This window comes from Papio anubis, chromosome 12, assembly GCF_008728515.1.
Source record: "Papio anubis isolate 15944 chromosome 12, Panubis1.0, whole genome shotgun sequence".
Taxonomy (NCBI): Eukaryota; Metazoa; Chordata; class Mammalia; order Primates; family Cercopithecidae; genus Papio; species Papio anubis.
This window is the reverse complement of record NC_044987.1, coordinates 107856484-107925316: the sequence shown is the minus strand read 5'-3', so window position 1 is coordinate 107925316 and position 68833 is coordinate 107856484. Positions and strand designations below refer to the sequence as shown.

Sequence of the window (68833 nt, the reverse complement as noted above, 5' to 3'; positions counted from 1 at the left end):
TTCCCTTCCCTTCCCTTCCCCTTCCCTTTCCCTTTCCCTTCCCTTTCCCTTTCCCTTCCCTTCCCCCTTCCCCTTCCCTTTCCCTTTCCCTTCCCTTCCCCCTTCCCCTTTCCTTTCCCTCCCCTCCCCTTCCCCCTTTCCGTTTCCCTTCCCTTCCCCTTCCCCTTTCTTTTCCCTTCCCTTCCCCCTTCCCTTCCCCTTCCCTTCCTTTCCCTTTCCCTTTCCCCTTCCCTTCCTTTCCCTTTCCCTTTCCCCTTCCCTTCCCTTCCTTTTCCTTCAGAGGGTCTCACTCTGTTGCCCAGGCTGGAGTGCAGTAGTGTGATCATAGCTCACTGCAACCTTAAAGTCCTGGGCTCAAGTCACCCTTCTGCCTCAGCCAGGTAGCTGAGACTACAGGTGCTCACCATCACACCTGAAAATTTTTGAAAAAATTTTTTTGTAGAGATGTAATCTCACTGTTGCCCAAGCTAGTCTCAAACTCCTGAGCTCAAACCTTCCTCCTGCCTTGGCCTCCCAAAGCATTGGGATTACAAGCATGAACTGCCACACCCAGCCACTTCTTTCTGATTACAAACTTTTGGTCAGTTATATATTTTGCAAATATAATCTATCGTATGTCAATCTATTCCATTCTATTAATACCGTATTTTGAAAAACAAAAATTACTCATTATAATAAGATCAAATTTATCACTTTTCTCCTTTATGGTTAGTATGACTTTGCATTGCATCATAAAACTTTCCCATCTATTCATACACCTACTCAGCCATTTGTGCTGTAACTGAGTCAGGAATCCCCTCCAGGGGAAGGACCACATCTCAATTTGCTGTGTTGAAACTGCAACTATTTTGTGTGCACCTAAAGAGTGATGATCTAAGTCAGAACCTTTTGTGAACACCACTCTGGAAGCTTTACCTCCAAGGAGCAATGGGGCACCTGCCTCAGCTCAGAGACTTGACTCCACAGTCACCTTGTCTGGGTCTTGCAGTGTGTATTAACAGGACCACTTACCTGTCAGTGCCGTTTGTTGAAATAAAGATGGTTACTGAAAAAAATACCCCAAGTCTTTCCCATCTATGATCAAAAATGTGTTCTCTTATCATGTAAGCTTTTTTGGCCTTTCACATTCAGATTTACAATTCACCTGACACTGATTTTTTTGGTGTGGCATAAAGTAGGAGTATAACTTTATGTTTTAATAGGTGAATATCAGCCGGGCACGGTGGCTCACTCCTGTAATCCCAGCACTTTGGGAGGCCGAGGTGGGCAGAACACAAGGTCAGGAGATCGAGAGCATCCTGGCTAACACAGTGAAACCCCGTCTCTACTAAAAATACAAAAAAATTAGCCGGGCGTGGTGGTGTGTGCCTGTAGTCCCAGCTACTCAGGAGGCTGAGGCAAGATAATTGTGTGAACCTGGGAGGCGGAGCTTGCAGTGAGCCAAGATCGCGCCACTGTACTCCAGCCTGGGTGACAGAGCAACGCTCCGTCTCAAAAAAAAAAAAAAAAAAAAAAAAAATGTGGATATCAAATTGGGACAGCAGGCCAGGCACGGTGGCTCATGCCTGTAATCCCAGCACTTTGGGAGGCTGAGGCGGATGGATTATCTGAATTCAGGAGTTCGAGACCAGCCTGACCAACATGATGAAACCTTGTCTCTACTAAAAATACAAAATTAGCCGGGTGTGGTGGTACACGCCTGTAATCCCAGCTACTAGAGAGGCTGAGGCAGGAGAATCACTTGAACCGGGGAGGTGGAGGTTGCAGTGAGGTGAGATTGCACCATTGCACTCCAGCCTGGGCAACAAGAGCGAAACTCCATCTCAAAAACAACAACAACAACAAAAAAATTGTGACAGCACCATGTTTAAGTTCTGATATTCAGTAGATCAAATCCTCACATTTTATTCTCCTTCAAGAAGATCTCTGCTATTCTTGATCCCTGAATTTCCATATATGCTTAGAATCAGCTTACCAGGTTCCACGAAATAAAAGGCAAAAATATGTTGAGATTTTGACTGGCATTACCTTACATCTATAGATCATTTCGGGGGTGAATTGACATCTTTGTAATAGTAAGTCTTCTAATCCATGAACATGTTATAGCTTTCCAACTATTCGGATCTTCCTTAATGTTTCTCTGCTGGGATTACAGGTGGGAGCCACCGCGCCCGGCCTGTTTCTCAATACAGTTGTTGATGTGTTTAGGCTTTGTGTCCCCACCCAAGTCTCATCTTGAATTGTAATCCTCACAATCCCCATAATCCCCACGTGTCAAAGGAGAGACCAGGTGGCAGTAATTGAATCAGGGGGGCAGGTTCCCACATGCTGTTCTCCTGATAGTGAGTGAGTTCTCACCAGTTCTGATGGTTTTATAAGGGGCTCTTCCCTCTTTGCTCAGCACTTCTTCCTGCCACCTTGTGAAGAGGGTGCCTTGCTTCCCCTTCACCTTCTGCCATGACTGTAAGTTTCCCCAGGCCTCCCCAGCCATGCACAACTGTGAGTCAACTAAACCTCTTTCCTTTCGAAATTACCCAGTCTCGGGCAGTTCTTTACAGCAGTGTGAAAACAGACTAATACAGTTATATAGTTTGCTCTGAAGATGTATTCCACCTATTTTTGTTTATTTTATTCCCAGGATCTTGATTTTTTTTTCTGCTATTGAACACTGTGTATATTTTAGTTCAATTTATATCATTAAAAAAATCATTTTTGTGGCAGGGCACAGTGGCTCTTGCCTGTAATCCCAGCACTTTGGGAGGCCGAGGCGGGCAGATCACAAGGTCAGATCACTAGTTTGCGACTAGCCTGGCCAACATGGTGAAACCCCGTTTCTGCTAAAAATACAAAAATTAGCCAGGCATGGTGGTGTGTGCCTGTCATCCCAGCTACTCAGGAGGCTGAGGAAGGAGAATTGCTTGAACCTGGGAGGCAGAGGTTGCAGTGAACTGAGATCACACCACTGCACTCCAGCCTGGGCAACAGAGCAAGACTCCGTCTCAAAAAAAAAAAAAAAAGTAATAATTTTTGGGCCTCATTTTCTCTCTGCTTTATGTAACAAGGCCTAGTTTTACCACTGGCCTAAAAGTCTCAGATTTTGTATTTACTTTTCAGTTCCAGGTTCCTTGAACTTGATTGGGTTTAGGTCTTCAATCTTTGGTCCTAATTTGAACCCTTTATCTCCACCTCAGGTCACCATAGGAGGTGGTAGAAGTTGAATTAGCCTCTCACCCAGAGGGACTAGAAGAGATTGATCTTTCCCTACATCCAGCCCATCATCAGACCTTTTGGTAGTATTTTCAAAATGTATCCTGAATCCACTCAGTTCTCTCCATCGTTGGGGCCACAACCCCAATCTAGCCACAACCATCTCTCCACCTGGGCCACTGAATAGCCTCCTGCCTGGTTTCCATGTTTCCACTCTATCCCTTCCAGATATTCTTCAATCCACAGACAGAATTATAATAACTAATATAATATAATACATTATAACCAATATAAATTGGTTTTCCATGGGAGATCATTTTTTTTTTTTTGGAGACAGGGTCTCGATCAATTGCCCAGGCTGGAGTACAGTCGCACAATCTCAGCTCACTGCAACTTCCGCCTCCTGGGTTCAAGCAATTCTCATGCCTCAGCCTCCCAAGTAGCTGGGATTACAGGTGCTCACCACCATGCCAGGCTAATTTTTTATTTTTTATTTTTATTTTTTAGTAGAGACGGGGTTGGCAAGGCTGGTCTCAAACTCCCGACTTCAGGTGATCCACCCACCTCAGCCTCCCAAAGTGCTGGGATTACAGGTGAGCTAATGCACCCAGCCAGGAGACCATTCTTATGATAAGTCATTTATGAGCCTTTCTCTTCACTCTTGTAATAAAATCTAAACTTTTGACCCTGGCCTACAAGACTAGGTCCAAGCTGACCTCTGCCTCCCTGTCCAACCTCTGCCCGTATTACTCAACTCGTCTTATTACATCTAGTGCCTGGCCTTCTGAAAGTTTCTAGAATACCTGTATTAGTCCTTTCTCACATTGCTATAAAGAACTGCTTGAGGCCGGGCGCGGTGGCTCAAGCCTGTAATCCCAGCACTTTGGGAGGCCGAGACGGGCGGATCACGAGGTCAGGAGATCGAGACCATCCTGGCTAATACGGTGAAACCCCGTCTCTACTAAAAATACAAAAAACTAGCCGGGCGAGGTGGCGGGCGCCTGTAATCCCAGCTACTCGGGAGGCTGAGGCAAGGGGTGGGCTCCTAAGGCCTTTGGCAGCTCCACCCCTGTGGCCCTGCAGGGTACAGCTCCCGTGGCTGCTTTCACGGGCTGATGTTGAGTGCCTGTGGCTTTTCTAGGAGCACAGTGCAAGCTGTTGGTGGGTCTACCATTCTGGAGTCTGGAGGATGGTGGTCTTCTTCTTACAGCTCCACTAGGCAGTGACCTAGTGGGGACTCTGTGTAAGGGCTCCAATTCCACATTTCCCCTCCACACTACCCTAGTAGAGGATCTCCAGGAGGGCTGTGCCCCTGCAGAAGACTTCTGCCTGGACACCAGGCATTTCCATACATCCTCTGAAATCTAAGTGGAGGTTCCCAAACTGCAACTCTTGCCTTCTGCGCATCCACAGGCCCAACATGACATGGAAGCTGCCAAGGCTTGGGGCTTGCAACCCTCTGAAGCAATTGCCTGAGCTAAAGCCCTTCATGGCAGAAGGGCAAAAGGGAGGCAAGCCTGTTTTCATATGGTGGCAGGAGAGAAAGCTAGACAAGAGGGAAGTGCCACACACTTTCAAACTGTCAGATCTTGTGAGAACTTACTCACTATCATGAGACCAGCAAGGGGGAATTCTGCCCCCATGATCCAATCACCTCCCACCAGGTCCCTCCCTCAACATAGAGGATTACAATTCGACATGAGATTTGGGTAGGGACACAGAGTCAAACCATATCAATACCTTTGCTGTTCTCTCTGACAGGACTGCTCTTTCAGCAACTTTCTTTCTTTCTTTTTTTTTTTGAGACAGGGTCTCCTCTGTCCCCCAGGTTGGAGTGCAGTGGCACCACCTAGGCTCACTGCAACCTCCACTTCCCAGGCTCAAGCAATCCTCCCACCTCAGGCCACTGAGTAGCTGGGACTACAGGTGTGTGCCCTCATGCCTGGCTAACTTTAAAATTTTTTGTAGAGCTGGGGTTTCACCATGTTGCCCAGGCTGCTCTCAAACTCCTGAGCTCAAGCAATACACCTGCCTCAGCCTCTCAAAGTGTTGGGATTACAGGCGTGAGCCACTGTGCCAGTGGGCACTCTGTGTGGGGGCTCCAACCCCACATTTCCCCTCCACAGTTTGGCATCTTTAAAAGTTTCTCTGCAGATAAACCTTTCTGACAACCCTCCTTATTCTCTACTATCATGTCTCTTTGGTTTTCCAAATCACATTGATCACAAGAGGGACAATCGTTTCATTTGCTCATTTGCTCTTTGCTGGATTATTGTCCTCTTTTCTCTCTTATTTACCATTGTATCTTTGGCACATGGTACTGTGCTTACCATCTAGAAAGTACATGCGCGCACACACACACACACACACACACATATATATTAGACAGGGTCTCTGTCACCCAGGCTGTAGTGCAATGGTGTGATCTCAGCTCACTGCAGCCTCAACTTCCCAGGCTCAAATGATCCTCCCACCTCAGCCTTCTGAGTAGCTTGGACTACAGGCACACACCACCACACCTGGCTAATATTTGTATTCTTTCTAGAGACGAGGTTTCGCCATGTTGCCCAGGCTGGTCTCAAACTCCTGACCTCAAGTGATCCGCCCACCTTGGCCTCCCAAAGTGCTGGAATTACAGGCGTGAGTCTCTGCGCCTGCCCTATAAGATATTTCATAAATGTTTGTTAAATGAATGTATACACCTTGCCTAAGCCAGAAGACAGAAGTTGGAGCGCAGGGGTCCCTGACAAAGGCCACAAGAAATCTTCCAAGAATCTCAAGTGATTGTGCATAATGATTAGTAATGATGACGTGTATGTCTGGGAGAGGGGATGGGTGAATTAACTGAGAATCAACCCAGCACAAAAAAAGTTCCTCACCTAGTCAGAGGCCACGTGAGAGGCCCATCTGTTGGCCCCCTAACAATTCCATCTTTCTAATATGTCTCCCTCCTTCATCTGAGTAAGTGAAAGGAAGAAGAATACCAAAAAACAGGAAGAGTGGGGTGTTAAAAGAAGCAGACTGTGCACACTGGTGCCACCTGCTAACTTCTGCTGTGGCTGGGGGCTACTGTGGGGCACTCATGGGGATGTCCATTGTGGTTCAGGGTCAGAATTCTTGCCTGCCTTGTGGGAGGCTCAGATTCCATTTCTGGTCTGTGCAACTTCCTTTCAGCCCACCAGCTGGCACACAGCAGAAACTCAATAGATATTTGTTGAATGATTGAATGAGCAAGGTCCTTTGATATTGGCTATCAAGGACACAGATTAAATGGTCCAACTGTGCCTTCTAGCAGTTATTTTCTCCTATACACTACCCATTTCTACAGCCTCTTCTAGCAGCTGCTGCCAGGAGACTGGTGGTGCTTGTTACCTCGTCTAGGTAACTGATAAGAAAAAGAAAAAGAGAGAAGAGACACAAAGATACTGCGTGGAGATGGGGATGGAGCGGGGAGAGCAGGACCTCCCCCAAATTCCAGAGAAACAGCTGCGCCAGGAGAATATTAACACTTCAGGTTGAAGGCATGTTTTGGACTCCACGGCCCCCACCCCAGTGTACTTCAGTCATCCGATCATTATAACTTCTTGTCTTGGGTTATTTTCATTTTCCACACCAGTTTATCACATAGATACAGAAAACGTAAACACATGAGTTGCCTACATTTATGTGAGTGCTACGACAAAATGATCTTTTGGCAAAAATTGCTTTAAAAACCACCATGACACACAGAGCCAGACCGATGCTTTCTCTCCAGCCCCCAGTTGTATTCCATCATGGCTTAACCTCATCCCAGGTTTACTTGCTCAGTTTAGTGTTCATTTAGGATTCCAACCCGGCTGGGTCTTTTCATGTAGTCAGAAGCTTCGTAGGGCCTTTCTAGGTTCTGCTTCAGGCTACAGAACAGCTTAGACTAGTGGCAAAGCTCTTAACTCACAGGACTTTTTCCTCTGTCCGCATTTTCAAAGAGGACACTTTCATCTCCCACCGCCATTCTAATTTGCCATCCAGATAGCTGACCTGGAAAGCTGACCCGGAAATCACACCCATTGGTGGATTCCAGCTCTCCTGCTAGGCCTCTGGACTTTTTCTTCAGCCTCTTCTCCGTTAGGTTAAAATAGAAGAGTAGGCGAGAACGAAAACCCCGGGGCGGGGATGCGGAAGTCAGGGGCCCTGCTTTCTACCTCAGGGATGTGTCCTCTGATCAGGACGTGGTTACCTGGGTGACAGGAGTCAGTCTTCAGGCCTTTGAAGAAGCCCCCTAGTTTGAATGCTAATTTACACTTCTTCAAAGCTCCCTCATTTTTTTCTTTTTCTTTTTCTTTTTCTTTTTTTTAACAAGGTGAGTCAGCTTGGATTTAAAGGAACTTTGTCCTTTGTTGGCCTTCGAATGGTTTTAAAGTGTGTTCTGATGGGAGCAAAACCCAATTCTGAAGTAGTTTTCTCTGAGGGTCCTCCAGGAAGCCTACTGCCTAAGCCCTAGGTCTTGGCAAGGGCAGGCTGTGGGGTAACTTGGGAGCTTCCCGCATCACTGTGGGGTTGGTCCCTGCCTGCTAGGGAGGGATCATCTCATTCCCAGGAATGTGCTCGGGGAGCTGCAAAGTGTCCTGAAGGGTTCCGACAGCCTAGGAATTTCTGTCGCGCCTCCACAAGGTATTATATCCCTAGACCTCAGTCTCTTCTCCTCTGTAAAACGAAGGGCTTTCATTTTTGCCATATTATTACTACCCCTTGTACTATTATTGAGTTTCCTGTTGTTTAATGGACTCATTTTTGTTTACTTGAATACACATACAAAGGAAACGATGTCTCCTCTATAAATGGAGAACTGGCAGCACTCTTCATAAATAGAATAGATCAGGGCCAACCAGGCACAGGACCTTGAGTCTATTGGCTTTTCGGGGACCAATGGAAATGTTTTAATTGTAATTTCTTTTCAAATTAGGAGGAAAAAAATAAATATAATAGCAATGCATAAATAATAAGGCCTGGTGCCGTGGCTCACACCTGTAATCCCAGCACTTTGGGAGGCCAAGAGCATAGATCACTTAAGCTCAGGAGTTTGAGTTCAGCCTGGCCAACATGGTGAAACCCTGTCTCTACTAAAAATACAAAAATTAGCCAGACATTGTGGTGGGCGCCTGTAATCCCAGCTAGTCAGGAGGCTGAGGCACGAGAATTGCTTGAACCTGGGAGGTGAAGGTTGCAGTGAGCCAAGATCACGCCGCTGCACTCCAGCCTGGGCAACAGAGTGAGACCTTGTTTAAAAAAAAAATAATAATAATAATAATAATAAAATAAAATAAAAATAAGGCCAGGCATGGTGGCTCACGCCTGTAATCCTAGCACTTTGGGAGGCTGAGGCGGGTGGATCACTTGAAGTCAGGAGTTCAAAACCAGCCTGGCCAACATGGTGAAGCCCCGTCGCTACTAAAAATACAAAAAATTAGCCGGGCGTGGTAGTGGACACCTGTAATCCCAGCTACTCGGGAGGCTGAGGCAGGAGAATAGCTTGAACCCAGGAGGCGGAGGTTGCAGTGAGCTGAGATCGCACCACTGTACTCCAGCCTGGGTGACAGAGTGAAACTCTCTCTAAAATAATAATAATAATAATAATAATAATGATGAATCTAGCCAGGATTATATTCTTATTTATACCAATGCAATCATAAGATATAATTTTAAATAATTTTTTTGGCTGGGCACAGTGGCTTATGCCTGTAATCCCAGCACTTTGGGAGGCCAAGGCGGGCCGATCACCTGAGGTCAGGAGTTTGAGACTGGCCTGGCCAACACGGTGAAACCTCGTCTCTACTAAAAATATAAAAATTAGCTGAGCATGGTGATGCGCACCTGTAACCTCAGCTACTCAGTGTAGGAGGCCGAGGCAGGAGAATCGCTTGAACCCAGGAGGCAGAGGTTGCAGCAAGCCGAGATCACGCCACTGCACTACAGCCTGGGTGACAGAGTGAGACTCCATCTCAAAAAAAAAATTTTTAGGCAGGAGTCTCACTCTGTTGCCCAGGCTGGAGTGCAGTAGCATAAGTAGCATAATCACAGCTTACTGCACCCTCGACCTCCTGGGCTCAAGCAATCCTCTTGCCTCAGCCTCCTGAGTAGCTGCGACTACAGGTACATGCCACCACACATAGTTAATTTTAATTTTTTTTTTAGAGATGGGGTCTTACTATGAAGAAAGAGATTCACCAAGGCAAAAATGCTTAGGGCCCATGAAAGTCCAAATGTAGCCCTGGAATGAATGAAACTGTAAAATAAACGCAGCGAAAACAGAATGGTATTACTAAATTCTAGCTGATTCTGCCTGCTGACATCTCTGTAGTAAAGCCTCCTCCTTCCGTGTTAAAAATGGAGTTAGCATGTGTTAGCTATTAAAGAATGAAGAGCATTGGCCGGGCGCGGTGGCTCAAGCCTGTAATCCCAGCACTTTGGGAGGCCGCATCGGGATGGATCAATGCAGGTCAGGAGATCACACCAACCGGGCTAACATGGTGAAACCCCGCCTCCTACTAAAAAATACAAAAATTAGCCGGGCGTGGTGGCGGGCTTCTGTAGCTCCAGCTACTCGGAGGCTGAGGCAGGAGAATGGCGAACCCGGAGGTGGAGCTTGCAGTGAGCTGAGATCGGGCCACTGTACTCCAGCCTGGTGATACAGCGATTCGCCTCAAAAAAAAAAAAAAAAAAAAGAATGAAGAGCATTAAACTGACACTTAGTCCTTGAGAAATCAAAGAGGATCAAAAGAAACTGAAAAGGAAAAAAACGTTCTCAATCTGTGATTTTTTGTTTGTTTTTGTTATTTAATACCACCTAAAATTGCTTGACAGGCCTTTGTCGGATCCATCCTGTACTTGGGAGACACTGGATTTGATGATGATGACAATGACAGTTATGTCTATTATATGATTGTGGTCCAGGTTTGATGTGAGTGTTTACCATATGCCAGCCCCCGGGCTGGAAAATTTAATATGCAAATCTCATTTTTTCCTCACAGTGACATTGGAAACAAGGTATCATTATCTCCACTTAACGAATAAACTACAGCTTAAAGAGGTTAAGTAATTTGCCCAAAGTCACTTAGAAAATGTCAGACCTTTAGGGCTCGGTGCGATGGCTCACGCTTGTAATCCCAGCACTTTGGGAGACCAAGGCAGGTGGATCACCTGAGGTTAGGAGTTTGAGACCAGCCTGGACAACATGGTGAAACCCCGTCTCTGCTAAAAATACAAAAATTAGCCGGGCGTGGTGGTGGGTGCCTGTAATCCCAGTTACTTGGGAGGCTGAGGCAGTAGAATCCCTTGAATCTGGGAGGCAGAGGTTGCAGTGAGCCGAGATTGCCCACTGCACTCCAGCCTGGGCAACAAGAGGGAAACTCTGTCTCCCACCAAAAAAGAAAGAAAATGTCAGAGCCTTAAATCCAACTTTGGCTGACCTTAAATCCCATATTTTTACTCACTAGGTTATGGTTCCTATTTTTAGTTCCCTCTATTTAACTAGTTTTATTTTTAATTAATTCTTTGAAAAAAAGAATATAAAAATTGTACTTGTTTATAGTTTTGAATGGATACTTATTCTATTGAAAATTTCTATTCAAATTTTTGACGGGCACGGTGGCTTACACCTGTAATCCCAGTATTTTGGGAGGCCGAGGCAGGTGGACCACTTGAGGTCAGGAGTTTGAGACCAACCTGGCCAACGTGGTGAAACCCTGTCTCTACTAAAAATACAAAAATTAGCTAGGTGTAGTGGCATAAGCCTGTAGTCCCAGCTACTCGGGAGGCTGAGGAAGGAGAATTACTTGAATTGCTTGAATCTGGGAGGCGGAGGTTGCAGTGAGCTGAGATGGCGCCACTGCCTTCCAGCCTGGGCAACAGAGCGAGACTCCTTCTCAAAAAAAAAGAAAAGAAAAGAATATTTCTATTTAAATTTTGTAGTATGAAAAATTTAATGTGCAAAACAGTGGAAAGTAAGTCTCCTTTCTACTCCATCCCTAGACCCCTGGTTTCCTTCTTCAAACTGATAAATCACTCTTATCCATTTCTTAAGCATCCTTGCAAGTTAGACTATAATTGTTCAAAGATAAGTTTCAGAAAAAGGTAAAATAATGACTCTCATATAGATACAATACGAACACTTGTTAAAGATTTCATTCTACTCTTTTATCAATGAGAGAACCAGACAAATGTTAGAATCAAAGAGATGTTAGAATCAAAAGAGATTCTGAAAACAGACACATTTATAGATCAAGAGCATTGAGATGAATACATAAATAAAGGCAAATTGGTTCTTCCATGGGGTGAGGGGAAGTAAGTCAATGAAGCCTCTGTAATAACTTAAAGACAGTGAAAGGCAGACATGAAAGGATACGCTGTATGTAGACAAAATTGTTTTCCTCCCAAATCGATAACCACTCTATCAGGTGTTTAGGTACCTTTCCAGGTTAGTCTCTAACATGCCAACATAAATGTATATATTGTAGGAGTTTTTTATTTTGTTGTTGTGGTTTGTTTTTTTGAGATGGACTCGCGCTCTGTCGCCAGGCTGGAGTGCAGTGGGGCAATCTCGCCTCACTGCAACCTCTACCTCCTGGGTCCCAGTTCAAGCAATTCTCCTACCTCAGCCTCCTGAGTAGCTGGGATTACAGGCACACACCACCACACCCAGCTAATTTTTGTATTTTTAGTAGAGATGGGTTTTCACCATGTTGGCCAGGCTGGTCTTGAACTCCTGAACTCATGATCTGCCCGCCTTGGCCTCCCAAAGTACTGAGATTACAAGCGTGAGCCACCGTGCCTGGCCTTGCTTAGTTTTTTGAAACAAGGTCCTGCTCTGTCACCCAGGCTGGAGTACAGTGACACGATTACAGCAGACTGCAGCCTCGACCTGCCAGGATCAAGTGATCCTCTCACCTCAGCCTCTCAAATAGCTGGGATTATAGGCACGTGCCACTATACCTGGCTAATTTTTAAATTTTTTTTAGAGACAGAGTCTCACTATGTAGCCTAGGCTGGTCTGGAACTCCTGGCCTCAAGCAATCCTCCTGCCTCGACCTCTCAAAGTGCTGGGATTATAGGTACGAGCCATTGTGCCCAGCCTATGCTGTTGTCTTTGAACACACAGATATGGTGCCATGCCATCTACAGTGTCTGAAAAGCCTTCCCCCCCATTTATTAATATATTTCTTGACTTTTTTTAGGAAGTCTCTAAGATTCTCTCCAACTCTGTAATTGAGCCTCCCCCAACCCAGACAGAGCTGTGAAAAAAGATGTTTATAGCCAGGCACGGTGGCCTGCATTTGTAGTCCCAGTTACCCTGGAGGCTAAGGCAGGAAGATTGCTTGAGGTCAAGAGTTCAAGGCTGTAGGGTGCTCTGGTTATGCCTATGTGCCTGTGAATAGCTGCTGCATGCCAACCTGGGCAACACAGTGAGACCCCACCTCAAAAAAAAAAAGTTTGTCTGATTCAGGGGTGGTAGATGACAATAATTCTCCCCCATGAAGTACCTGAGAGAGACCTGAGCAGCAGCCAGCCACTGCCACACCTTCTAGGACAGGTGCACAACTGTGCCTGCAAAGGCCACAGATGTCGTGGAGCATAAGAAACCCTGACCCTAAGGAAAGGAAAGAATCAGAGGTAGGAGGTTAACAAGTGAAAAGAGACTCAGAACACCTGTTACCTTACAAGGCCAAATGGCTAAAAAAACAAACAAACAAACAAACAAAAAAACAAACAAACAGATGATGCTGGCTAGGCCAGGAAAAATAGGAGGTGATGAAGACTGTGGCATACAGGGGTACACATTCCTGGTGTAGAGTGGCAGCCCTGCTGAGCTCCAGCCAAGGACTACCCTGAGGGAATGTTGGCCCTGTATTGCCAAGAGCCTCATGGTTTTCTTTTCTTTTTTTTTTTTTTGAGACAGAATTTTGATCTGTCCTCCAGGCTGGTGTGCAGTGGCACAATCATGGCTCACTGCAGCGTCCAACTCCTGGGCTCAAGCAATCCTCCTACATCAGCCTCCAAGTAGCTATAGGCATGTGCCTCCATGCCTGGCTAATTTTTTTTTTTAGTTTTATAGAGACAGGTTTCCCTATATTACCCAGGCTGATCTCGAACTCCTAGCCTCAAGTCATCTTCCCGCCTTGGCCTCCCAAAGCACTGGGAATATTTTTTGAGATTGGCATGAACCACCACGCCTGGACTTAATTTTTCAAGAGAAACCAGAAATAAATATTTTACTTTCTTTTAAAAAACGTTTTTCTTTTTAGGAGAGCAAAGAAATAGACATTTTAATGCAAAAATTTTTTGGGTTAAAAAGAGAGAATCTTTATATTTAATTGAAATGGGTTTTTGTTTTTTGTTTTTTTTTTGAGACAGAGTCTCACTGTCTCGCTCAACACGATTTCTGCTCACTGCAACCTCCACCTCCTAGGCTTAAACGACTCTCCTGCCTCAGCCTCCCGAGTAGTTGGAATTACAGTCATGCACCACTATTGCCCGGCTAACTTTTGTATTTTTAGTAGAGACAGGGTTTCACCATGTTGGTCAGGCTGGTCTCGAACGTCTGACCTTAAATAATCCATACACCTTTGCCTCTCAAAGTGCTGGGATTACAGGTGTGAGCCACCGTGCCTGACTGAAACGTTATCCATTTTTAAAGAGGTAGTTCATTCACCTTATTCACAAAATTAAAGGAAATAGGGTATAAAGTAAAAAATCCCCTCTATCTCCTCCAACCTGATCACCGTGTTACCCTCTCCAGAGATCATCACTGTCACCAGTATCTTGTATTCTTCCAGAAATGTTCTAAACATATGAGGCAAATGTTATTTTTCCTTTATTCACACAGATTATAACATACTTTTCACAGGATACTATATTTTGTCTTTTCCCCTTAAAATTTATCTTAAGAGCCTTCTCTATCAATATATAAACAACTTCCTTATTCTTGCTTACAGCTGCCTGATATTTATTTATTTTTATTTTATTTTAAAAAATAGAAAAAAGTAAAAATAAAATAAATAGACATGGGATCTCACTATGTTGCTCAAGCTGGCCTTGAATTCCTGGACTCAAGGGATCCTCCTGCGTTGGACTCCCAAAGTGCTGGGATTACAGGCTTGAGCCACCGCTGGCATGCCTGACATTTCTTTGTATGAATGTACCATAATTATTTAGCCAGATCCCTTTTGATAGACATAGAGATTGCTTCCAAAGTTTTGCTATGATAAACAAGCCTATATTTATAGTATTTCACACATTGATAATATATCCATTGGATAAAATGCTTAGAGGCAAAACTGATAGGTCAAAGGAATTCATATTTATGATTTTGATAGATACTGACAATTTACTCATCATAGAGATTGTATACATTTACATTTCTTTTCTTTTCTTTTTTTTTTTGAGACAGAGTCTGGCTCTGTCACCCAGGCTGGAGTGCAATAGCGCAATCTCATTTACATTTCTATCAGGAATATATGAGAGTGACTGTTTTCCCACACTCTCCCAAAGATATGCATTATCAAACTTAAAGAAAAATTCTTTTTTTTTCTTTCCATGCCTAATGCAGCATGGCTTGTGATCCCAAGAAGCATCTGAACCAGACAGCAACTCCAAAAGATTGGATGCTGCATAAATTGACCGGTGTGTTTGCTCCTTGTCTATCCACCGGTCCCCACAAGTTGAGAGAGTGTCTCCCCTTCATCATTTTCCTAAGGAATAGACTTAACTATGCCCTGACAGGAGATGAAGTAAAGATTTGCATGTAGCGGTTCATTAAGATCGATGGCAAGGTCTGAACTGATATAACCTACTCTGCTGGATTCGTGGATGTCATCAGCATTGACAAGACGGGAGAGAATTTCTCTCTCATCGATGACACCAAGGGTTGCTTTGCTGTATATCATATTACACCTGAGGAGGCCAAATACAAGTGGCGCAAAGTGAGAACAATCTTTGTGGACACCAAAGTAATCCCTCATCTGGACACTCAGGATGCTCGCACCATCTGCTACCCTGGTCCCCTCATCAAGGTGAATGATACCATTCAGATTGATTTGGAGACTGGCAAGATTACTGATTTCATCAAGTTCGACACTGGTAACCTGCATATGGTGACTGGAGGTGCTAACCTGGGAAGAATTGGTGTGATCACCAACAGAGAGAGGCACTCTGGATCTTTTGACATGGTTCGTGTGAAAGATGCCAGTGGCAACAGCTTTGTCACTCGACTTTCCAACATTTTTGTTATTGGCAAGGGCAACAAACCATGAATTTCTCTTCCCCGAGGAAAGGGTATCCACCTCACCATTGCAGGAGAGAGAGACAAGAGACTGGCGGCCAAACAGAGCAGTGGGTGAAATGGTCCCTGGGTGACATGTTAGATCTTTGTATGTAATTAAAAATAATGTGGCATGATTGATTAATTTTTTTTGTCAATCTGATGAAAAATGGTACTTTGGTGTGTTTTTTATGTGTATTTCTCCTATTATGAGCATAGATGATGATCTTTTCACACGTTTAGGAACAATTCATATGTTCTTTTCATTGAATTATCTTTTACATGCTTTGTTTTCTTTTTTTTTTTTTTTTGAGATGGGGTCTTGCTCTGTTGTCCAGGCTGGAGTGCAGTGGCTTGATCTCAGCTCAGCGCAACCTCTGCCCCCTTGGTTCAAGCAATTCTCCTGCCTCAGCCTCCCAAGTAGCTGGGACTACAAGCATGTGCTACCACACCTGGCTAATTTTTGTATTTTAGTAGAGATAGAGTTTTGCCATGTTGACCAGGCTGGTCTTGAACTCCTGACCTCAGGTGATCTGCCCACCTCGGCCTCCCAAAGTGCTGGGATTACAGGCGTGAGCCAACACACCCGGCCCTTCTTTTTTTTTTTTTTTGAGACAGAGTCTCACTCTGTCTCCAGGCTGGAGTGCAGTGGTATGATTTCGGCTCACTGCAACCTCTGCCTTCCAGGTTCAAGAAATTCCCCTGCCTCAGTTTCCTGAGTAGATGGGACTACAGGCATGCACCACCACACCCAGCTAATTTTTGTATTTTTAGTAGAGATGGGGTTTTGCCATGTTGGCCAGGCTGGTCTCAAACTCCTGACCTCAGATGATCCACCCACCTTGGCCTCCCAAGAGCTGTTGATATTTTTATTCATTTGTAGGTGCTCTTTATATATTAAGGAGATTAATCCTCTGCTGCTTGGAATAAGTTTCCTAGATTGGTACTTTGGTTGCTTTTTTTTTTGAGATATGGTTTCACTTTGTCACTGAGGCTAGAGTTAGGTGGCATGATCATGGCTCACTGCAGTCTCAACCTCCCAGGCTCAAGTGATCCTCCCATGTCAGCCTCCAGAATAGCTAGGACTACAGGCATGCACCACTGCTCATGGCTAATTTTTTTTTTGAGATGGAGTCTCACTCTTGTCCAGACTGGAATGTAGAGGCATGATCTCGGCTCACTGCAACCTCTGCCTCCTGGGTTCAAGCAAGTCTCGTGCCTCAGCCTCTTGAGTAGCTGGGATTACAGGCATGTTACAGGCATGTGCCAGCACGCTCGGCTAATTTTTGTATTTTTAGTAGTGACGGGGTTTCACCGTGTGGCCCAGGCTGGTCTTGAACTCCTGACCTCAAGAGATCCACCCACCTCGGCCTCCCAAAGTGCTGGGATTACAAGCATGAGCCACTGCACCTGGCCAAATTTTTAAAAGAAATTTTTGTAGAGCTAGGATTACAAGCATGAGCCACCATACCTGACCAGTTCTCTCATTTCTAAAAATGTTGCATTGATGGAGTTCAGGATATGCTACTCTAATATGACAAGAATATGTCATCCCAAAATACGCCTCTATCACTGGAAACTCTCATGAAGGGAAAAAGCAGGGACTCAAATCTGCATAACAAATCTTACCCTTGTTTATGGTGTTTTTCCTGGCCACCTCACTTTTCTTCTTTGCTTCAGCAGGCAAGGGTATTTAGGGCACCTCTTGGAGATTTACTCATTTCCCTCAGTATCTCCCACGTATCTATAAAGTGTATATGTTAATAAACTTGTTTTTCTCTTAATCTGTCTTTTGTTACAGGGGTCTGTCCCAACTAAGAACGATGAAGGGTAGTGAAAAAGGTATTTTTGTTCCCCTATGACCTCATATTTTAAAACATGTATAAGCCACAAAAAGCCTACAAAATCAAACTTGTTTCTGAGCCAGCAGTTTGCCACCTGTACTTGCTAGTCATAGGAAAATGGATTGGAAAACCAAGGTAGGGAGGCTATAAATTGCATGGGCCGGAGTCATGCAGCTGTGACCATGGCGCTCACCATATCCTGGTTCAGGACAAGGGGATGCTTCCTGAATACCAACTGTCCCTGATGGCAATCTAGCAGTGAGGTGGAACCCCGCTGCTCCCACCAAATGGCCCAGTTTGGAAAAATTCATGGATGAGACTGAGGCTGAGCCTGTTGAGAAGAACCTGTGGAGCAGTAAGTAGACCAGGACTGTTTCCCTGAGTTCTAATCCGTGGCCTGGGGCAAGGCATTTCCCCTATCTGGGCACCTGTTTTCTTATCCCACCGGGTGGGATGTGGTGGGGAGTGGTTATATAACACTGCAGTTGACCCTTGAACACGAGCTCGAACTGCACAGGTCCAATTACAGGTAGATTTCCTTCTGCCTCTGCCACTCCTGAGACTGCAAGACCAACCCCTCTTCTTCCTCCTCCTCCTGAGCCTTCTCAGCATGAAGACAACAAAAAAAACATGATGATGATCCACTTCCACTTAATGAATAGTAAATATATTTCCTCTTCCCTACGATTTCCTTAATAACATTTTCTTTTCTCCAGCTTACTTTAAGAACACAGTATATAATCTCTGTAACATACAAAACATATGTCAATCAACTTTATGTTCTCAGTAAGGCTTCTGTTCAACAGTAGGCTATTAGTAGTTAAATTCTGGGGGTGTGAAAAGTTATCTGTGGATTTTCAACTGAGCACGGGGGTCAATGCCCCTAACCCCGGCATTGTTCAAGTGTCAAGTGTAGATGATCTCAAAGTTCCCTTCCAGTTCTGAGATTAAGGGGGGCTAATTTTAATGACCTGGGACAGCCACATTTTAGAACACTTCTATCACTGGATATTTTCTGCTTAAGGAAAACAACTTATACATGCACATCACTTTCCTGGAATCAAAGTCTTCCAGGTAAAACCACATGAAGTAGACAGGGCAGAGATTCTCACTTCTTTTTTTTTTTTTTTTTTTGAGACAGAGTTTCACTCTTGTTGCCCAAGTATGAGTGAAATGGCACAATATTGGCTCGCTGCAACCTCCACCTCCTGGGTTCAAGCGATTCTCCTGCCTCAGCCTCCCAAGTAGCTAGGACTACAGGTACATGCTCCCATACCAGGCTAATTTTTTTGTATTTTTAGTAGAAACAGGGTTTCACCATGTTGGCCAGGCTGGTCTCAAACTCTTGCCCTCAGATGATCTGCCTGCCTTGGCCTCCCAAAGTGCTGGGATTACAGGTGTGAGCCAACATGCCCGGCCTTCTCATCCTCATTTTTAACATGAAAAACTTAAGGCCCAGACAGATGTGGCAGTTAATAAGCAAGAAGTCAGTAGTTCTGGGTTTAAGTTCCATCTTAGAGAGTGAACAGCTGTGTGACCTTGGGCCAGTAGTCACCTAGCCTCCGTTTCTTTACCTATAAAATGGAGACAAGGCTGGGTACAGTGGCTCATGCCTGTAATCCCAGCACTTTGGGAGGCCAAGGCAGGAGGATCAATCGAGTCCAGGGGTTTGAGACCAGCCTGAGCAACATGGTGAAACTCTGTCTCTACAAAAATACAAAAATTAGCCAGGCATAGTGGTACATGCCTGTAGTCCCAGCTACTTGGGGGACTGAGCTGGAAGGATCGCTTAAGCCTGCAAGGTTGAGGCTGTGGAGAGTAATGATCATGTCACTGCACTCCAGCCTCGGTGACAGAGTGAGATTCTGTTTCAAAAAAAAAAAAAAAAATCTGGTAACAATAAAATAACCTATTTTAGGAAGTTAGAGAGAAAATTAAGCAAGCATTATTGAATGGATCAATTATGATACTGCATGTCAAGCACTTAGCACAAACCTATGTTATGGAATAAATGTTTGTGTCTCTCAAAATTCATATGTTGAAGTTGTAACCTCCAGTGTGGTTGTATTTGGACATGGGGCCTCTGAAGAGTAATTAAGATTAAATGAAGTAATCAGGGTGGGGCCCTGATCGGACCGAATTCGTGTCCATGTGAGAAGAGACACTGGAGAGCTCACTTTCTCTAATACCCACATTGCCTGCACAAGCACCTGAGGAAAGGCCATGTGAGGACATAGCAAGAAGGCAGCCGTCCGCAAGCTGGGAAGACAGCCCTCATCAGAAATCAACTCAGTTGGAATCTTAATCTTGGACTTCCAGCCTCCAGAACTGTGAGAAAATAAAACCTGTTGTTAAAGCCATTTGGCCTGTGGTATTTTGTGATAGCAGCCCAAGCTGCTAATACATCCTTGCACATACAATATACATTAGTTATTGTTGTTATCTGTTGTTACTGTTACTTCTCATGTCCAAAGTCCCACAACAAGGAAGTCAGTGAGTGGCTGAGCCCAGCTGAGGAAGCAGGTCCTTCACTCATCAGGCCATCTTCCTGCTCTTGTGGCAGGAATCCCCCCAGTCTCCTCCTGGGACTCCCTGTCTCCATGATTGCCTCTATCCATCCCTCCACCTCAACCACAAGGGCAGGGCTTATGGTACAGGAGGGGTGTGTGTGTGTGTGTGTGTGAGACTAACCCAGAGGAAGGGGGGCTGTGGGGTAAGCAGGAGAGGATTCCTTTCCTGATCAAAAGAAGCAGGAAATTCTCTTCTGTTTCTGGTTCCTGGGAACAACTTCTTCTTCTTCTTCTTCTTTTTCTTTTATTTTATTTTCTTTTCTTTTTTTTGAGACAGAGTTTCACTCTTGTTGCCCAGGCTGGAGTGTAATGACTCGATCTCGGCTCACTGCAACCTCCACCTCCCAGGTTCAAGCGATTCTTCTGCCTCAGTCTCCCAAGTAGCTGGGATCACAGGCATGTGCCACTACACCTGGTTAATTTTGTATTTTTAGTAGAGACAGGGGTTTCTCCATGTTGGTCAGGCTGGTCTTGAACTCCCGACCTCAGGTGATCCACCTGCCTTGGCCTCCCAAAGAGCTGGGATTATAGGCATGAACCATTGCGCCCAGCCCGGGAACTTCTTTAAGCTCTAGGAAGATAGGGATTGCTGGGGTAGTTCTGAGATTAACCGTCCCTAGTCCAAATAGGAACAAGCCCAAGGAATGGGCATGGAAGGAAATCAACTGATCCTTCCGGATCCAAATTCTTCCCTTGAAGATGCACTGCAGGTTTTTGGAGACATTTGAAAAACCTGAACCTCTTGCCCAGAACTCTAGAGGCATTATAAACAGATAACATACTTTCGCACCTTCAAGGTGTCTCCTAACATATACCATCTCATTTTATCCTCATAAGAGACTGGCAAGCCTTACAGTTGGCAGAGCTCAGTCTTGGAAGAGACATACCTTATATGTGCATGTCCCTTAAGAGGCCTTTCTCCCACCTTTTGTCATCACACAGATGGGTGTCTTTTCCTCTCAATGGTGAAGACGAGCCAGCCTAACCCATGCCTGAGTCCCATAGAGTACCCCATACAGGGCCTTGTGTAAGTAGGTGCTCAATAAATTTTGTAGATGGATGGATAAATGCCAGTGACTAGATCAGAGAGAAGTAAAACAGGTATTGGAGTTTTGGCCTATTGGAGAGGATAGTGTTGCCATTGTTCTAAGGAAGCAAGTTCAGGTATCTGTTCCTATAGCCTGGAACATCCACTCCTGCGCAGGCACCTGACATCATTTTAATCTTTATTATGTTATCATTATTATAACTGTCACTTATTGTCCACCGTTCAAAGTTAAAGTTCTTTGCAAATATCAAATCATTGTTCCTCACATCCACTATTAGGAGTTCCATTTAACAGATGAGGAAATGGAGGTACAGACTAGTTAAGTAATTTGCCCAAGGTTATTTAGCCAAAAATAGTGGAGCTGGGATTCAAACCTGATTGTTTATATCCTGGCCTTACAATTTTCTCTTTTTATCTTTTTGAGACGGAGTTTCGCTCTTGTTGCCCAGGCTGGAGTGCAATGGCGCGGTCTCGGCTCACGCCTCCCGGGTTCAAGTGATTCTCCTGCCTCAGCCTCCCCAGTAGCTGGGATTACAGGCGCACGCCACTACGCCCGGGTAATTTTTGTATTTTTATTAGAGACGAGGTATCGCCATGTTAGCCAGGCTGGTCTCCAGCTCCTGACCTCAGGTAATCCGCCCGCCTCGGCCTCCCAAAGTGCCGGGATTATAGGCGCGAACCACCACGCCCGACCTTGGACTTAACAATTTTCAAAGTTCCTCCACTTCCCTCAGCTGAGCCTCACAATGGTCCTGGGAAGCAGACAGGAGTTTCCACGGACCACCCAAGGCCATACTGCACGTGGGAGCAGATGTGGAGCTAGAACCCAGGTCTCCCTGGGGCTTGTTCTGACACACAAAGGTCTGCATTGTGAAAGGACATGAAAGTCACACCTGCGGGGACTTAGGACCCAGCTAAATCCATGGCTGTGAATTCATCTCGGGATGCAGAGTTCCTGTAAGAAAAGAAAAGAAAAAAAGAAAAGAAAAGAAAAGGAGAGCTAGGACGCGTGGACAGACGCTTTTGCTCCAGTTTCCATAGACACTGCCCCATTTGCTCATGCTGTTCCCTCCTGTTAGAACATCTTCATCCCACGCTCTTATTCTTGCTGACTCATCATGTTTCACAATACACTTGAATTTTTCTCTCTTCCAGGAAACCTCTGCCCTTCTCTGAAGAGGGAAAAAGTGACCCTCCTCATACTCCCAGAGTACCAGGTGATTCTCTACAGCATTATCATTAAAAATCAGGGGCTGCCTTCTCTCCCTCTGTCCCAGTAGTCTGGGAGCTCCTCAGGGGTGAGGACTCCCCTTTCTCATCCTGGTGTTTCCTATTGGCAATGCCTGCCACTCAGTAGTAGGTGCTTGTTGACTGAGACTATTGATCACAGGCAGGTTTGAATGTCTTTGTTCCCTCATCTCTACCCCTGTTAAGGGATTACGGAGCGTCCTATTCATTTCGGGCATATAGAAGATGCTGTTAAAGTTTATTGAATTGAATGTAACAATCATTCTGCAAAATCTGAGCAGAGAAGTCATTAGGTTTCAAAATACTTAGATAAAAACATTAAGGTGGCTCACGCCTGTAATTCCAACACTTCGGGAGGCCGAGGCAGGCGGATTACTTGAAACCAGAAGCTCGAGACCCTGACTACTAAAAATACAAAAATGAGCCGGTCGTGGTGGCGCGCGCCTGTAAATCTCAGCTACTCAGGAGGCTGAGGCACGAGAACAGCTTGAACCGGGAGGCAGAGGTTGCAGTGAGCCGATATCGCCACTGAACTCCAGCCAGGGTGACAGCGAAACTCTGTCAGAAAAACAGGAAACAAAAAACCTGTGAGGTACTGAGACCACAAACTAGTGCTCAAAATATACCCATTTCCTTTCTTGTCTGGACTAAAGCGGGGTAGGGAAGGGTGAGAAGGAGGGGATCGGCCCTCCCAACAAGTCTCATCCTCCCCAGATGCTGCTCGGTGCTCAGGGGCTGCAAGTACTCTGTCTTTGCACAGAGGAGTGGGGACTCCAGCTGTGCATGGGGGCGCACACTAGGCCCATAGCTTGATAATGGACCAGATGTAAAGTAAGGGAGGCGAAGCAGACGCTCTCTTGGAAAGGAGGCTCCTGAGTCCGTCTTGGGGCTTCCCCCAGCCAACTGTTTCCCAAATCAGTATACAGTAGGCACTTGGTAAATACTAAGCCTAGTAAAGGACTGAATGATGGTAGACCGAACCCCCAAAGCAAAAGAGAAAGCGTCCAACAGCGCCTCCTTGAGGTGCTCTGCCCCAAGCCACTGGGAGAAACGTTGCAGCCCGCGCCGAAAGCCGGACAGCATAAAGGATTCCCGACCGCCGGGCAGCGGTGCTCGGAGGGCACAGGTCTACGCCGTCCCTCACGCAGTTTCGGAGAAGGAGCGCTGGGCCCATGGAGGGAAGGCGGCAGGCTCGGCGGCTGCGGAAGCTCGCTGGGGCAGGGGCACAGGGCGGAGGTCTGATGGTGGAGGCCACCGAGAACTGTCACGGAGCCGCGTCCGCACAGCGAGCATCCCTTATTCATTCAGGGCGAGTGTGTATTTGGGGCAGCGCGCGGGGGTGCTGACCAAGACCGGAGAGCTCCCGGCGCGGCCGCCGGCGGAGCGAAGGCTAGAACCCCTATGAGCGCCCCCCAGCGCCCCTGAGCGCTCCCTGCCGGTGCACGACGCCCCCAGCGGGAGGCAGGGATCAGCAGAGCCTCGCGCCCCGAGGCCCGCCCCCGTCTCCCCACAAGGACCGTGAGTCCCGGGTCCGAGCCCTCCGCGCGGGGATCGGGCGGTTGCCCGGCGCGTTGTCCCTCGGCGGCCTTCTGGCCCCGCCGGCGCGGATGCAGGGAGGTCCACGCAGCGACCGCGGGAGGAGGGGTGGGCGGGGCTGCCGGGGGTGGGGCCCCCGGGGCGGGGCGCGCTGTGTCGCGTGTAGGTGCTCGGTCCTGCTGGAGGCCGCCAGTGGCACACACTCGGTCCCGAGATGGCGAGCATACGAGTGGCTAAGGTAACCGCGTATAGGATGACCCCTTTCTCTTGGCTCCCCTCGCCCCCCGCATTCCCTCCTCTCCATCCCCTCCGCGGCTCTCCGAGCACATTCATTTATTTGTCTGGGCATCAGAGCTGGCTGAATCCCTGTCCTTCCCGCGCTCTACTCAGAGGAGGACTGGCCTGCAAGAGTGGCCAGAGCTGGAGTTTTGGGGGTTTGGGGGCCTCCGCTTGAGCCGTTTGCGTAGTGAAGATGAGCTAGCTCCTCCAAAACTGGTTTCAATTTCGCTTTTCCTGCCTGAGACTTGTGATAATAACTGGGTGCATCTCCAGTGCAGGAAAGGTCCTTGGCATCATGGTGCCAGGCATTCTGCTACTGCTGGTAGTGGGTTATGAACACAGATGACCAGGATGAAGTCCTTGCCTTGGAATAAGCCCATGGCCCATCCCATAATTTGATGCCTGTATTACTAGAGTCCTGAGAAACACGGAATGCTGATTAGAATTTGGGGCAAAGTTCCCTGGGTATTCTCTGGAGGCAAGATGCGGAGGTGGACCTGGAAGGCCTCCTGGAGTAGGTGGCTTGCATTCGTGAGTTCTACAAGTGTTGAATGCCTACACGTGCTGGCCCTGTTCTAGGAGGTGGGGGGTGGGGCGGGCAGAGATGAACACAAATCCGGCCCTTGTTGAATTTTATTCCTATCAGGGACACAATTTGAAATAAGATCTGGAAGGATGCGGAGGGGGCAGTTCCCGCCAGAAGGTGGGAAAACCCAGGGTGTTTGGAGATGGATTAGGGAGGAAGGTGATCCTGGTGAAGTGAGTATGGCACCGCAAGTCTCTCAGAAGTGCCCCTTCCAGTCTGCAGGGTGGAAGGGCAGGCTCTAGGCGAGGAAGAGGGTGCCTGCTACCCACAGCCTCTGAGAAGAAAATGGCCTCAGACTGGGACGCCCAGAGCAGGCTTGGCCTAGATCCTAAATCTGGAGGTTGGCAGCAAAATGAGTCAGAGGGTCTTTCCAGCCAAGGGGAAGAGAGATGGGAGCCAGAATTTACTGCACTGGAACCATTACATGCCAAACAGTGTACATGGTTCTTTCATCTAATTCTCACAGCAGTTCTGTGAGATAAGTAATATATACCTGCATTTTACAAATGAGGAAATTGAGGCGCAGAGAAAACAACTTGCTTGTCCAGAGTCTTTCAGTAAGGAGCAATGGGACTGGACTATGAAGCCAGGTCCACAGGCCTCCAGCCTGCAGGCTCTTTCAATGGCCTTTCTACTTTCATTTTCTGTTCCGGTTAGTCAGGTGATTTCCTATTAGGCAGTAGGAAAGAACTGTGTGTTTTAAGTTGGGTTTCAACTTCCTCAGGCTTTGGGAAAGTTTTGGCAGAACTCACCCTAAATAGATAAAGTCCAAGTGTGCCCAGTTATAGTAAAGTCAGGGAAATGTTTATTCCAGTTCTTTTCTGGTCAGCCTTGGGCTTTGTTCTTGCCAAACAGTCACAGATGATAGAGAAACTCTTAGGAGTACAGGTGCTTCTAGTTTGGAATAAAGATAAATGAGGGCCCATTGACTCTGTGTGGGAGGCACCAGAAGCAGCTTATTGGTTGAACAGAGATGGAAGGTAGACTGAGAGAGAGGAGGGGGGCGTGGGATGTGTTTATATTATATGTTGGGGGTGGGGAGAAGGCAGAGAAAGTTCAAATGGTCCCCAGTGTTAAAGGACCCGTCCTCAACTGTGGACTGGGTTTGGAGAGCTTCCGTTTCTCAACATCATCACTGCTGACATTTTGGGTCAGATAACTCTTATGTATCCGTTGTATGTTTTTAGATTTGAGGTTACTGCAAAGTTTATAAATAATATCTTATAACCCGTTATTTTAAACTAATGACAAGTTAACACTGATTGCATAAACAAACAGACAAGCAAAATGAAACCTAATAAAGGCCAGGTGTGGTGTCTCACTCCTGTAATATCAGCACTTTGAGAGGCTGAGGTTGGCGGATTGCTTGAGCCCAGGAGTTTTGAGACCAGCCTGGGTAGCACGGGTGGATTGCATGAGCCCAGGAGTTCTAGACCAGCTTGGGTAACACGGCCAAACTCCGTCTCTACAAAACGTACCAAAATTAGCTGGGGCACGGTAGCACACTGCTGTAGTCCCAGCTACTTGGGAGGCTGAGATGGCAGGATCACCTGAGCCCAGGAGGTTGAGGCTGCAGTGAGCTGTGATTGTGCCACTGGACTCCAGTCTGGGTGACAGAGTGAGACACTGTCTCAAAAAAACAAAAACAAAAACAAAAAAACAAAACAAAAACCTAATACAAACTGTACACTTTAACTTCGTCTTTCTGCTTTTTAACTTTTTCTTTCTTTCTTTCTGTCTTTCTGTCTGTCCTTCCCTCCTTCCTTCCTTCTTTCTTTCTCTCCTCTCTCTCCTTCTCTCTCTTTCTCTCTCTCCTCCTCTCTTTCTCTTTCTCTTTTCTCTCTTTCTTTCTCTCCCTCTCCTCTCCTCTCTTCTCTTTTCTTTTCTTTTCTTCACAGAGTTTAGCTCTTGTTGCCCAGGCTGGAGTGCAATGGTGCAATCTTGGCTCACTGCAACCTCTGCCTCCCCAGTTCAAACAATTCTCCTACCTCAGCCTCCCGAGTAGCTGGGATTATAGGCGCCCGCCACCACGCCCAGCTAATTTTTGTATTTTAGTAGCGATAGGGTTTCACCATGTTAGCCAGGCTGGTCTTGAACTCCTGACCTTAGGTGATCCACCGGCTTCAGCCTCCCAACAAGTGCTGGGATTACAGGCGTAGCCACTGTGCCCAGCCCTAATCTGTTTTTCTGTGCACTTACTATAACCAGTGAGTTTTGTACCTTCAGATGATTTCTTTTCTTTGGTTTTTTCTTTCTTTCTTTTTTTTTTTTGAGACAGAGTTTCCCTCTTGTTGCCTAGGCTGGAGTGCAATAGTGTAATCTCGGCTCACCACAACCTCTGCCTCCCGGCTTCAAGTGATTCTCCTGCCTCAGCCTCCCGAGTAGCTGGGATTATAGGCACGCACCACCACGCCTCGCTAATTTTGTATTTTTAGTAGAGACGGGGTTTCGCCATGTTGTCCAGGCTGATCTTGAACTCCTGACCTCAGGTGGTCCACCCACCTCACCCTCCTAAAGTGCTGGGATTACAGACGTGAGCCACCGGGCCCGGCCCAGATGATTTTTTATTGCTCATTAATTTTTTTTTTAAATTTCTGATTGAAGAACTCCTTTTTAGCATTTCTTGTAGGACAGATCTGGTGTTGATGACATCTCTCAGCTTTTGTTTGTCTGGGAAAGTCTTTATTTCTCCTTCATGTTTGACGGATATTTTCACTGGATACACTATTCTATGGTAGAAGTTTTTTCCCTCAGTCATAGTTTATTTAAATATGTCGTACCACTCTCCCTTGGCCTGTAAGATTTCCACTGAAAAGTCTGCTGCCAGACATATTGGAACTCCATTGTGTGTTGTTTATTTTCTCTTGCTGCGGTTAGGACCCTTTCTTTATCCCTGACCTCTGGGAGATTGATTATTAAATGTCTTTGAGGTAGTCTTCTTTGGGTTAAGTCTGCTTGGTGTTCTAGAACCTTCTCACATTTGGATATTGATATCTTTCTCTAGATTGGGGAAGTTCTCTGTTACTATCCGTTTCAATAAACTTTCTAGCCCTGTCTCTCTCCCTACCTCCTATTTAAGGCCAGTAACTCTTAAATTTGCCCTTTTGAGGCCCTTGTCTAGATCCTGCAGGCATACTTCATTCTTTGCTTCTTCTTCTTTTTTTTTTTTTGTGAGACGGAGTCTCGCTCTGTCACCCAGGCTGGAGTGCAGTGGAGTGATCTTGGCTCACTGCAAGCTCCACTTCCTGGGTTCACGCCATTCTCCTGCCTCAGCCTCCCGAGTAGCTGGGACTACAGGTGCACGCCACCACGCCCAGCTAATTTTTTTTTTTTTTTTTTTAAGTAGAGATGGGGTTTCACCGTGTTAGCCAGGATGGTCTCGATCTCCTGACCTTGTGATCTGCCAACCTCGGCCTCCCAAAGTCTTTGTTTATTCTTTTATTCTTTTGCTTCATCTGACTGCATTTTCAAATACGCTGTCTTTAAACACTCTAATTCTTCTGCTTGATCAATTCTGCTATTAAAAGGCTCTGATGCATTTTAGTATGTTAATTACATTTTTTTCTTTTCTTTCTTTTTTTTTTTGAGACAGAGTTTCGCTCTTGTTGCCCAGATTAGAGTGCAATGGTGTGATCTCGGCTCACTGCAACCTCTGCCTCTCCAATTCTCCTGCCTCAGCCTCCCAAGTATCTGGGATTACAGGCATGCGCCACCATGCCCGGCTAATTTTTGTATTTTTAGTAGAAATGGGGGTTTCACCATGTTGGCCAGGCTGGTCTTGAACTCCTGACCTCAGGTGATCTGCCCGCCTCGGCCTCCCAAAGTGCTGGGATTACAGGCGTGAGCCACCGCACCCGGCCTCAATTGCATTTTTTGACTCTGGAATTTCTGCTTGATTCTTTTTAATTATTTCAATTTTTTTGTTAAATTTGTTGATGGGATTCTGAATTCCTTCTCTGTGGAGGAAATATTTAATTTCTTTGAGTTTGCTCAAAACAGCTATTTTGATTTCTGTGTCTGAAAGGTCACGTATCTCTGTTTCTCTGTACTTGGCCCTTGTGCCTTATTTAGTTCGTTTGGTGAGGCTGTGTTTTCCTGGATCGTCTTGAAGCTTGTGGATGTTTGTTGATGTCTGGGCACTGAGGAGTTAGGTATTTATTATAGTCTTTGTAGTCTGGGCTCGTTTGTACTCATCCTTCTTGGGAAGGCTTTCTAGGTATTCGAAGGGCTTGCCTGTTGTGATCTAATTTTTGGTCACTGCAGCCATGTCTACATTAGGGGGCACTCTAAGCCTAGTAACACTGTAGTTCTTGCAGACTCTTGGAGGGCACTACCTTGGTGGTTTTGGATAACATCAGGAAGAATTCTCTGGATTACCAGGTAGAGACTCTCATTTTCTTCCCTTACTTTCTCCCAAACAAATGGAGTCTTACTGAGCTCCCTGGAGCTGGGTGAGGTGTGACACAAGCGTCCCCATGGTCACTAGAACTGGGACTGCACTAGGTCAGGCCTGAAGCCAACACAACACTGGGTTTTGCCCAAGGCCCGCTGTAATCACTACCTGGCTATGCCCTATGTTCGCTCAAGGCCCTAGGGCTCTACAATCAGCAGGTGGTGAAGCCAGTCAGGGTTTTTGTCCTTCCCTTTAGGGCAGTTAGCTCGCTGCTGGGCCCCAGACAGGTCCACAGTTACTGTCCACGGGCCAGGGCCTGCAGTTGGAAACCTTAGAAATTTACCTGGTACTCTGTTCTACTGCAACTAAGCTGGCACCGAAACCACAGGACACAGTCCTTCCCACTCTTCCCTCTCCTTTCCCCAGATATGGGAGTCTCTCCCCTTGTCCACCACCACCATGGGTCTATGAGGAGTACTGTCAGGGTACTACTGCTGATGTTCGCCTAAGGCCCAAAGGCCCTTCAGTCAGCTTGTGATGAATGTGATCAGGCCTGAGACTCACCCTGCAGGTCAGCAGTCTCCCCTCTTGTTGGGCCTGATAATGCTTTGTTAGGATGTTTATCAGCATCTCTGGCCTCTACCCACTCTCCCAATTTGTGCAAACGGAAAAATGTTCCCAGATATTACCAAATGTCGCTAGTTGGATAAAATTGCCGCTGGTTGAGAACCACTGGTTTGTACCAATTCATTGTTCCAGAGAAATGTGACCTGCCCTTGAGTGTCTTTTTATCTTCCCCAAGAAGAAAAGGCCTGTAGTCCCACAAGATGGACCCTAAAAGAGGGGCAGCATTCCTTTGTCAAATACATTTGAGAAGTACTGCATGCTGTGGGCCCACATCTTGGTCAATCACTATACACAATAGCATATTAAAGGCTCAGGGAAGTTCTACAGTGAAGAAATCTCTTTAGCCTAGATTTCCCAAATGTACTTGACCTTGGAACGCTTTTCCTGTACTACCTATTAACCTTCTGCAGGTCATACTATACACATTTGCCCCATCTGGGCCCTTTACCCTGGTGCTTCTCCCCTTCTCTGCATGGTTTCCTGCTCATTCTGCATGGCCCAGCTCACAGAGTGTACCCTCTATGAAGCCTTCTTTCTCCCCTCTCATCTCCCTCCCTACTGTATATCCATACACATTCACATAATCACATCCATGTTTCGTCCATTACTCTACTGAAATTCTTGAGGACTGGGTCCTGTCTCAGTTACATGCCAGTAGAGAATGCTCAGTGATAGCAGTTGGGAGAATTCAAAAGGGATATTCAGGTGCTTGGGCCACAGTTCTGGGAAGGTGAGTCACTCCTTGCCCCCTTGTTTCCCTGCTTGGAGTTCTTCTCTGCTGTGGTCTTCTGGAGTCATTTCCTTTCTCCAGCCCTGATCTGGCAGAGTTTGAAGCGGTGGGGTCCTGTCTTTGCTGTAGATGCTCAGTAGATGCTTATGGAAGGAAGAAAGGAAGAGAGGCAGGGAATTAGAACCTAGTGACTTTCTAGGAAGAAGGCTAGAGAGCAGAGGTTAAGTACCCTGCTTTCAAGAGAAAAGCCTCCTAAGAGCACTTACTCTCAAGTTTTAATATCTGGGAGAAGTGATCTATTTTTCCCTGCACTGAGTACCTAGGTGTACCAGAGTTGTGGTGAGGCCACAGTCAGAAAATTCACTTAAAGCACCAGCACTGGCAGGGCGTGGCCCACGCCTGTAATCCCAGCACTTTAGGAGGCCGAGGCGGTGGATCATGAGGTCAGGAGATCGAGACCATCCTGGCTAACATGGTGAAACCCCGTCGCTACTAAAAATATAAAAAATTAGCCAGGCGTGGTGGTGTAGTCCCAGAAGCTACCAGGAGAGGCTGAGGCAGGAGAATGGCGCGTGAACCTGGGAGGCTGAGGTTGCAGTGAGCCAGATTGCCACTGTACTCCAGCCTCGGCGACAGAGCCAGACTCCATCTCAAAAAAAAAAAAAGAAAAAAGAAAAAGTTCCAACACTGTGCCTGATACATACTAAGTGCTCAGTAAATGCGGGCTCTGACTTTACCGGCTTCTGCCCCGAAGATGGCCAGTTTTGGACTTGGGACAGCTTGCTGCTGGGACAGGGGGAGGGGGCTGAAATAGGGAGGACTAGGTCAACTGCCCACTCACTTGTGTCCCCTGCAGGAGCTGGAGGATCTTCAGAAGAAGCCTCCCCCGTACCTGCGGAACCTGTCCAGCAGTGATGCCAATGTCCTGGTGTGGCACGCTCTCCTCCTACCTGTGAGTATCCATGGGGACTGTGGCTTTGGATTGGGGACAGCTTAGGCCAGGGACATGGGCAGGGAGGGTTAGGACTAGGCAAGAATTTTCCCTGCCTTGGGATCCTTTTACTGGAGGCTATCATTGCTGGAGTGGCCCTCTCTCTGAACTGATTGCTTCTGAGATCCAGATACTTCTGAGGTTCACCTTCCGATAAAGATGCCAAAGGACTTTTGGACTTAGTAGGAGACCCCTTCCTTAAATCAGTAGCCACCAAGCCCACCACAGAACTTCAGGAGACAAACAGCATCAAAAAGAAGAAGAAATAAAGATCTCTTGGACCTTTGTCAAGGGGTAGGGATAAACTTCCAGGCTCCCACCGTTGGTAGAATTTGCTCCCGCGAACTTAAATTGTATTTTGTTTTTCTTTAGTCTTATTTCAGAAAATTGTTACATATGAAAACACAAATGCTCATTTCTACTGTTCTTATTTTTCTCTGTTTATTATTTGGTATTTTTTTGATAAAGTCTCTCTGAAAGCAGTATTCCAAAATAGTTATCAGAGTGCAGATCTCTCTTTTTTTCATCCGATTGTTAGTGACTAAAGATACTTTGAGAAATTAATCTACACTTTTCGTTACTTGGAAATAAAATTGAAGACATTGAACTTTTGGTTAGTCAAAGCTCTTTGGAATGTCAAGGGAATAATTCATCTTATTATTTAGGATTTGGAGTTTTTTTTTTTTTTTTTTTGAGACAGAGTCTCACTGTGTCACCCAGGCTGGAGTGCAGTGGTACGATGTTGGTTCCCTGCAACTTCCACTTCCCGGGTTCAAGCGATTCTCCTGCCTCAGCCTCCTGAGTAGCTGCGACTACAGGCACGTGTCACTATGCCTGGCTAATTTTTGTATTTTTAGTGGAGACAGGGTTTTGCCATGTTGGCCAGGCTGGTCTCAAACTCCTGGCCTCAAGTGATCTGCCCACCTCGGCCTCCCAAAGTGCTGGGATTACAGGTGTGAGCCACCGCACCCAGCAGGGTTTACTTTTTATTGACAATGCAGTGGCCTAGGTTGTGTCATCTTCTCTTTAAACTAAACTGTAGTCCAGAAAAGTAGAGAAAGGCCCGAGTCAGGTCACCGTAGGAATCTGTCAAGTCCCTTGGGTTACTGTGTTGAAGCGATCCACTTACCTGGCTTAGAGTGAGCACACCTGTTCTAGATCTCAGGTGCCAGGAGAAGATGCTCAAAGGAGCTCCAGGAACTGATTATATCTCCAAGGAGACCAACTTTGAGATGATGAAAGTAAAGCGGGGGTGATAGGAAAACCTAGGAAAGGTCTCGTTTAGCAGAATACTATGAAATCAGAGGACCTCAATGGTTGGCAAGACCAAGGTGGTTAAGTGTGCCCCAGGAACTGGCCACAGACCTTCCACCCATATAGGTGTCCTGAAGAAACATGATACTTGAGAGGAATCCCAGAACTGGAGAACCAAAGCTTGATGTAAGTCATCAGCTAAGCTGAAGGTTCCTGGTGAGGCCATAAAGGAGGGGATGGTTGACTGGCAGAGGAAGGAGAACCAAGAAAGGTCTTTTGGAATAGCAGAGAAATTCCTCCTCAAAGACTCGGTCTCAGTTTATGTGTTCACCAAAGTGGCCCCACTTGTCACATCTTGGTCATGGAAGGTTTCAGCTCAATGAGCCTTTTGAAGCTAATAGTAAGAATTCTCATTCCTTGAGAGTCTCCTGTGGACCAAGTGCTGTTTTAAGCACACGACATATGAGGTCATATTGAATCTTCTCAACCGTCCAATGAGGAAGGTTGTCTTCCTCTTAAAATTGCGGAGATAGAAACCAAGGAGGTTAAGTAACTGGTCTGTGGTCACTCAGAGTAAGGTAGCAGGAGTGGAATTCAGCAGACTCCAAGGTCTTCTCTTTTAACCACTCCATGAAAAACGAATAGTTTTCAAAATTTTTTAAAAAGTAGCAGGCTGGGCACGGTGACTCACACCTGTAATCCCAGCACTTTGAGAGGCTGAGGTGGGTGGATCACCAGGGGTCAGAAGTTTGAGACCAGCCTGGCCAACATGGCTAAACCTTGTCTCTAGTAAAAATACAAAAATTAGCTGGGCATGGTTGTGGGCACCTGTAATCCCAGCTACTCAGGAGGCTGAGGCATGAGAATCTCTTGAACCTGGGAGGCGGAGGTTGCAGTGAGCTGAGAATGGGCCATCGCACTCCAGCCTGGATGACAAGAGTGAAACTCTGTCTCAAAAAAGCAACAACAAAAAGTAGCAAAATACTTTATTTAACCTAGAACTTAGAAGGTAGTAGGACTTTCTCAATTGACTGTAAGATATAGTATGGAATCCTCTGGTCCAACTTCTTCATTTTACAAACACGGAAACTTATCCTCAGAGAAAGCTTAGTCACACAGCAAGCCTGAGGCAGAGCTGGGACAGGTCCCCAGAGCTCTCAGCTCCATGACTCTGCTACCTCCTTCCTCTATTAAGACCTACAAAGCCCAGAAAGAAGCCCTTTCAGGCAGGACACACTGATACCTCTGTCTTAGTCGATTTGTGTTGCTGTAAAGGAATACCTAAGGCTGCATAATATATAGAGAAAGGTTTATTTGGGTCAAGCTTCTGCAGGCTGTACAAGAGGCATGGCGCCAGGTGCAGTGGCTCATCCCAAAATCCCAGCACTTTGGGAGGCCGAGGCAGGTGGATCACTGAGGCCAGGAGTTCAAGACCAGCCTGACCAACATGGAGAAACCCCGTCTCTACTAAAAATACAAAATTAGCCGGCCATGGTGGTGCATGCCTGTAATCCCACCTAGTTAGGAGGCTGAGGCAGGAGAATCGCTTGCACCTGGAGGCAGAAGTTGCGGTGAGCTGAGATCATGCCATTGCACTCCAGTCTGGGCAACGAGAGTGAAACTCCATCTCAAAAAAAAAAAAAAAAAAGAAGCATGGCACCAGCATCTGCTTCTGGTGAGGCCTCAGGAAGCTTCCACTCATGGTGGAAGGCAAATGGGAGCCACATGTACAGATCACATGGCAAGAGTGAGAGAGAGAGAGAGAGAGAGAGAGAGAGAGAGAGAGAGAGCAGGTGCCAGGATCTTCTAAACAACCAGCTTTTTCAGTAAGTAATAGAGTAAGAACTCTCTTATTACTGTGAGGATGGCACTGAGCCATTCATGAGGGATCTGCCCCCAGGACCCATACACCTCCTACTAGGCCCCACCTCCAACACTGGAGATCACTCTGGAGTGCAGAGTGAGACTCAAACTGCAACCTCTGCCTCCCAGGTTCAAGCAATTCTCATGCCTCAGCCTCCTGAGCAGCTGGGACTACAGGCGCACGCTACCACGCCCAGCTACTTTTTTGTATTTTAGTGGAGACGGGATTTCATCATGTTGCCCAGGCTGATCTCGAACTCCTGAGCCCAGGCAATCCACCTGCCTCAGCTTCCCAAAGTGCTAGGATTACAGGCATGAGCCACCACCGCGCCGGTCTTGGGGATAAAATTTCAACCTGAGATTTGAGGAGACAAACATCCAACCACAGCACCCTCCCATCCTGCTCTGAGGCCTCAGCCATAGGCCTTCTCTGACTGATAGGCCCAGCCTTTTCTTCTTGAGACCATAAAAGGTGAGATATTTTCTCTTTATCTTCCTACTCTTTTATACTCTATCTTTTTTTTTTTTTTTTTGAGATGGAGTTTTGCTCTTATTGCCCAGGCTGGAGTGCAGGGCTGTGATCTCTGCTCACAACGTCGGCCTCCCAGGTTCAACTTCCACTTCTCGGTTCCTGCCTCCACCTCCCCGTGTAGCGGGTATTATAGGCACACACCACCATGCGCAGCTAATTTTGTATTTTTAGTAGAGACAGGGTTTCTCCATGTTGGTCAGGCTGGTCTCGAACTCCCGACCTCAGGTGATCCACCCACCTTGCACTCCCAAAGTGCTGGGATTACAGGCATGAGCCACCGTGCCCGGCCTAGTTACTCCATCTCTCATCTCAGTGCGCTCGAGGTCACCATGATTTCTGTTTTGCCTATTAAGGAGGAGGAGCTCTGAAAATCTTGACTCTCTGCTTAACCACATATGCCATTCTTGCTGTCTTTGCTCTGTCTTTTCAATAACAAAGGCTCTGAAAAGATTTGGTAATTTGGAACCAACCGGAAGGCCCCTTTGTTCTGCACTGGGGTCACCCAGGTTCTGGGGTTTCTCCCTCCTAGGGCTATGAGTAGTCATCTTGTGTAAAGGTGTAGGGTTGACAGTGCCGGGTTCCCATCCCTGCAAGGCTGCTGTGGTCCTAGGTGAGTTACTTACATACACTGAACTTGAGTTTTCTCCTCTGTAAATAGAGACGCTAATAATTGTGAGTTTTTATACCTGTTGTAGTAACTGACACATATGTAGTACTTGCCATGTGCCAGGCGCTGTTCTAAATCCTTGGCATAAATTAAATCATCTCATCCTCACATATGCCTTATGAAGAAGTTTATTATTATTGTCATATGGAAGCATGGAGAGGTGAAGTTACTTGCTCAAGATCACATTGCTAGTGAGTGTCAGAGCCGAGTCACACCCAGGCATGGTGGCTCTGGAGTCTGTGTGACCCGCATACTCTGTTGCCCAGGCTAATGCATGTCAAGTCCTTAGCACAGGACAGCACAGATAGGCGCTCAGAAAAGTGTTCAGGTCGCTCAAAGTCTAGAGGGTCTTCTCTTGGCTCCTTGCAGCTCCCAACCCCTCGGTCACTCCAGCCCCTGAGTTTGTTTGTGTTTAATTATGGTAAAATACATATAACACAATTTACTATCTTAACCGTTTTTAAGGATACAGTTCAGTGTCATTAAATAGGATTACAGCTGGGCATGGTGGCTCATGCCTGTCATTCCAGCACTTTGGGAGGCCAAGGTGGAAGGATCGCTTGAGGCCAGGAGTTCAAGACCAGCCCTGGCAACATAGTGAGACCCTATCAAAAAATTTTTAAAATTATCCAGGCTTAGTGGTGGGCTCCTGTAGTACCAGCTACTCAGAAGGCTGAGGTGGGAGGATCACTGGAGCCCAGAAGTTTGAGATTACAGTGAGCAATGATAATGCCACTGCACTCCAGCCTGGATGACAGAGCGAGACCCTGCTTCAGGAAACAAACAAACAACCATGGTTGCACAACCATCACCATCGTTCATCTCTAGAACTTTTTGTCCACCTGTACTGAAACTCTGTACCCCTTCAGTAACTCCCCATTCCTTTCTTTCCCCAGCACCTGGTGACCACTTTACTATTTCGTTTCTATGAATTTGACTATTCTAGGTGCTGTACTTCAGTGGTATCTTGCAATATCTGTCCTTTTTTGTCTAGCTTATTTCCCTTAACATAGTGTCTTCAAGGTTCATCCAGAGTGTAGCATATATCAGAATTTCTTTCCTTTTAAGGCTAAATAATACTCCATTGTGTGTATATGCCACGTTTTGTTGATTGATCCACTTGGTTTGCTTTCACCTTTTGGCTGCTAGAAACATTGGTATACAAATACCTGTTTGCTTTCAGTTCTTTGGGTATCTACCCAGAAGTAGAACTGCTGGATCATATGGTAATTCAGTGTCTAATCTTTGGAGAAATGGCCATACTGTTTTCCACTGCAGCTGCACCTTTGTATTTTCCTAAGTCCCTGAGTTCTTAGGATTTCCTCATTTTCTCCATTTCCTCACCCCCATTCTAATGTTCTAAGAAAGGATGTTCCATCCTTTTCTTCCATAATCTCAGAAATCCATGAAAGCTGAGATGGTCCTTAGAGCTCATCTAGTCCATCTTTATCCACTTTACAAATGAGGAAACTGAGGCCTAGAGGTGGGAAGTGGCTCAACCGTGGTCACACAGCAAAAGCCTGGATCAGACTTCTCTGCCTCCCAGGCCAGTGCCCTTTGGTGATTTCACATTTTCACTAATCCATGACTCAGTTGTCAAATGAATGCAGGTGCTGTGCGTATCCTGGCTCATGTGTCCCCCTGGGAGTGAAGCAGAGGATGCCTAGGACCCTGGGATGGGGGCAGGAAGGGAAGAAAACCAGACCGGAGCTTGACCCCTTTTCTCTCTGCACAGGACCAACCTCCCTACCACCTCAAAGCCTTCAACCTGTGCATCAGCTTCCCGCCTGAGTATCCGTTCAGGCCTCCCACGATCAAATTCACAACCAAGATCTACCACCCCAACGTGGACGAGAGCGGATATGTTTGCCTGCCCATCATCAGCAGTGAGAACTGGAAGCCTTGCACCAAGACTTGCCAAGGTGGGGCTGGGCTTTGCCCGGAGGAGGGACTGATACTGGGTAGAGATTACTGGAAGGGGGTTTCACAGACTTATTCTGAGCTTGAAAAGCCCCGAAGAGAGGAGGTGAAAATTGTGAGTCTTGGCTGAACTTACTGTGAGATAGAAGGGATGCTTCCTGGACAGACTGACCTCCTCCTGCCTCTGTTCCTGTACCTGGGCAGTTGTGACAGAGGAACATTGCTGTGGTTCACGAGAGAGGCAGCTTGGCTGTACAGGGAAGGGCTCGGGATAAGAAAGCCCGCTGTTCCCTCTGTGGACTTTGGGCAAGTTTTCGTTCCTTTCTGGGACTCGGTGTCCTAAATGACAGTGGAGGGAACTGGCCTCATAATGAGAATAGCTGTCACTTGACTGAGCACTTTCAGCGCTGTGCTGAGAACATCACATGCGGACTTCATTTTCATTTCCTCTACAACCCCGTGAGGTAGTGTTGTCGTTAGACTTGTTGAATAGACCCGGACATTTGAGGCACGTGAGAGGCGAAGTGGTTGCCTAAGGTCATACAGATGGCAAACGGCAGCACTTGGCTGAGTCGCGAGCCACATGTGACTGTTGCAACTGAGGAACTCAGTTCTTTTCCTTTTTTAAGACGGAGTCTCGCTCTGTCGCCTAGGCCGGGGTGCAGTGGTGCGATCTCGGCTCACTGCAACCTCTGCCTCCCGGGTTCAGGCGATTCTCTGGCCTCAGCTTCTCGAGTAGCTGGAATTACAGGCGTGTGCCACCACATCCAGCTAATTTTGTGTTTTTAGTAGAGAGGGATTTTGCCATGTTAGCCAGGCTGGTCTCGAACTCCTGACCTCAGGCGATCCGCCTATCTTGGCCTCCCAGAGTGCTGGGATTACAGGTGTGAGTCGCTGCGCCTGGCTGGAACTCAATTCTTAATGGTACTTAATTTTAATTTTTTTTTTTCTTTTGAGACACGGTCTGTCTCTATTGCCCAGGCAGTTAGTTCAATGGTGCGATCTTGGCTCACTGCAACCTCTGCCTCCTGGGTTCAAGCCATCCTCCCACCTCAGCCTCCCGAGTAACTGGGACTACAGGAGCATGCCACTACACCTGGCTCATTTTTGTATGTTTTGTAGAGACCAGGTTTTGCTATGTTGCCCAGGCTGGTCTCAAACTCATGAGTTCAAGCCATCCACCCATCTTGGCCTCCCAAAGTGCTGGGATCACAGGTGTGAGCCACCGTGCCCAGCCTGATTTTGATTCATTTAAATTTAGATGCCTGCCTGTGGCTAATGGTTACCATATTGAACAATGCAGCTCTAGAGCCTGTGACTGAGTCAGTGTGCAATCCTCTACCTGGACCACCTCAGGAGTTTTTAACTCAGGAAACAAAAGTCCTTTGGTTGGTGGGAGTGGGAGCAGGGAGAGGAGTGGTCCTTGGATGAGCTTCAAGGGGTCTGGGAACTATCTGTTTTGCACGTGGAGTGTGCGTGTGTCTCAGGAGATGGGCTGCTACCTTCACCAGGTTCCCAAAGGCATCTGTGAAAGATGAAGAGCCAGGGGGCCATGGTGGTTTTCAGTCTTTAGCCTTAGACCCCTTTTGCCCAAGGAAAAGTTTATTTGGACTATCAATATAATGGAGGAAAACAGAGTAGTTTTGTTGAAATGGGGATAAGACCCAGAAACCTCACTTATTTCAGTGGCCCCTATGATGAAGAGCTTCTCTGAAGCCATGGAATGTAGTTGTTTGAAAACCACTGATGTCATCAGTCAAGGTCTTGGGTGTCACCAACCAAGAATGAGCGGGGTGTTTGATCCGGTCATAGAGTCATCCTAAGAGATGGAACCTTTCCTCCAAGGAGTGGGTGTGGAGTGTCAAGGCATTGGGAGTGGGCAGCCGTGACCCCCTTCCCTCTGCCCTGATGTCCTGGCCTGTCTCTCCCCAGTCCTGGAGGCCCTGAATGTGCTGGTGAATAGACCGAATATCAGGGAGCCCCTGCGGGTGGACCTCGCTGACCTGCTGACAGAGAATCCGGAGCTGTTCAGAAAGAATGCTGAAGAGTTCACCCTCCAGTATGGAGTGGACCGGCCCTCCTAACTCATGTTCTGATCCTCTGTGCACTGGATCCTTGGCATGGTGGACGGACACACCTCATGGACTGAGGCCAGAGCCCCCTATGGCCCATTCCCCACTCATTTTTTCTTTCTTAGGTTGTTAGTCATTCGTTTGTGTGTGTGGGGTAGAGGGAAGGGAGCTGTGAGTGTGTGTGTTGTGTGTGGACTCCCTCCCGGGTTCACCTGGCCACAGGTACACCCTTCCCACAGCCTTTACATCCCCCAGAGCCAAGGGAGTTTAAGTTTGCAGAGTTACAGGCCAGTTCTCCAGCTCTCCATCTTAGAGAGACAGGTCATCTCGCCGGCCCGCTTGCAGGAAATGAGCCCAGCAGTCAACTCGAATCCCCCTAGGGCTCAGGCACTGAGGGCCTGGGGACAGTGGAGCGTATGGGTGGGAGACATATGGAGGGTACCCTATTTACACCTGAGTCAGCAAAGCCACTGATGGGAATCTACAGATTTAGGTGCTAAACCGTTTATTTTCCACGGATGAGTCACAATCTGAAAAATCAAACTTCCATCCTGAAAATCTGTATGTTTCAAAACCACTTGCCATCCTGTTAGATTGCCAGTTCCTAGGACCAGGCCTCAGACTGTGAAGTGTATGTCCTCCAGCATCCAGTCCAGGGGGAGCCACAGAAACCATGTTCTTGCTTAAGCCATTAAAGTCAGAGATGAATTCTGGAGTGCAGCTGAGTCTTTGATGAGGCGATGGTGTGGTTTCATCAGGACCAGAGAGGACTAGGGATTTAAGCATAAATTTCTGACCTTGCGTCCCCCTGGATGTTCCCCAAACATCAAAAGGAATGTTGGCTATAGAAAAATAGGCCATCCTTGGACAGAGGTGCTTTCAGAAGGTACACAGGGATGACGTCCCCATTTTATTTTTTTTATTTGAGAGAGAGTCTCACTCTGTCACCCAGGCTAGAGTGCAGCAGTGTGATCTCGGCTCACTGCAACCTCCGCCTCCTGAATTCAAGTGGTTCTCCTGCCTCAGTCTCTTGAGTAGCTGGGATTACAGATGCCCGCCACCACGACTGGCTAATTTTTGTAATTTTAGTAAAGATGGGGTTTCACCATATTGGCCAGGCTGGTCTCGAACTCCTGACCTCAGGTGATCCACCTGTCTTGGCCTCCCAAAGTGCTGGGATTACAGGTGTGAACCACCACGCCCAGCCAACATCCCCATTTTAAAGATGAGGCAATTGAGGCACAGAGCACTTCAGTGGATTGCTGGGGTCCACTCTGCCAATCCACACCCCTGCAGGTGAGCCAGGGTTGTGGCTGGGATGTGTTTTGTTTTCTGTATTTTTCATGAGCTGCTTTTATCAGCACATATGCCCCAAATGGCTGATAAAACCAGACTGGATAGTTAGCAGGAAATTGTAATCAGCTCAGGGGTTTGTATCTCATGAGCAATGGAAAAGCAAAAACAAGCCAAAACTTCAGCCAGATAGAGGGATTAACTTAACCCAGAGGAAGAACTTTCTGGTTGCAATTGTTGTAAGCTCCTGGAATACTGCTGGCTTTTCAGAGACAGAATATGGGGTGATTTGAGTCAAGGAAGTCAACCAGATCCCACTTGTTTCTAGAGACTCTTCTCCAGCTCTTGCCCTGGAGTGCCCTCACCTGAGAAGCGTGGAAAGAGGGGAATATAACCAGAAGAAGTGCCACCAGAGTCAAAATGTAAGTTTGTTTTTTATTTTTGGTGACCACTTACTGAACACTTGAGTGGCAGGACTGGGCAAAGCTTTTTGCCCTTTTCATTATCTCATTTGACTCTCGCAACACCTTCATAAGGTTGCAACTCCCATTATCCCCTTTCAGCCTGTAAACTGAGGCCCAGAGAGGTTAACTGTATGGCCCAGTGTCACACAGCTGGTTAGTGGTGAGACCCAGGCCATTGTCCTTTCCCAGACACCTTGCATAGTTATTGATACCTCAGCAGGTGAGGAAACCCCTGTGTCCAGAGTTTATCATCCCAGAGTGCAGACGTTCCTGGGCCAAGTATGGAGCGGGCACTGAGGGGCCAGAGAGGATTTTACAAAAGTACTTTTAATGCGGTTAAAACCAACGCCACATGCCCTTGCCTGAGCCCCTGGCTCTGGTGCCTCCATCGAGCAGAAGGGAGCCCCCAGGCCACAGCTGGTGAGCTGGGCACCCTGCCCATCTCTGCCCACAGAGCCAGTCACCTCTTCATTTCTTCTTGGTCTTCACCAGTCCTTTCTGCACGAGGCTGCGGTATAGTTCCTGGATGTAGGTGTAGACGCACTTGGAGTCGGGCACAGCCAACCGCACCATGTCATCCACGTCCAGCAGCTGAGCACAGTCAGCCAGTTTCCTAAGGAATGGGGTAGAATGAGGAGCAGAAGGTCAAAGGTGAAGGATATGGGAGCTAAGGGGATGGGTGCGGGCAGCCCAGCAACGATGAAGCTCATAGGATGGGCTGGGATGTTGGAGCTGGGAGATCATCTAAGCCAATCATCCCATTATATAGATGAGATAACTGAGGCCAAAGCAGAGTTAAGACAAACCCAGGCCAGGTGCTGTGGCTTCCTTTAGCTGTGATACTCCTATAGGTAGGTCACAGGAAGTAGACAGGTAACGCCAAAGCCAACCCCAGTGAATACTTCAATAATGAGTTTGAGGCCAGGCACAGTGGCTCACACCTGTAATCTCAGCACTTTGGGAGGCCAATATGGGAGGATCCCTTGAGCTCAGTAGTTCGAGACCAGCCTGGACAACCCAGTGAGACCTTTTTGGAGAATGGGAGCTTCTCAAAAAAATAAAAACAAAAATTAAAATAATAGAAGACTCAAACCCAGCTGGGTCTGATTCCAAAGCCCACATTTTCATTGCGCTTCTTGTCCTCACCTGGGAGCAGGACCCTCTGGTGTCTAGTTCTACATTAACCCACCACTTTCACATGCGTGTGTATCTGTCCTTTGGAACCGGGGAACTTCTGTTAGGCCAGGCCCCTCAGGAAGAACTTAAAGGGGCCGGGCGCGGGGGCTCATGCCTGTAATCCCAGCACTTTGGGAGGCTAAAGCAGGTGGATCACCTGAGGTCAGTAGTTTGAGACCAGCCTGGCCAACATGGTGAAATTCCATCTCTACAAAAATAAAAAAAATTAGCTGGGCATGGTGGCGGGCACCTGTAATCCCAGCTACTTGGGAGGCTGAGGCATGAGAATCACTCAAACCCAGGAGGCGGAGGTTGCAGTGAGCTGAGATCACACCACTGCACTCTAGCCTAGGCGACAGAGTGACACTGTTTCAAAAAAGAAAAAAAAAAAAGATAAAGGACAGAAACCAAATCCTAGCCAGAGTCCTGGTGTGCAGCTGCAGCATCTCCAGAAGCATCATTCATTCAGTTTCTATGTATTTATCAGGAGCGTATTATGTGCCAGGCCCTCTTCCAGGCTCTGAGAATTCATCAGTGAATAAAATCAAAACTTCCACACTGTCATGGCATGGACATTCTTGTGGCGGGAGACAGCAAGCAACACACAAAGTAGGTGCTACATCAGATGGTGAGAGGTGCTCAGGAGGAAAATAAGGCAGGAAGGGACACAGGGTATGCTCTTACGTTGGAGGAGATCTGGTATTTTTTATTTATTTTTAATGTATTTATTTATTTTTCAGATGGAGTCTTGCTCTGTTGCCCAGGCTGGAGTGCAGTGGGGAGATTTTGGCTCACTGCAACCTCTGCTTCCTGGGTTCAAGTGATTCTCCTGCCTCAGCCTCCCAAGTAGCTGGGATTACAGGTGTGTGCCACCACGCCCGGCAAATTTTTGTATTTTTAGTAGAGACAAGGTTTCACCATGTTGGCCAGGCTGATCTCAAACTCCTGACCTCAAGTGATCCACACGCCTTGGCCTCCTGAAGTGCTGGGATTACAGGTGTGAGCCACCGTACCCAGCTGTGGTATTTTTTAATAGGGTGCTCAGGGTAGGCCTCTTCGAGTAAGTCATATGCGCATCTGGGGAAGGGAGTCCAGGCAGAGGAAACAGCAGGTGCAGGGGCCCCGAGGCAGGAATGCTTGGTGTGTTTCAGGAGCTGCTGGCACTTGGCAACAAGTCCTCTTTTTCTAACTTTGCAGCTGCCCTTTGGGGCTCTGTGACACCACTGGCTTTGCTGAGTCCGATAATCTGAGCTAATCAGTGTTGAGGCCTCATGCCAATCTCATGCTTTATCAGACGCTTCCCCTTGGATGTTCTCATAGACTCCTTCCCTCCATCCTCAGCCAGCAGAAGAGGAAGCGGAGACTCAGAGTGTTTCGGTGGTTTGCCCAAGGCCAAAGTGAGCAACCCCGGGGGCCTGTCTGACACCTCTGGCATCCTTACTCTGAAGCTGGGTCTCAGCAGTCCCTGCCTACCAAAGCCAGCCATAGGTGCTGGCATAGGAGAAACCAGGGCCCCAGTGGAAATCCTTCCTTGGGGCTGAGACTGCAGGGCCAAAATCCACGCTGGACTGGGAGCTGTGGGAAGGACACACACTGGAGGATTTTGGAGAATGGGACAAACTCCCTGCAGCCAATGCAGTGGCCCATGGTTGTGGGTTCGGATGCTGTCCCTCTGTGTGGGAGAGGCAAAACCTTCATTTCCACTGAGCCGGGGGAGTGGGTGGGGAAGGGCTCTGCCACTGGGGGCTTCAGCATTGGCCACTCCCTCCCCTCATCCCCGGACTCCATGGGAATCGGAGGAGAGTTCTGGAACAGGCAGTGGGGTGTGATGGCTGTGGCAGACACTGTTTCCTCTTCACACTGAATCTTTACAGCAAGCCCTGTGATGTGGGGCCTCTAGAGAGGCTAAGAGAGCTGGCCAGAGTCACAGAGCTGGGGAGGAGGAGGCGGGATTCAAACCCAGGCACCTCCGCTTCTATTCTCCTCCCTCCTTCTCCACACATCCCCACGACCTCCTGGGCTTTCAGCTGCCTGATGCCTCCTGTCGGCCTGTCATTGTCATCTGATGACTCCTCCCACCTTCCAGTGGCTCTGCCTGGCTCAGAAGCAGAGTCCAGGCAGCTGCAGGAGCAGGACAGTGGTTCACAGCCTGCGGTTCAGGAGCACCTGGTCAGAGCAGAGCTGCCTGCCCTTCTGATATTCACTTAGAGTTGTCAATCCATACTGTGAGTTTCCCTTTCATTTTTTAAAATTGTAGTTTTTTTGTTTTGTTTTGTTTTGTTTTGAGACAAGGTCTTGCTCTGTCACCCAAGCTAGAGTGCAGTGACTCAATCATGGCTCACTGCAGCCTTGACTTCCTGAGCCCAAGTGATCCTCCCATCTCAGCCTCCCGAGCAGCTGGGACCACAGGTATCCACCACCATGCCCAGCTAATTATTTGATTTTTTGTAGAGATGGGGGTCTCGCTATGTTGCCCCGGCTGGTCTTGAACTCCTGGCCTCAAGCGATTCTCCTGCCTCGGCCTCCCAAAGTGCTGGGATTATACAAGTAAGCCACTGCGCTTGACCCAAGCAGAGATTTTTGTCTGTTTCACCCACTGCTGTATTCCCAGAGCCTGAAACAGTGCCTGGCCCTCAAAAAATGTCTGTTGGGTATATGAATGTGTGGCACCAGCATCAGTGTAACTGCCCACTACTCAACCCCTGTGAATCCAGTCCTCGCCTAGGATCCCATCCAGCTCTGCCAGCCCATGGCTGAGGCTTACTCGGCTGTGGAGAAGGCCAGGGTGAAGTTGTGCCGGCGCTTCGTGGGGTCCAGCTCTGCGTAGTCAAAGGCGTCAGGGAAGAACTTGTGGATGAGGGCACAGAAGGCCATGCCACTGCTCCAGCTGGAGGAGAAGTTCTGGATGTCCACGTGCTGTGGCAGGCAGGGCACAGGGGAGGCCTCAGTGAGCCTCAGCCAGATGGCCTGGACTTGGCCCCCTTCCCACCCTTCCGCCCTTCGGGGTTTGCACCACTCGAACCCTCCTTGGACCCCTGCCTCACCCATGCAGCTCTGTCCCATGCCCACCTCGTATTTTTTTGTCATGGCTCGGCACCACTCCAAGAGCATGTTCTTGACACCACCAATGGCTGCCCCAGCTGCCTTAGTGTTCCGGAACAGGGCCGTAGGGCCGGACGCTGCCCTGTGAGGGGAGAGGGGTGCAAGGCCAAGCCAGAGAGGCAGGAGGCCATGAAGGGCCCTACTGGGAGGATCCCCAGCCCTCAGGTGTCATTCCTCCTGCCTTGGTCTGGGCTGTTCTCACAGCCCCTGAGGCCACCCTCCCACCAACCCAGGGCTCCTACGTATGGGAAAACCCAGCTCAGCCCCTGGCCCGTGTCCTACCCGCCAAACTTGTCCACGATGGCTTTGCGGTTCTGTGCTCGGGGCCCCCGGGGCCGAGCCGGGGCTGATACCCTGCGCTCTGGTGCCTTCTCCTTCTTCTCCCCTGAGGGAGGGGACTCAGGGGGACTCTGGGGCACATCGCTGGGTGAAGACTCACTATATGGAGAAGTCCAAAGAAGCATGAGAGAGGCTGGGACCAGCACTGTAGGACACAGGGAGGGGGCTGTGGGGCTGGAGGGTGGGCAGCACTGCAGTCTAAAGGGGTGTGTGCAGTTGTTACACACATTTTTTCTGTGCCCAGCACTGGAAGGACATTGAGAAGGAATCGTGAGTCTCGGTCTAACCTGGAGGAGTATGTGGTCTGGTGAGGACATGTGGGTAGAGCTAGGACACCTCTGAGGTCTGACCTGAGTTTGGAACCTGGCTTTGCTTTTTTTTTTTTTTTTTTTTTTTTGAGACAGAGCTTTGCTCTTGTCGCCCAGGCTGGAGTGCAGTGGCATGATCTTGGCTCACTGCAACCTCCGCCTCCCAGATTCAAGCAGTTCTCCTGCCTCAGCCTCCCAAGTAGCTGGTATTACAGGCGCCCGCCACCACACCCAGCTAATTTTTGTATTATTAGTAGAGATGGGATTGCGCCATGTTGGCCAGGCTGGTCTCGAACTCCTGACCTCAGGTGATCTGCCCACCTCAGCCTCCTAAAGTACTGGGATTACAGGTGAGAGCCACTGCACTCGGCACAGCTTTGCCTCTTATTTGCTGTGTGATCTTGGGACTGTCACATCGTTTGAGCCTTAGCTTCCTCATCTGTAAAATGAGGACAAGAATACCTACCCGTCCTATGTAAGAAGGTGAATGTAAAGCATCCAGCGGTGCCTGCTCAGTGACTATTCACTGGTCATCTTTCCCTAAGAAAGGGACAAGGAGGCCGGGCGCGGTGGCTCATGCCTGTAATCCCAGCACTTTGAGAGGCCAAGGTGGGTGGATCACCTGAGGTCAGGAGTTCAAAACCAACCTGGCCAACATGGTGAAACCCCGCCTCTAGTAAAAATACAAAAATTAGCCGGGCATGGTGGCACGCGCATGTAATCCCAGCTACTCGGGACGCTGAGGCAGGAGAATTGCTTGAACCCAAGAGGCAGAGTTTGCAGTGAGCCAAGATCGCGCCATTGCACTCCAGCCTGGGTGACAGAACAAGACTCCATCTCAAAAAAAAAAAAAAAGGGAGGACAAGGAGGCAGATTTCAGCTCCATATAATTCCTCTAATGACTGAAGTTGTGCAATGGCAAGCATAAGCCTCTTATTTTATCCAGCACCTGCCACGGACCAGTCATTGGGCTAAAGTGCTTTGCACTTGTTACTCATTGAAGCCTGAGAATAATCCTACGAGGTAGATACAATTGGTACGCCCACTTCACAGATAAGAAGAGGTTCAGTGATGTGGCCAAGGTCACACAGCTGGTATATGGCAGAACCATTGTCTCAACTCAGGCTTTCTGATCATGCTTTTTGGGCGACTGGCACCATGGAAACATGTTCAGCTGAAAGATAAGGAGCTCCTGTGAAGTGTCAGGGATGCCGCAGGGCAGACTTCAGCCATGACATGGGAAGTGGACCAGGTATCCTTCGTGTTCCTTTCTGCCTCTGGTTTTTTTGTGTTTTTTTTTAGAGTGTCTTGCTTTGTCACCCAGGCTGGAGTGCAATGGCACAATCTCGGCTCACTGCAACCTCCGCCTCCCGGGTTCAAGTAGTTATCCTGCCTCAGCCTTCCAAGTAGATGGGATTACAGGCACCCAACACCATGCTCAGCTAATTTTTGTATTTTTTGTAGAGACAGGGTTTCGCCATGTTGGCCAGGCTGGTCTCGAACTCCTGACCTCAGGTGACCTGCGCACCTCGGCCTCCAAAAGTGCCAGGATTACAGGCATGAGCCACTGTGCCCCGCTATGCCCCTGGCTTCTTTGGTTTCCTGGGCTCTGCCCTGGGATAGGAAGCTGAATGCCAGGAATCCTGGAATATCTTGAAATCAGGTGCTGGGGGAGCCCAGACTGAGGTGATGGTGGATGCTGAGGGAAGCAGGAGGTAGGGGGAATTGGAGCTGGAGCCCCAGAGTTTGACATTACCTGGCTGAAGGACTGGTCTCTCCAGAAGCTACGGAGTCTGGACCCAACCCATCTGGAGGAGAGGGAAAGGAGGGAGGGAAGCTGGGGCTATCCATGACATGTTCCTTGCTCCCTCCCGCAGGTGGCCCCTGCAGGATCCTGTGGGCTCTGGGTTCTCACTCACCTGTGCTGAGGTTGTGCCCCTCCCCCGTGGGGCTCTCAGGCCACTCCTCTGGGGAGCTGGGAAGCACCCCTGCCCCTCCCTCTGGCTCTTTCTCCACGTCCTGCTCCTGCTCTTCACTGGGACTGCCTGGCTCCTGGAATGAGCATGATCTGTGTGAGCTCATGGTCACACAGCACCTGCCCTGGCTTCCAGGACTTCAGAAAGATCTGAAAGGCAGTCTGGGACTACGGTGCTGCACCCCTTGTCCCCCCTCCCCCACCCTGGGCTCTGGAAATCATCGGGAGGAAGACCAGACTTTGCCAACGGACTAAAGCAGAGGGGCCTTGTTTCCAGGAGCAGGAGATGACAGAGCCTCCTTCCCCCTTTCCCGCCTCACTCACTGCCTCCTCCGCCTCCTCCACCTCCTCCTTTGCATCAGCCTCCTTTGTTGTATCATGTTTGGCCTCCTCTTTCCCATCGGACTCCTTGGGTTCAGCCTTAGCCTCATCCTCCACAACAGCCTTCTTCTGCGATTCAGCCTTGGCCTCTTCATCAGTAGCCTTCTCCTTGGGTTCAGTGCTGCGCTTCTCCCTCTGGCCTGTCTCCTCCTGAGAGGCTATCTTGGCCTCCTCCTCCTCAACAGTTGCCTTAGGTTCAGGCTTGTCTCTGTCGTTGGCATCGGCTTTCTGCCCAGATTCAGGTTTGGCCTCTTTCTCCTCCGCCTTCTGCTTCTCAGAGGCCAGCATGCTCTCCTCCTTTTCCTCAGCCTCCTTGGGTTCAGATTTGGTCTCTTCTTTCCTGCCAGTCATCTCCTGAGAAGCCGCAGTGGTCTCTTCCTTCTCACCATCCTCCTCTTTAAGTTCAGCCTCAGCGTCCTCTTTCCCACCAGCCTCCCCCTGAGATTCCACCTTGACCTCATCTAATCCATTTGCTTCCCCCTGGAGTTCCACTGAAATGCCATCCTCGGCTGGTGGCTTTTCCTGCTTTCCTGCCTCGGCAGGAGGCCCCTCATTGATGGCCTTTCCAGCTGTGCCTTTGGTCTCCTCTGCAGGGGCTCCACCTTCTGACATCTCAGGGTTGTCTGCAACTGGGGAGACGGTGGTCCCATCCTCAGAGGGCTTCCCTTCCTTCTGCTCCATCTCTGGAAAGAGAAGACAAGCAGACCTTGTCATGCCCCATCCCAGCATGAGGTGAAGACCCCATCCTCAGAGAGCTCTGGTCTGGGAGTCAGGAAGTCCGTGGTTCAGTCTTGGCTCCTACTTGGACATGAGACCCAGGCATGAAGGACAGAGAAGTGCTTCCCCAAAGCTGGGATGGTTGGGCTACATTGACATGATGTTAGATGGTGTTCACCTGATGCCCCTCTGTAGGTTCTGGCTTTGGCTTTAAAGAACACATAATGCCTTTTCAGTCATGTTGCCTCTTTTTGATTAAGCCACTGAGCTGGTCACAATTTTATTGTATTATTTATTTTTTGAGAGGGGGTCTTGCTCTGTCATCCAGGCTGGAGTGCCGGAGTGCAATCTCAGGTCACTGCAACCTCTGCCTCCTGGGGTCAGGTGATCCTCCAACCTCAGCCTCCCGAGTAGCTGGGACTGCAGGTGCTCACCACCACACTTGGCTAATTTTTATATTTTTTTGCAGAGACGGGGTTTTGCCATGTTGCCCAGGCTGGTCTCGAACTCCTGAGCTCAAGCGATCCGCCTGCCTCGGCCTCCCAAGGTTCTGGGATTACAGGCATGAGCAGCGCCTGATCACAATTTTATACTGGCTTCCTAGAACACCTGTGGAACAACTGCTACTCTCCCCTGAGAGCCTAGGCAAGCAGAAGTATCTAGATAGAATTGAATAACACCTTTTTGTTTCCATTGTATTTATTTTTACAGTTACTTTCTATTTCTGGTAAGTGATATTGAGTTTCCATTTCCAACAGTGATACAGTGTCTTTTAAAAATACATTTACTGAATTTAAAAATAAGTTGATTCAAAGGAAGTCATTCAGGAAACTGGAATATAGGTGGTGCAGAGGTAGCAAAATCATAAAGGTGGTGTATAAAAATGGCTGAAATTTAGGAACCCCAGGGCCAACTGGTCTCTGGAGCCTTGCCAGCTCTGCCAGCCTATGGTTTTCGGAAAAGGTGGGCCTGGGCAAAGAAGTGTTTCCTTGAGTGAAGAATGAGACTGTACTCTCCCTGGCCTCTGCTTGGCAACCTGACCCTCCTGCTGCCCCCAGAAAGCATGGGGGTAGACTATGACATCTTAACTCGGAGTTGCCTATTTAAGTACTGTATATACTGGAGGATCTACAAAACAGGTGTGTAGGGGCCTCGGGTTAGCTCCTTCATGCCCCTGCCCTTCTTGGGGGGTGTAGTTACAAAGAAAACAATCCCCAAATAGGGCTCAGGGCATGACTCAGGCAGTAAGAAAAGTGGGCACTCCTGTCACACACTAAAAATACCCCTTGCCCTTGGCAGTACCATCTTTCTCAGTGATAGTACAGAGGGCACCTGGGTAAATGGGCAGAGGACAGGAGGCAAGAAGACGGACAGGGCTCTGTTCCCACCACCCACTCGGGTCTTACCTAGAGTCCTGGGGTTCCTGAATTCGATGCCCTCACTGTTTCCTAAAAGTAGGCTGGGATTTGTAAAGATGCTCACACTGTCCTATGATTCCTGCTAGAGCCCCCTTCCTGGTTCAGTGGCTCCAGCAATGTCTTAAAGTAAGAGAGAAGATGACACCAGGCATGGTGGCTCACGCCTGTAATCCCAGCACTTTGGGAGCCCGCGGCGGGCAGATCACAAGGTCAGGAGTTCGAGACCAGCCTGGCCAATATGGTGAAACCCCATCTCTACTAAACATACAAAAATTAGCTGGGTGTGGTGGCGGACGCCTGTAATCTCAGCTACTTGGGAGGCTGAGGCAGGAGAATCGCTTGAACTTGGGAGGCGGAGGTTGCAGTGAGCCGAGTTCGTGTCACCGCATTCCTGCCTGGGTGACAGAGCAAGACTCTGTCTCAAAAAAAAAAGAGGGAAGTTGAGCCAGGGTGATGGATATACATCAGCAGATATGCTGGGAGCCAGGAAGTTGTGGAACTGGCTGTGACCTGCATCTTCCAGTCCCGACTGAGACCTGAGCAAGTCCTTTTCCCTCTCTGGGCCTCAGTTTCGACTGACAATGATGAGGTTCATTTGGGTCAGGTTCTCCACACTGTGTTCTGTGGAAAACTAGGGTCTCCCGTGACATGGAGAGGGTTTTCTGTGGGGTTGGGAGAAAGAGTATTCTCTGGCTATGGTTGCTCCACAAAAAAAGCCTACTCTTTACCCTCTTAGAGATATACAGTTTCAGCCAGGCGCAGTAACTCACGCCTGTAATCTTAGCATTTTGGGCCGCTGAGGTGGGAGGAGTACTTGAGCCCAAGAGTTCAAGTCCAGCCTAGGCAACATATGAAATTCTGTCTCTATAGTAAAGAAAATAAAATTAAACAAAACAAAACAAAAACAGATACACAACTTCATTAGCAATTAAGTAGATTTTAGAAACCAGATAGTCAAGAAACCTTAACCTTGCTTATACTTCATTTAACTCACTTTTCTCCAAACCTATTTGACCATGACTTTTTTCCCCCCTCCCTTTGTTTTCTTTTCTGTTTGCTTTGTTTTTCTGAGGAGCATCTACTGCCGTCTCTAGCAGCAGAAGAAAGCATGGCAAATGCTGGTCTAACACAATCCCTTCCCCTCCTGCTCTCCGCTCTTGTTTGGAAGGAGACATGGACTAGTGGTGAAAATCATTGATTCTTGTGTCTTCCTGTGATGGGATCCCAGCTGCCATGGGTTACTAATTGTGTGAACCTTGAGCAAGCTATCCATCCTCTCTGTGTTTTTATTTCTGCAGATAACAATAGGTCCCATCCCATAGGGATGGTGGAGGATTAAGGAAGCCCAGGCTTAGAAAATATTTGGAGGGTTAAGGCAGCCCATGCTTAGAAAATATTTGGAGCCAGGCGTGGTGGCACATGCCTGTGGTCCAGCTAATTGGGAGGCTGAGGTAGGAGGATCACCTGAGGCCAGAAGGTCAAGCCTGCAGTGCACTATAATGATGCCTGTGAATAGCCACTACACTCCAGCCTGGGCAACAAAGTGAGACCTTAGCTCTTAGAAAAACAAAACAAAACAGGATTCGGAGGCATGCTTGGCATGAATGAGTACTCAGCACCCATCAGCTCGTATGGTGTAGGTTGGCTGTGACCAGCCCTGGGCCAGGGCAAGGTCCTGACCCAGACTTGAGGGCATTTATCAGTGAGTCAAGGCAGAGAGAACTGAATGCCAGTAGGATGATAACAAACCCTTTTTATACCTCAAAGTGTGACACTGTTTGGCTAAGACATAGCTAAGTGCTCCAGTCATCTTTTTTTTTTTTTTTTTTTAAAGAGACAGGGTCTTACTCTGCTGCCCAGGCTGGAGTGCAGTGGTTCAATCATAGCTCCTTGTGATCTCGACCTCCTGGACTCAAGGGATCTTCCCACCTCAGCCTCCCGAGGAGCTGTGACCACAGGTGTGCGTCATCACACCTGGCTAATTTTTTTTTTTTTTTTTTTTAAATAGAGATGGGGTCTCACTATGTTTCCCAGGCTGGTCTCAAACTCTTGGCCTCAAGCGATCCTCCTGCCTCGGCCTTCTAAAGTGCTGGGTTTACAGGCATGAGCCACTGAGCCTGGCAGCTCTAACCATCTTTCCTTCTGTCTACATGCTGCATACTTAGAGTGGTAGAGGGGAAGGGTAGATGCACACACACGCACACACACCTCGGCTCTCCTGCATGTTTATCACCTCAGCTTTCCACCCTCCAGGCTTGTCTGAAATAGAAAAGCAGTGAATATGCTCAGAGTGCTAAGAAACCAGGACGCCACCACCCACCCTCAGCATTCATAGCCCTACTGTAGTTTACAGCTTACACTGCGGAGGCCCTGCTTTCTCTTGGTCGTTTCTTGCTGTGACCCTTCAGAATAGGTTATTGGGCCCATTAGGGAGCCAATAGGAATTTGATCCTCAGGGAGTTGAAGTCCCTTGACTAAAGTTATAGGACAAATGGCCTGGCCCTATCTAGAATCCAAGTGTCCCAACTTCCACACCAGAGCTCACACCAAATATATGCTCCCACTAGCTCCTCAGCCCAGTGTCCCTCCAAAGGCCCCGGCCCAGAGTTGGGGCACCCCACCAGTTGGGAAGGGCAGTCAGATTCAGCCGAGGAGTTTCTTTCTCTTTCTTCTAGGTGCACAGTAGGCCCTTCGTGAAAGTTTCTCCGCCCCTCCTATCTTTCTCTACTTTCCTTCCTCCTTCCTTCCCCAGGAAGCCTCCAGACCATCCCTGTTTTGTGTCCAAAGCAGCAGTGCAGATATCTCCCCTCCCTCTCTCTTCCTGTTTCTTCTGGCAGACCAGGAGGAAAGGGATCCAGGAGCCTAAGAACCAAGCCCCCAGTAGTATAAACGCTGGATGTTCTGTGATGTGTCCACCACCCACTGCAGCCTCCTCTGTCATCTCGTTGTCCTAAGGCTTCCACCTTCCCCACTCAGCCAGGGGTCCTCCCTTGGAGAGGCCGATCTCAATTGCTTAGCCTAGGAGTGCCCAATCTTTTGGCTTCCCTAGACCACACTGGTAGAAGTAGAAGTGTCTTGGGCCACATGTAAAATACGTTAACACTAACGATAGCGGATGAGCTAAAACAAAAATTGCAAAAACAAAACAAAACAAAACAAAACCCAAAAATCTCATAATGTTTTAAGAAAGTTTATGAATTCATATTGGGCCACATTCAAAGCCATCCTGGGCCGCAGGTAGCCCATGGGCTGGACAGGCTTGGCTTAGACAGTCTACCCCCCAACCCAGCTTGACTCTCGAGACTCCCAAGGTCCCCTCCCCTGCTCTGAGGCCTCCTCATGGATGGCCACTGGCTGTCTGCTCTGTAGGTGCTCTGGTGCAGGGCTGAGACCCCTGGCATCTAAAGAGAGTAGATATCGTGGTGGAGAGAATTAGAAAGGAGCCTGGATTTCTCCAGCTGGGGGGCCCTCCTGGGAGGCTCTGGCCCTTGGAAGGTGGGAGTGAGAATTGGCAGATGGGGAGGGGCCCTTAGGAAGAGGCCCAGGGCTTCTCCTACCTGTGGGGCTTCTGCCTGTGGCTCAGGAACTGTCTTTCCTCCAGCTGAGCGGCCTCACTCCCAGGCTGCCTTTAAGCCCCAGTGGCCTCTAGCCCCCAGCTCTTTGGTCCCGCCTCCCCCCTTCCTCTCCCTCTTCCACCCCACCCCACCCCCACTTCAAGAGGCTTGGGCTGCCTGAAGAGCATTGTTTACTAGCCTGTTGGTACAACACTTTCCCTTAGATGGGAGGCTCGGATTTCCTGTGGAAGATCTGACAGGTGGCACCTTTCAATCACGGCATGTCCCTCCCGCCCTGAGCCTGGCAGCATCTGTCCTGTGGTCACCTTTCTTCCCAATGGACTCTCCTAACCATAGGGACCTTGACAACCATCTTCAGGACCCATTTGGAGCATGGCCCTGGCCTCCGCTGCTCAGTCAAAGCCCATGCAAGGCCTCCTGTGCTCCCTTCACACCCGCCCCTGCCACGTTCCTTACGTAGGCCCTTTCCGTCGTCCTCAGACAAAAGCAGCTGCTTAAGGCTGGGCTAAGGAGGGGATGAGTGGGGCAGCTGCCAACACAGGGGATGTGTCTCGGGGCTCACAGCTGACTGAGAGATTTGGAGGGGGAGGGGCAGAGAGGGCAAAAGTGATGGGACAAGCTGACTGATCACTGGATGGAGCCTGGAAAATACCGAACTCCTGAGTTCTATTTTGAGTTAAAGTGACAGGTACACATTAGGCTCCGAACACAGTTTTATACTAAGAAAACATTGAGCATTTTAGCACATTTTGCTAAGAAAAAAACAAAACAAGCCTGGGCTCGGTGGCTCATGCCGGTAATTCCAGCACTTTGGGCGACCGAGGCGGGTGGATCACTTGAAGCCAGGAGTTCAAGAACAGCATGGCCAACAGGGTGAAACCCTGTCTCTACTAAAAATACAAAAATTAGCCAGGCGTGGTGGCGCACGCCTGTAATCTCAGCTATTTGGGAGGCTGAGGCACAAGAATCACTTGAACCTGGGAGGCAGAGGTTGCAGCAAGTCACACTGCACTCCAGCCTGGGTGACAGAGACTCCATCTCAAAAAAAGTCTTCACTTTCTCTGTGCGTTTTATGATCTAAGAAAGGCACTGCTTTTGGAGAATGGGTGCAGGGGACACTCTTACTACTACGAAGCTTGGGACCTCCCAGTCCTCCTACCCGAAGTCCCACCACTGGGCCACAGTGGCCTCCTTCCTATTCCTGAAATAAATCCATCCCTTTTCAGACTGAGGACTGGTTTTCCTTCTACTCTTTGTAAGACTGGCTCCCTCTCACTCTTCTGGACTCAGCTGAAATTTCATTCCCTCAGGTTTTCCATGACCTTCAATTCCTCTCCATCATTTCAGCTGTATTTATGGTCCTCATAATACTGTTTTTATTGTCCTCATAATACTACATCTAAAATTACCTTATTCATTTCCTTATCATCTGTCTCTCTCACTAGGCTTTAAGCTCCATGAGGGCAGGGATTTTATCTACCATGCTCATGGCTGTATGCCCAGAGCCTAGCAGAATTGCCTGGCTCATAGTAGGTACTTGATATATACATATTGAATGAAATAACTAATTAATTAACAGAAATATGACAGGAACTTGGAGGTCTTGCCCGGGATGATCTGAAAGAGAGATCTTTTTGTGCATCTGCGTTTGGGTACTAGTGATTAAATAGTCCAATATTAATGGTTGCCGGCTGGCTCTAGTAATACTTGAAACCTGACTGGGATTATAGGCATGAGCCACCATACCCAGTGTATTTTGCTCTTTTCAATATTTAATGACAGTCGGACAAGAGAAATGAATTTAAACGAAAAACCAGTAAGCCAGAGAGAGATGTGGAAGAACTCACCAGTCTTGGGCAGATACACTCTGGACGGGTGCTGTTTTGAGAATAAAGTGAAGCAGCATGGATAGAAGTGGGGAGAGCAGTCAGGAGACAAACTCAGTGACCCTGGTGCAGGATGCTGGTGGCTTGGACCCCAATGTCAGCCATGGAGGTGAGAAGAAGTGATGGGAAACGGTAATAGTGCGGACAGTGATTTGTTTTCCTTTTTGTAGTGATTTTTAAAACTTTTTATTTAGAAATAATTATAGGTTCACAGGAAATTGCATTAATAGTACAGAGAGGTCCTGTACACCCTTTAGCAACTTCCACTAAAGGTTAAATCTCACATAACTATATTCAATATCAAAGCCAGGTAATTAACATTGGTCTAATGTGTGTGTGTCATAGTTCTATGACATTTTTTTTTTTTTGAGACAGAGTCTCACTTTGTCACCTGGGCTGGAGTGCAGTGGCACAATCTCAGCTCATGGCAACCTCCACCTCCCAGGTTCAAGCGATTCTCCTGCCTCAGCCTCCCAAGTCACTGGGGTTACAGGTGCCTGCCACTACACCCAGCTAATTTTTTGTATTTTTAGTAGAGATAGCGTTTCACCATATTGGCCAGGCTGGTCTCGAACTCCTACCCTCGTGATTCGCCCGCCTCGGCCTCCCAAAGTGCTGAGATTACAGGCATGAGCCACCGCGCCCAGCCAGTTCTATGACATCTTATCACCTGTGTAGATTCTTATAACCACCACCACAATCAGGATACAGAATTATCCAGCAACACAAAGATCTCTCTTGTGCTACCCTTTATAGGTATACTTCTATCTCCCCATCAACCCTAACACTAGGCAATCAGAAATATCTTCTCCATCTCTATAATTTTGTGATTTTGAGAATGTTACTTAAATGAAATCATACAGTATGTAACCTTTCGTAAGGCCCAGTAAATATTGCAAGATTCCTCTTGTAAGAACCCATCTCCTTTTCCCACGCAGTTTCTTAACTTTCCATAATGTTGCCTATATTTTTTCTTTTTTGCAGGGGGATCAGAGTTTCACTCTTGTTGCCCAGGCTGGAGTGCAATGGTGTGATCTTGGCTCACTGTAAACTCTGCCTCCCAGGTTCAAGCGATTCTCCTGCCTTAGCCTCCTGCTTAGCCTCCTGAGTAGCTGGGATTACAAACACCCGCCACCACACTGGGCTACTTTTTTTTTGTATTTTTAGTAGAGATGGGGTTTCACCATGTTGGCCAGGCTGGTCTTGAACTTCTGACCTCAGGTCATCCACCCGCCTCAGCCTTCCAAAGTGCTGGGATTACAGGCATGAGCCACCACACCTGGCCAATGTTGACTATATTTTCAAAAGCGAAAACCAAGGCAAGATATGTCCATCTGTACAAGAGTATCACAGCAGCATTATTGCATGAGAATCTAAACATCCATCAACAGGAGAATGGATAAATGAATTGTGGCATGCTCATACAATCAAACACTAGACAGCAATAAAACAGAAGGAATAACAGATGCACACAACAATATGGAGGAAATCTTACAGGTACATTGAGCTAAAGACGTCAGGCACAAAATAGAAAATAATGTGTAATTCCATTTACATGAAGTTCAAGAACAAGGAAAACGAATTGATGGTGATAGAGGTCAGAATAGTGGTTAACTTCAAGAGGAGTATTGATGGGGAAGGAACACAAGATAACTTTTTGGGGTGCAGGAAGTATTTTATATCTTGATCTGGGTGGTGGTTATACAAATGTATATATACACATATATATTTAATTAAGCTTGAGATTCGTGTATTTTATGCACTTTATGAATATTATACCTCAATCTTTAAAAATCAGGGCACAAGGTTTGACAAAGATGAGTCTTCAAAGCAGAAAGGTCGATTGTTTAAAATCAGGATGGTCTTGGACAATTAGGGAAGCATATGATGACCACACATATAAAATGTCTAGCCCACCTTTTCCAATGAGCAATGTGCCCTTGCGTCATCAATTTACATCTTGTAAATTTATTTTACTAGGAAATTGTGTGACAAATCAAGGGACTGAGTGTTGTTTCCTTCTTTTTAGTGGGGAATGAGTGAACGGTGCAGTTTGAAGAACACATTAAGTCTTGAAAGTTGAAAAGTTCACCAGTACCCTCCTTCTCCCTCACCCAAGATTAGCCCTGGTGGCAGCCGAAATTGCTTTTATTAATCTCTTTGTGGCTCAGGACCTCTGACTGTTGAAGAAAACATATTTTACACGTCTTGTCTTTCTACGAGCAGGAAGCCTATCTCGTTTATCGTTGCAACACCAGAAGGGGCTTAGTGTGACCTACACACAGTAGTAATCGCACAACGTCCCATGGAGCACTGCTTCTCAAATTTGGCTGTACATACGAATCACCTGGGGAATTTTAAATTGTATTGATGCCTGGGTCCTACTCCCAGAGATTCTGATTTAATTGAAATGAGGTGAGTCCTGGGCACTGGGACTTTTAAAAACGTTCCAGGGATTTTAACGCGAAACAAAAACAGAATCGCTGTTTGGGGGCGTTCTTCCTTCTCCACGCCTGATTTACGCTCAGGAGTCGGCTGTCCGGAACTGGGATGAGGTTCACTGATATCTGTCGCCACGCCTCTTCCTACAGAACCAATAAACTGAAGCGGCTCTGTGACATCCCAAGGGACTTGAATTGTAAGCGGGCTGCAGACGCTCTGCACCCCGCCCAAGCCTCTATGGTACTTTGGCGTCCCCTCTAGCACTGGCAAGTCGCCTTCCTCTTCGCCCGGCGCCGGCCGCTCCCTCTCTAGGATCGCCGAGTTCCCGGCGCCGTCTCGTTGGTATTTAGTTCCGGAAGCGAGTTTGAATCAAAGGAGAGGCGGGACTTCCCTCCCGGAAGTAACCCACGTGCTTCCGCTGGAGCCTTCTGGAGAGGCGGGTAACGTTATAGTTTTTGTCAGAAGTTGGGGTCTCCGTGAGCATTGCGATCCATCCCAGGCAGTGGTGAGTGACCCATGACCTCTGAATTCAATGTGGCTCTGATTATGGCGTCGCCATTTCAGAGGCGCAGCCTTTGGGCTGCGTCCCGGTCGCCTGTGTTCAGCGTACGATCTCATTCCCAGGGCCCTGGAGGTTCAGGCTTATGGGTTAGAGCGTTCTGCCTCGGTCCTCGATCTTCTGAATAGAGGTGACCTCCAGGGACTGGGGCATCAGAGATCCGGGGCTCGATTTCCAGGCTCGCCATGGACGTCCTGTGCGACCTTGGGCGAGGCCTCAGTTTCCACATCCGTGAAATGGGGTGGTTAAGCTCACTGAGGTTAGTGGCCCGTGGTGGTCTGGCGCCCTGTGAGTCCTCTGTATCCTCTAGCCCCAAGGGGTAGGAGAGTGAACGGCGGCGGTGGGTGCTGATGGTGATGTCTGCTCCCAGGATTAGGAGGCCAGAAGGAGATACCTTCCACGGTGCTAAGCTGAGATGGATCCTCTCAGGGCCCAACAGCTGGCTGCGGAGCTGGAGGTGGAGATGATGGCCGATATGTACAACAGGTAAAGAGAACTATGTTCTACCCTGTCTTGGAAAATAAGTCTTGGTCACCCATATCGAAGGTGAATGACTTACAACAAATTCCTTCCTGAATGTAGGGGAGCCTGAGGCCCATGCTTACCCTCCCCATACGCACCTCCAAGGTTGATCCTAATGTAGATGCAGTCACTAGAATGAGTTGGGCATTTAGATGGGGATGGAACTGGCAATGCAGGAGCCAAGCAGGAAGAGAAACTCCAATCCAGGCTCTGGTTACGTTCCAAGAAAAGCTGAGTATTTGCCTCTTGATAAATAGCACATAGCCAGCCCATTTAGTAGTTAACATTTTAAAACCCTTTATTCTGTGTCAGGCTCTTGTTAATCTTCAAAATAATCCAGTGGGTTATTTTATTAGTCCCATCTTAAAATGAGGAAATTGATGCTGCTAGAGGTTAAGTAACTTCCTTAGGGTCCGCAGCTGGTGGGTAACAATGCCAGAACTAGCACCTCAGTCTGGTTCTGCAACTAGTGCTCATAACCATTTGGCACATTTGGGAACAAATCCTGGCTCCACCAATCACCAGCAGTATACTTGGACATGTTACTTGCACTGTTTGACAATTGGTTTCCTCATTATGAAAAAGACATAATGATACCTACCTCATAGGGCATCATAAATATTAAATCTAAAAATATATGAAGGTCCTTAGCCTCAAGCCCAACACTTAGTAACAGTGAAATGTCTGCTATTTTTATTGGCTTAAGCTCTCTTGATTGGTTAGTTTTTCCTGACGACTATAAATTAGAAAGATTGTTAAGTGTAGACTGTGAGGTCAGATGACCTGGGTTCATATCTCAGCTCTATGTGATTCTTAGAAAATTACTGAGCCTCTGTTTGCCTTAATTTTCTCGTCTGTAAAATGGGGATAAGTATCTCTTGGGGTAATTGTAAGCATTGCGTAACAGAATGCAGGTAAAGCACTTAGCATGATGCCTGGCACATAGCCAGTCCTTAACAAATTGTTTCTACTTAATTAGTCATATACATGGGCTCAGGCAAGTTTCCTACTTGCAAGGACCTTCCAGTGGTTGAGGTGTAAACTGAGGATTTACACTGCTTTCTTGGGGAAGGTGACATCAATATAGCAGGGCTGGAATGGTCGAGGGTTCCTGGGATGTCACAGGATGCTGCTGACATGACCTTGCCCCTCCCTCCCTCCAGAATGACCAGTGCCTGCCACCGGAAGTGTGTGCCTCCTCACTACAAGGAAGCAGAGCTCTCCAAGGGCGAGTCTGTGTGCCTGGACCGATGTGTCTCTAAGTACTTGGACATCCATGAGCGAATGGGCAAAAAGTTGACAGAGTTGTCTATGCAGGATGAAGAGCTGATGAAGAGGGTGCAGCAGAGCTCTGGGCCCGCATGAGGTCCGTGTCAGCATACACCCTGGGGTACACCCCACCCCTTCCCACTTTAATAAAAGTGCTCCCTGTTGGGTGTCATCTGTGAGGACTGCCAGGCCTAAGCTCTCTGTAGCGAGTCTTCAAGATCCTGGAGTGGTAGCACTGTCTCCTGGTGAAGGAGTATTTGTCACACTGGAATGTGACTGTGTGTGTATGTATGTATGTATATATATATATTAAAACAAGTTTGTTGACACCTACTATGTGCAAAGCAGTGTGCGTGGCATTTGAGAGTAAACAGACACAGCCCCTACCAGCAGAGGGAGACTAATGTAGTATTTAAGAGTAGGACAGGCCAGGCACAGTGGCTCACACCTGTAATCCCAGCACTTTGGGAGGCTGAAGTGGGTGGATCACTTGAGGTCAGGAGTTCAAGACCAGCCTGGCCAACATGGCAAAACCCCGTCTCTACTAAAAATACAAAAATTAGCTGGGTGTAGTGGCGGATGCTTGTAATCCCAGCTACTCAGGAGGCTGAGGCAGGAGAATCGCTTGAACCCAGGAGGCAGAGGTTGCATGAGCCGGGATTGTGCCACTGTACTCCAGCCTGGGTGACAGCGAGACTCCATCTCAAAAAAAAAGTAAGACAGCTTAGGTTTGCCTGTTGTCTGCCACTTTTTGTGTGGCCCTGCACCTGTCACTTTTGTGTGCTTTAGCTTCTGCATCTGTAAAATAGGGTTAGCCCCCTGACTCATCCTGTTTTACAGATGAGGAAGCTGAGGATTTAAGAAGTAAGTTGCTTGCTGGAGGTCACACAAGCAGAGCAATAACATGGAGGCCAGACCCAACTGCTGCGTTTTCTGTGTCCAGATGGGACTGTGGTTGACACCAGTGCCACTGTGACAGCGGTACCTTCAAAGAGGAGCTTCCTGGTAGAAGTGTCCGGGTTGTAACTAGATCATTGGAGTAAAGGAGATAGAACAGAGGCAGTGAGTTTGGGGCTTGTGAGTGCAGGTTCAAGCCAGACTGCTTAACTTTGAGTTTCTACTGAAATTTTCTAGCAGTGTGATCTTGGGTGAGGCATTTTAACTACTCTGTGCCTCGATTACCCCATCATAAAATGGCAGTAAGGTTACCTACCTCATTAGGTAGTTGCAAAAATTAAACGTGTTAATAACCAAAGCACTTAGGAGAGTACCTAGCATACACTAAGTATGCAATAACATTAGCTTTTTTCATTGCTAAGTTTGGTGGGAGTGAAGATACCGGATGTACTGGAAAACTTCAAAGCCATAACTCATGTCTTAGGGGTAGAAAGCAATAAAGCTCCTTTCCAGGTACTGAAGTGCAGATTTTGGTCAACAGGTGGCGCTGTCTGCTCATGGTCGGCGCTGCTGTGGACAATGCCGCACATTTTATTATTTGCCTATTCTCTGCCGGCCTTGTTCTTGGAAGAGAGGACAGGTGAGGAAAATCGATATTGTGCATGCCCTCAGGTTTAGCAAGAAACATCAAGAATTCTCTGTTAGCACAGAGACGGAACATCTAGAAGGGGTAGTAGGAGGCGGGATTAGAGGTTCCAGCTGGAGGCAATGGCACTTGCAAAGGCTTTGTTGAAGTGGCGGTAAGTGTGGAGGTGGAGCATTCAGGAAAGGAGAGCTTCAGCTTCAGTGTGGCTGGAGTGCTGAGTGTGAAGAGAGGTGAAGATGAGACTTGGAGCCTGGGCAGACAGCTCCACAACAGCTTGGTGAGCTGTGATAAGGAGTTTGGATTTTCTCCTACTAAGGGCAACAGCCAACTATTGAAGAGTTTAACTCGTTCAGTGATAATGACAAGTTTGCGTTGTGGTGGCTCACTCGAGCTGCCAGCCAGGTAGACAGTGGCAGAAGATGGTCGATAAAGGACTAAAGGGTGATGAGGCAGGAAGCCAGTGAGGAGAGAAAGGGAATGGATGATGTGAGTGACAGTAAATCATTTATTGAGTTGCTCTTGTGCGCTAAACTCTGCGAAATTCTTCACGTGTATTATTTCAGCTAATCCATCTAACAACTCTCTAAGGCAGGTACGATTGTTCCCAGCTGAGGAAGCTGAGGCTCTCAAAAGCTAGTAACTTGCCTAAGGTCATGCAGCATGCAAGTCATCCAGCCAGGATTCTAATTTAGACACCAGTGACCACTTTTAACCCCTGCTCTAGGACAGGGGGAAATGGCCCCTTGTGAGATATGTGTCGAGTTTCATATTTCATTCAACAATATTGTTGGCCTGCTACATGCAAAGAGCTGTGGAAAGTGCTCAAAGTGAATTAGTTAGATCCCTATGAGCAAGTGGGACGGGGGTGGAGTGGACAGTAAGAGGGCTGGAACACACATAAAAGGGTATAAGAAATAACAATTAGGCCGGCCAGGGGTGGTGGCTCACGCCTTTAATCCCAGCACTTTGGGAGGCCGAGGTGGGCAGATCAGTTGAAGCCAGGAGTTTGAGACCAGCCCGGCCGACATGGTAAAACCCCATCTCTACTAAAAATACAAAAATGAGCTGAACTGGTGGTGCCTGCCCATAATCCCAGCTACTTGGGAGGCTGAGGCATGAGAATCACTTGAACCTGGGAGGCAGGGGAGGTTACAGTGAACCGAGATTGCACCACTGCACTCCAGCCTGGGAGACAGAGTGTGACCCTGTCTCAAAAAAAGAAAACAACAAAACAATAAAGTAGGTACTTTCTGCCATAGGGAGGAGTCATAAACTGCTATAATAAATAATAAAATAATAAACGGATGTATTTTTGCTTATCCGTTTTAAAAATCAGAAAATATCTCAAAAAATTAGGATGTTGGCTTCTTTTGAAAATTTGGGCCGGAAGCGGTGGCTCGTGCCTGTAATCCCAGCACTTTGGGAGGCTGAGGCGGGTGGAGGGTAGATCACCCAAGGTCAGGAGTTGGAGACCAGCCTGACCAACATGGCGAAACCCCATCTCTACTAAAAATATAAAAATTAGCTGGGCTGGTGGTACATGCCCATAATCCCAGCTACTCAGGAGGCTGAGGTATGAGAATCACTTGAACCCGGGAGGCAGGGGTTACAGTGAACCGAGATTGTACCACTGCACTCCAGCCTGGGAGACAGCAAGACCCTGTCTCAAAAGAAAAAAAATTTGGAAGATCTGACAACAGTTGACCTGCATTCCTGCTTGGCATCAGCCTGATGGAGGGTGGGCAGAGGCTCAGTTGTCTGCCAAACCTCCCCCACTGATGTCTTCCCTCCCTGTCATCATCTGCTTGACCTGTAGGCATTTGGTGTGTGCCTTCCGCTCTGGGTGCCCAGATAAATCGGATGCTATATGAGAAAACATTCTGTACATGTCTTGCAGTAGGCAGCCTCAAAGATCACTGGGGCCTCCAATGATCCCTCCTTCCTGGTATTCATGCCTGTGTATAATCCTTTCCCTTGAGTGTGTACTAGACCTAGATACTTGCTTCTAATAAGCAGAACACAGCAAGGGTAATGGGGTGCTACTTTTTTTTTTTTTTTTGAGACGGAGTCTTGCTCTGTCACCCAGGCTGGAGTGCAGTGGCCGGATCTCAGCTCACTGCAAGCTCCGCCTCCCGGGTTCACGCCATTCTTCTGCCTCAGCCTCCCGAGTAGCTGGGACTAAAGGCGCCCGCCACCTCGCCCGGCTAGTTTTTTTGCATTTTTTAATAGAGACGGGGTTTCACCGTGTTAGCCAGGATGGTCTCGATCTCCTGACCTCGTGATCCGCCCGTCTCGGCCTCCCAAAGTGGGGGTGCTACTTTTAAGGTTAAATTACGAGAGTGTAAAGTCTGTCTTGTTTCCCTCTCTTGATCTTCCTCTCATTCTCTCTCTCCCTCTCTCTTACTCTCTCACTGTCTTGTTCTTCCCTCTTGTTTACTCTGATGAAGCAAGCTAGCAAGCATCTATGTTGTGAGCTAACCTATGAAGAGGCCCATGTGGTGGTAAGGAACCGAGGGCAGCCTCCAGCCAGCAAGGAACTGAGTCACTCACCATATGGGTGAGCTTGGAGGCAAATCCTTCCCCACTTGAGCTTTCAGATGACTGCAGCCCTGGCCGACGCTTTGCAGGCTTGTGAGAGACCCTGAGACAGAACACTCAGCTAAGCTATACCCTATCTCCTGACCTAGACAAACTGAGATAATAAATGTAGTTTTAAGCCACTGTGTTTTGGGATAATTTGTTACTCAGCAATAGATAACCAATACATATACTGTCTACATAACTGTTTCAGTTGTCTGAGACTATATTTAGTCATTTTACACCTACATCAAGAATGTGCCAGGCACCATTCCAGGTACTTGGAATACATCAATTAACAGAATAGGTAAAGAGGCCAGGCACAGGGCTCACATCTGTAATCCCAGCATTTTGGGAGGCCAAGGTGGGAGGACTGCTTAAGCCCAGGAGTTGAGACCAGCCTGGGCACAATAGTGAGACACTGTCTCAACCTGAGAAAAAAATTAGTTGGGCATAGTGGCACGTGCCTGTGGTGTCAGCTGCTCAGGAGGCTGAGGTGGGAAGATGCTTGAGCCCGGGAGTTTGAAGCTGCAGTGAGCCATGGTCACAAAACTGCACTCTAGCCTGAGCAACAGAACAAGACCCTGTCTCAAAAAAAAAAAAAAAAAAAAGGTAAAGGTCCTTGATTCTTGCCCTCTTGGAACTTGTATTCTAGAGGGGGATGGTTTTTCATAGTAGAAGTCTGTGTTGGCAGCGCTGTTTGAAGCTCCTTTAGCATCTGGGGAAAAGGTTCTTCTTTCAGATCTTAGGCCACTTGGAAAATCTGACAGAAGTCACAGCCTATCTCCTGAATGCACATAGAATTTTGCATGCAATTTTAGAGATTTACTTTTTTTTTTTTTTTGAGACAGTCTTTGTCTGTCACCCAGGCTGGAGTACAGTGACGTGATCTCAGCTCACTGCATCCTCCGCCTCCCAGATTCAAGCAATTCTCCTGTCCCAGCCTCCCAAGTAGCTGGTATTACAGGCACCTGCCACCGTGCCTGGCTAATTTTTGTATTTTTAGTAGAGAGGGGGTTTCACCTATTGGTCAGGCTGGTCTCAAATTCCTGACCTCAGGTGATCCACCTACCTCGGCCTCCCAAAGTGCAGGGATTACAAGCGGGAACCACTGTGCCCAGCCTACAGTTTAGAGATTTTCATAAGAGCTCTTGTGGGCTGACCTGAGAGGAGTCTTGTGACAAGCATTGTTTTAGGTGCTGGGGCAAAGAAGATAGAAAATCTAAACCAGTTGTGGCCAGGTACGGTGGCTCACGCCTGTAATCCCAGCACTTTGGAAGGCCGAGGCAGGAGGATCGCTTGAGGCCAGGAGTTTGAGGTCAGCCTGGGCAGCACAGTGAGACACTCATCTCTACCTGCCCCCCAAAAAAGAGATGTTCAGCAGGGTGTGTAAAGGAATGTGTCCCGTTGTCTTGGTGCTCAGGGAAACTGCCCCCCAGAAAGTAATAGGTGAGTGAGATTTGAAGGATGGTTAGGAATTTGTCAGGCAGGAGGCATGGTGGGTGGTGGGTTCTGTGTTACATGGTGAGAGGATAGTGGTGAGGAAGGTGGGCACAGGCCCTTGCCCTCTGAACTGTCGGAGGAACAAATATATGATGAGTTTTATCAAAGGGAAACTCAGATGTTACGTAGGTTACATTGCAAAAGGATTTATTGCTGGAGTCAGTCAAGTTACTACAAGAGGTCAGGCACTTAAAGGAAATGACCATTAAGATCTGAAGAGTTGCCTGGGCACAGTGGCTCACGCTTGTAATCCCAGCACTTTGGGAGGCCGAGGAGGGTGGTCATTTGAGGCCAGGAGTTCGAGACCACTGGCCAACATGGTGAAAACCCACCTCCACTAAAAATACAAAAATTAGCCAGGCGTGATGGTGGGTGCCTATAGTCTCAGCTATTCGGGACGTTGAGGCAGAATAATTGCTTATAATAATTGCAGGAGGCGGAGGTTGCAGTGAGCTGAGATAGATTGCACCATTGCACTCTAGCCTGGCAACAGAGCGAGACTCTGTCTCAAAAACAAACAAACAGACAAACAAACAAAAGATCTGAAGGGTTAGTTGGCTAGGCTAGTGCAGAGAATGTTCCAGGCCCAGGAAGAACTTGAGGTAGGAGAGAGCATGGAGTATTAATGGGTGTGAAGGAGGTTACCATGGCAAAAACACAGAGGGCAGACCCAGATGGCACAGGACTCAGGGGCCATCATTGGGAGTTTGTGCATTTCCCCGAGGGTCACAGGAAGCCTTTCAAGGGATGTGGCCTGATCAAATCTGCATCTCGAGTAGTCCATTCCGATGGGCTGGTGGGGTCATGTGTGGGTGGTAGGATTGGGAAGACCAGGTTAGAGGGTTGCAGGAGTCCAGGCCTGAGCTGATGGTGATCTGGGCTTGGGGGACAGTAGTGGCTGAAGATGACAAGTCTTTACGTGGTAGGACCCACAAGCTCGCTGATAGGCTGGATGTGGAGAGTGAGGCGGGGAGAAAGCCTGGGATGACTTGAGTTTCATGTCTTAAGCCACTGGGTGGAAGAGGGTGGTGCTTTTATGATACGGGCAACAATGGAGGCAAGGCAAGTTAGGGAGGAGGAAGGCCAGTTTCGGTCATTTGAGATTACTGCATACTCTTTATTGTCTCAGAAGATCCAGTGTAATCAGCTTGTTACCTTTCCAGCTGGAACGTCACACCACAGGCCCTGTATCCTATGTGTTTTGTTCACATCATCCCTCTTTTAGCTCTCGGAATGTCTCTGCATCCTCCTGTTGTAAGATTTTTCATTTGCTGTTTACTCCTCTGGAGGGTTGATCAATTCTACTGATTCTGACATGGAAAATTCTTAGCATAAGCCTCACCCTGAAAGATTCCTCCCTGAGCCCCAGTCTAGATGAAATCCCCTTCTCTAAGCATATGTTCTCGTGGCACCATGTCTCTCCTCCATGGTGCTTCCTGTAGATGGTGTAACACTTGATTTGTCTGTGACTCTCTCCCTCTGGGCTCTGTGTTCTCTGAGGATAGGGTCTGTGTCTTATTCACCATTGAATCCCTAGTGCCTGACACATGCAAAGGTTGTTGTTGTTGTTGTTTTTAAATTGAGATATAATTCACACACCATACAATTCACTCTTTTAAAGAATACAATTTAGGCCGGGAGCAGTGGCTCACACCTGTAATCCTAGCACTTTGGGAGGCCAAGGTGGGTGGAGCACTTGGGTCCGGGAGTTCAAAATCAGCCTGGGCAACATAGCAAAACCCCATCTCTACTAAAAATACAAAAATTATCCAGGCCTGGTAGCACATGCCTGTAGTCCCAGGTACTCGGGAGGCTGAGGCAGGAGGATTGCTTGAGCCTGGGAGGCAGAGGTTGCAGTGAGCTGAGATCTTGCCACTGCACTCCAGCCTGGGTGACAGAGCGAGACCTTGTCTCCAAAAAAAATAAAATATAATAAAGTATACAATTCAGCGTGTTGTATATTCACAAAGTTTTACAATGATCACCATTATCTAATTGTACAACATTTTCATCACCCCAAGAAGAAACCCCATACCATTAGCAGTCATTCCGCATTTCCCATTATCTCCCCTCTCCAGTCTCTGGCAACCACTAATCTACTTTCTGTCTCTATGGATTTGCCTAT

The 68833-nt window shown here is 47.8% G+C and overlaps 3 protein-coding genes and 1 pseudogene across 9 annotated transcripts; 3 read left to right on the top strand and 1 right to left on the bottom strand.

Moving 5' to 3' along the window:
• Positions 1–14330: 14330 nt before the first annotated feature.
• LOC101020147 lies at positions 14331–15638 on the top strand (annotated as a pseudogene).
• Positions 15639–23866: 8228 nt separating this feature from the next.
• Positions 23867–40374, top strand: UBE2L6 (ubiquitin conjugating enzyme E2 L6). Its single transcript, XM_003909852.4, has 4 exons — positions 23867–23983; positions 31217–31312; positions 37403–37589; positions 39520–40374. The coding sequence occupies exons 1-4, from the start codon at positions 23960–23962 to the stop codon at positions 39669–39671; spliced, it is 459 nt and encodes a 152-aa protein (XP_003909901.1). The 5' UTR covers positions 23867–23959; the 3' UTR covers positions 39672–40374.
• SMTNL1 (smoothelin like 1) lies at positions 40148–54497 on the bottom strand. 5 transcript variants are annotated; one of them, XM_021925738.2, is made up of 10 exons: positions 54390–54485; positions 53041–53091; positions 48641–49380; positions 48261–48393; positions 48098–48149; positions 45977–46132; positions 45662–45776; positions 45357–45508; positions 41881–42029; positions 40148–40429 (listed from the first exon to the last, which is right to left on the bottom strand). In XM_021925738.2, the coding sequence occupies exons 2-9, from the start codon at positions 53054–53056 to the stop codon at positions 41885–41887; spliced, it is 1509 nt and encodes a 502-aa protein (XP_021781430.2). In that variant the 5' UTR covers positions 53057–53091; positions 54390–54485; the 3' UTR covers positions 40148–40429; positions 41881–41884. The 5 variants fall into 5 exon arrangements, with proteins under 5 accessions (XP_021781430.2, XP_003909903.4, XP_021781431.2 ...); XM_003909854.5 differs by lacking the exon at positions 40148–40429 and having other exon boundaries at positions 41376–42029; XM_021925739.2 differs by lacking the exon at positions 40148–40429 and having other exon boundaries at positions 41376–42029; positions 48653–49380.
• A 4630-nt stretch (positions 54498–59127) lies between these two features.
• Positions 59128–61418, top strand: TIMM10 (translocase of inner mitochondrial membrane 10). 3 transcript variants are annotated; one of them, XM_003909855.5, is made up of 3 exons: positions 59128–59240; positions 59665–59780; positions 60980–61418. In XM_003909855.5, exons 2-3 carry the CDS (start codon positions 59710–59712, stop codon positions 61179–61181), a joined length of 273 nt encoding a protein of 90 aa, XP_003909904.1. In that variant the 5' UTR covers positions 59128–59240; positions 59665–59709; the 3' UTR covers positions 61182–61418. The 3 variants fall into 3 exon arrangements, with proteins under 3 accessions (XP_003909904.1, XP_003909905.1, XP_017803864.1); XM_003909856.5 differs by having other exon boundaries at positions 59131–59240; positions 59605–59780; XM_017948375.3 differs by lacking the exon at positions 59128–59240 and adding an exon at positions 59256–59553.
• Positions 61419–68833: the final 7415 nt, after the last annotated feature.

Excerpts from the sequence above, each read along its gene's own strand:
- TIMM10 (XM_003909855.5), top strand. The coding sequence starts at position 59,710 with ATGGATCCTCTCAGGGCCCAACAGCTGGCTGCGGAGCTGGAGGTGGAG. Across the intron at positions 59,781-60,979 it reads ATGGCCGATATGTACAACAG|AATGACCAGTGCCTGCCACC; the intron begins GTAAAGAGAACT and ends CCCTCCCTCCAG.
- UBE2L6 (XM_003909852.4), top strand. The coding sequence starts at position 23,960 with ATGGCGAGCATACGAGTGGCTAAG. Across the intron at positions 23,984-31,216 it reads CGAGCATACGAGTGGCTAAG|GAGCTGGAGGATCTTCAGAA; the intron begins GTAACCGCGTAT and ends TGTCCCCTGCAG. Across the intron at positions 31,313-37,402 it reads GGCACGCTCTCCTCCTACCT|GACCAACCTCCCTACCACCT; the intron begins GTGAGTATCCAT and ends CTCTCTGCACAG.
- SMTNL1 (XM_021925738.2), bottom strand. Across the intron at positions 48,394-48,640 it reads TGGAGGAGGCGGAGGAGGCA|GAGCCAGGCAGTCCCAGTGA; the intron begins GTGAGTGAGGCG and ends TGCTCATTCCAG. Across the intron at positions 48,150-48,260 it reads GGGGCACAACCTCAGCACAG|ATGGGTTGGGTCCAGACTCC; the intron begins GTGAGTGAGAAC and ends CCTCTCCTCCAG.